This window comes from Herpailurus yagouaroundi, unplaced genomic scaffold (genome assembly GCF_014898765.1).
Source record: "Herpailurus yagouaroundi ecotype Mexico unplaced genomic scaffold, PumYag 28, whole genome shotgun sequence".
NCBI lineage: Eukaryota > Metazoa > Chordata > Mammalia > Carnivora > Felidae > Herpailurus > Herpailurus yagouaroundi.
In genome coordinates, this window is record NW_024412376.1 from 60,035,507 (window position 1) to 60,107,595 (window position 72,089).

A 72,089-nucleotide genomic window follows, 5' to 3' on the forward strand; every position below is an offset into this window, starting at 1 on the left:
AAGGAGAGGCAGAATCCCAAGCAGGCTCCATACCATCAGTGCAGAACCCGCTGTGGGGCTCGAACTCATGAACTGTGACATCATGACCTGAGCCAAGATCAAGAGTCGGATGCTTAACTGAATGAGCCATCCAGGCACCACTGTCATTTCAATTTTAAAGGAAAATATTTCAGGGTTTTTTTTCTTTCTTTTTAGTACCAAAGGTTCAAACAGAAAGATCTTAGAATTTGTTTTTATACATTTGCTGGCTTGGATGTAGACTTTGAGGGAACTTATAGTTTAGTTTTACAATCCTTGTAAGAGTGTATTACTTGGAGAGGGTCTATTGTTTCTTTTCACCACAAGAAAAGTAAATCTATACCTTCAACTACAAATATTATTTCAGTCATTATAAACTAGTTAGTGTTGTAAAGTACCTTAACTATTTACAAGTGTATCTCTAAAGAGCTCTGATAACTATCTCTCAACCTGATTTGTAATTCTTGTAAAAATATAGCTGTGTAATTCCTCCAAAATATAAAACATCAGAAAATATTCCTGCTGGCTTCATAGTCAAGATCTTTGTTTTTAAATTTTTTTTAACATTTATTCATTTTTGAGAGATAGAGAGAGACAGAGCATGAGTTGGGGAGGAGCAGAGAGAGAGGGAGACACAGAATCCAAAGCAGGCTCCAGGCTCTGAGCTGTAGGCACAGAGCCTGATGTGGGGCTCGAACCCACAAACTGTGAGATCATGACCTGAGCTGAAGTCTGATGCTTAACTGACTGAACCACCCAGGCGCCCCCACCCCCCCTTTTTTTTTTAAGTTTATTAGTCGAGAGAGAGAGAGACAGAGAGACAGAGAGACAGAGAGAGAGAGAGAGAGAGGGAGAGAGAATCCCAAACAGGGTTCACACTGTCAGTGTGGACCCTGATTGTGGACTGGATCTTATGAACCATGAGATTATGACCTGAACTGAAATCAAGAGTTGGAGGCTTAACTGACTGAGCCACCTAGATGCCCCCATAGTGAAGATCTTCATTTCCAGAAATAGTGTTTATTCAGAATTAACCTTTTAGGCTGTATCTACCCAAAACCAAAACAACAGTCTGGATAATTAAAGGCTGAGTCAAACTAAAAATAAATGTCATGGTCCCAGCCAACTAAATGACTCAAATTCAATCTGTTTGCTTAAGCTATTTCTAAATGATATGATTCATAATATGTCAAAATGCATGCAAAATAAGTTTTCAGTAAAGGTGTATTTATTTTAAATGTCTTATACAGGATACTATGTAAAGCAGTAAACAATGATATATAAGCTATGTTCCAAATAAACAACACTTATGAGAACCTTGTATGTTCCTGATATTTTCCTAGTGCTCTGCATGATGGAGATCATGGTGGTCCCTGAGGGTAATAGTTCTACTTATAGGCATTTAATACTTTGTTTGGGAAATAAGATGAAAATAAGAGGAAGAATGTATACATATAAAATATTAGTTGTAATTCAACTTCTCATAATATCTTAAAATGTTCGAGTGATCTTAAGATTTTTAAAATTAATAATACATTCATATTGTGACATATTTATGACTCATATATATTATTTTGAACTTCCCATTTGTTTTATATAGAGACAAATTTCTCACCTTTTAGAAGGGCTTTGCTTTTTGCAATAAAGTTCTATTTAGTAACTGAGAAATGGTATTTGAATTTAGAAAAAAAAACTTATAAAATGGACCCATGTGACTGGAAAGATTAATGAATCTTCAAAGAATGACTTCACGGAAATGAGTAAGTTCTATGACATTTTTAATGAATTTTTAATGTGAAGTTTACTCCTTAAAACTCCAAAATATGTAATTTTTTTTTTACCAAAAGTAAAAATCCCTAAAGATTAAGGTCCTCTAGTATAGCACAAATTTGTTTTACAGGTATGAATATTCTTTTGTTTTTTTGTTAGTGTATTTGCATGGGAGATGTTCTCTATGTTCTTGTAGTGTGAAAACACTTTTTCTGAAGTTTCTTACAAAGCTTCACAACTTCTAGTGTGAAGCAGTATTTACCCTATAATTCATCTAGCTATTAGTTAATTTACAAAAGATCACTGAGAAGTATAATTTATAATTGAACAGGCTTTACAATAAATAGACACACATGTAGGATATATTGTTAAGATCTGAGGAGAAAGGAATAACAAAGGGAGATGCTGAAGAGGAGTAGGACGATATATAAAGAGAGACAGATTCAACAGAGAATTGCCCTATTTTATATACATATTTTTCAAAATCAAGTGAGAGAATTCTCTTTTCCTTTCTTTTCTTTTTTTTTTTTTTTTGAAGTTTACTTATTTATTTTGAGAGAGAGAGAGAGCACAAGCAGGGGAGGGGCAGGGAGAGAGAGAATTCTAAGGCATGACAGAGGCTCCAACTCAGGAACCACAAGATCATGACCTGATCCCAAATCTGCATTCAGACACTTAACTGACTGAGCAACCCAGGAATCCTAGGAGCATTTTCTGTAAGATATTTTTCTGTACCTGCTCATGTAATTCAAATTTAACACTATTTTACTTTTTTCCTACCCAAATACATTTGTTATTATATTTCTCTATCAGTTATATCTCCAAAAATAATGTTAATAAATGCAATAATTAGTCCTTCCTTTCACATATGTATGTAGATATGATATTAAAAACAAACAAAGCAGCAGTTTTGCGCCATTAGTCTGCTATTAACTATTAACCATTCAAACTAATGTGACTGACAGGTTTATAAGCTATTAGTTTGAAAACTGAACTCTTAGCGATTAAAGGGATCACTAAAGGAGTACATGAAAATCATAGTTTACCAATTTGAAGAATAGTATTCAATGACCTGATGTTTACTTTCTTTTCATAAAGTATATTTTGAATAACATGATAAGGTGGAGAAGGGGAATTCATATAACTCCTCTCTTTCTAGTACTCTCTAGCCACTGAAAATTGAATATTACATCTAAGTCTCTTATGCTTAACATTATACCAAAGTTTTAAGTGATTACTTGCCATGCAGTCAAACTGAGCCTCATGGACATTAATTTTGTGAATCACATTTTCCCTAGGCCACCTGGTCTTCTATCCCTTGTTCTCTTCTAGCCTTTATGACTTATGTCAGATGATATCTCCTAAAAGACTTTCCTAATTCCTATGGTATATGCATATCTGTATTATAAAACTTAATGTATTTTACTGAATGTGCCTGCTTATGTATCTAAGTCTCTCCCATGTAGTATGGTAAGTTCTTGAAGTGGTTATGGGGTGAGAGAATGAAAAAGAAAGCAGACACCATATAATTAATATCTTAATCACTTTATTTTCTTTAGGACCTAAGAGAGTGTAGGTGTTTTATAAATATGTTTTCAGTAAGGGGAGATGGTTATTTCATGATCACCAACTGGTCTTTCTCCATTTTTTTGTTATATATATATATATATATATATATATATATATTTTTTTTTTAATTTACATTCAAGTTAGTTAGCATATAGTGCAACAATGATTTCTGGAGTGGATTCCTTAATGCCCATTACCCATTTAGCCCATCCCCCCTCCCACAATCCCTCCAGTAACCCTGTTTGTTCTCCATATTTGAGTCTCTTATTTTTTTGTCCCCTCTCTGTTTTTATACTGTTTTTGCTTCCCTTCCCTTATGTTCATATGCTTTGTATCTTAAAGTCCTCATATAAGTGAAGTCATATGATATTTGTCTTTATCTGACTAATTTCGCTTAGTATAATGCCTTCTAGTTCCATCCATGTAGCCACAAATGGCAAGATTTCATTCTTTTTGATTGCCGAGTAATACTCCAGTGTGTGTGTGTGTGTGTGTGTGTGTGTGTGTGTGTATGTATATACCACGTCTTCTTTATGCATTCATCCATCGATGGACATTTAGGCTCTTTCCATACTTTGGCTGTTGTTGATAGTGCTGCTAAAACGTTGGGGTGCATGTGTCCCTTCAAAATAGGCATACCTGTATCCCTTGGATAAATACCTAGTAGTGCAATTGCTGGGTCATAGGGTAGTTCTATTTTTAGTTTTTTGAGGAACCCCCATAATGTTTTCCAGAGTGGCTCCACCAGTTTTCATTCCCACCAGCAGTGCAAAATTGATCCTCTTTCTCTGCATCCTCACCAACATCTGTTGTTACCTGATTTGTTAATTTTAGCCATTCTGACTGGTGTGAGGTGGTATCTCATTGTGATTTTCATTTGTATTTCCTCGACGATGAGTCATGTTAAGCATTTTTCCATGTGTCGGTTGGCCATCTGGATGTCTTCTTTGGAGAAGTGTCTATTCATGTCTTTTGCCCATTTCTTCACTGGATTATTTGTTTTTTGGGTGTTGAGTTTGATAAGTTCTTTATAGATTTTGGTTACTAACCCTTTATCTAAAATGTGATTTGCAAATATCTTCTCCCCTTCTGTTGGTTACCTTTTAGTGTTCCTGATTTTTTCCTTTGCTGTGTAGAAGCTTTATATCATGATAAGGTCCCAATATTCATTTTTGCTTTTGTTTCCCTTGCTTGCAGAGACGTGTTGAGTAACAACTTGCTATGGCCAAGGCTGAAGAGGTTTTTGCCTCCTTTCTCCTCAAGGATTTTGATGGCTTCCTGTCTATGTGTAGGTCTTTGATCCATTTTGAGTTTATTTTTGTGTATGGTGTAAGAAAGTGGTCCAGGTTCATTTTTCTGCATGTTGCTGTCCAGTTTTCCCAGCACCACTTGCTGAAGAGACTGTCTTTATTCCATTGGATATTCTTTCCTGCTTAATCAAAGATTAGTTGGCCGTACATTTGTGGGTCCATTTCTGGGTTCTCTGTTCTGTTCCATTGATCTGAGTGTCTGTTTTTGTGCTACTACCATACTGTCTTGATGATTACAGCTTTGTAATACAGCTTGAAGTCCGGGATTGTGATGCCTCCTGCTTTGGTTTTCTTTTTCAAGATTTCTTTGGCTATTTGGGGTCTTTTCTGGTTCCATACAAATTTGAGGATTGTTGTTCTGGCTCTGTGAAGAATTCTGGTGTTATTTTGATAGGTATTGCATTAAATATGTAGATTGCTTTGGGTAGTACTGACATTTGAACAATATTTGTTCTTCCTATCCAGGAGCATGGAATATTTTTCCAATGTTTTGTGTCTTCTTCTATTTCTTCCATAAGCTTTCTGTAGTTTTCAGTGTATAGATTTTTCACCTCTTTGGTTAGTTTTATTCCTAGATGTTTTATGGCTTTTGATGAAATTGTAAATGGGATCGATTCCTGGATTTCTCTTTCTGTTGCGTCAATATTGGTGTATAGGAATACAACTGATTTCTGTGCATTGATTTTATATCCTGCAACTTTGCTGAATTCATGGATCAGTTCTAGAAGTTTTTTGGTGGAATCTTTTGGGTTTTCCATATAGAGTGTCATGTCATCTGCAATGGGTGAAAGTTTGACCTCCTCCTGGCTTAGTTGGATGCCTTTTATTTCTTTCTGTTGTCTGATTGCTGAAGCTAAGACTTCAAATACTATGTTGAATAACAATGGTGAGAGTGGACATCCCTGTCTTGTTCCTGATTTTAGTGGGAAAGCTCCCAGTTTTTCCTCATTGAGGATATTAGCGTTGGATCTTTCATATATGGCTTTTATGATATTGAGGTATGATCCTTCTCTCCCTAATTTCTTGAGGGCTTTTATCAAGAAAGGATGCCATATTTTGTCAAATGCTTTCTTTGTATCTATTGAGAGGATCATGTGGTTCTTGTCCTTTCTTTTATTGATGTGATGAATCACATTGATTGTTTTCGGAATATTGAACCAGCCCTGCATCCCAGGTATAAATCCCACTTGGTCGTGGTGAATAATTTTTTAAATGTATTGTCGGATCTGGTTGGCTAATATCTTGTTGAGAGTTTTTGCATCCATGTTCATCAGGGAAATTGGTCTATAGTTCTCCTTTTTAGTTGGGTCTTTGTCTGGTTTTGGAATCAAGGTAGTGCTGGCTTCATAGAAAGAGTTTGGTTTATCAATTTTGGTAATTCTTTCAAAGAACCAGCTTCTGGTTTCACTGATCCGTTCTACTGTTGTTTTGGTTTCGATAGCATTGATTTCTGCTCTAATCTTTATTATTTCCTATCTTCTGCTGTTTTTTGGTTTTATTTGCTCTTCTTTTTCCATGTCTTTAAGGTGTAAAGTTAGGTTGTGTATCTGAGACCTTTCTTCCTTCTTTAGGAAGGCCTGGATTGCTATCTACTTCCCTCTTAGGACCATCTTTGCTGTGTCCCAGAGGTCTTGGGCCATGATGTTATCATTTTCATTGGCTTCCATGTACTTTTTAAGATCTCCTTTAACTTCTTGGTTAGCCCACTCATTCTTTAGTAGGATGTTCTTTAGTCTCCAAGTATTTGTTATCTTTCCAAATTGTTTCTTGTGGTTGATTTCGAGTTTCACAGTGTTGTGGTCTGAAAATATGCATGGCATGATCTCAATCTTTTTGTACTTGTTGAGGACTGATTTGTGTCCCAGTATGTGATCTGTTCTGAGAACATTCCATGTGCACTGGAGAAGAATGTATATTCTGCTGCTTTAGGATGAAATGTTCTGAACATATCTGTTAAGTCCATTTGGTCCAGAGTGTCATTCAAAGCCATTGAGATTAGAGAAAAGGGGGGGAAAATGAAAAATTTGAAAAAATGAATACAATGAAGTAAAATGAAATGATTGAAGTGAAGCAGAATTTGAAAAATTTACAAAAAAGTAAAAAATAGAGTAGAAAAAATCAAAATATTTTTAATAAAAATTGAAAATAAAAATAATTTTTTCTCTTCCTATATTCAAGAAAAAGAAAAGAAACGAAAGAGAAAGAGAAAAAAAAGAAAATTGAATAGATGGACCAGTGAACAGATTAAATACGATTAAATACATCTGTTCAAACTATGAAGCAATTTATAGTCTGCAAACTAAGCAGTTGGAGAGACTTGCGGTGTTCCTGAGAAGTGAGGTTGGCCCAGGGTCTTAGTGTAATGGCTCCCTTCTCCACTAGATGGCGTTGCTTAGCCTACTGGAGTGGATTGTTGTGGCGCTTGTAGGTGTGTATGTACATGAGCAGGGGGGGTGAATATGGCGTCACCCAGCTACCCAGTCTCTAGTATCGAAACTTTATTCTCCCCAATCAGCAATTGCACACCTGTCCTTTGTCTCCAGCTTCCGTCCACTCCCCGCTTTTACACTGTCTGTGAACAAGCTGTCATGTTGCCAGGAGGCACCTTCCTCATGAGTTTTATCTCATATGCAGCTGTGTTTCCCAACCCCTCACTTCTGAGGGACTATGGCTTTGGCCCACTCAGACCTTCTTGGGGAGGGGGATCTCACCAAACGGTGGCTTGGTGCTGGCCGCACCCAGGAACGTTTGTGGGACCATGCTGCTGCTGATGCCCAGAGACTGTGGCTGGGTGCCAGCCTACCCCAGAAAATGTTCATCACGATCATGTAGCAACAACATTTCAGGGATTGTGGAGAATCCCAACACACATCTGGCACGAGGCTTCACCCTTAACGACCTTGTTCCAGCACCAGCGAATGTGGTTGTTCTCTGAGGTCTGTTGGCACCTTTTCCTATGGGGGCAGGGTGCACAGCCTCTACCAAATGTCCTCCCAGCAAGGGAACCACCTCTCCACTGTGGCCCTTGGGCTCCTGAACCTCACTCTGCTCCTGGGGATTTGCCCTTCCCACCAGAGCATCACCAGGTATGAAGCTGTGGAGTTTCAGACTGTGCCCTCCCCCTGTTTACAGAGTCTTAATGGAATTTAAGCCCTCTCCTTTCTCCTTTCTCCTTTTTTAATTCAGTCCCTGTGGTTGTTTCCACTTTTCCACTTTCTCTCCAATTGCTTTTGGAGGGGGTGCTTTTCTCATACTCTACCCCCACCATGTCTCTGTCCTCTCTCTGCAAACAAAAACAGCTCCCTGCCCTCTGTGGCTTCTCTCTCCCCAGTTCTGTGCCATGTATCTGCTGCGTTCTGCGGTTCAGGTTGTGCATATTGTGTTAATCCTCAAATCACTTTTCTAGGTGTGCAGGATGGTTTAGTGTTGATCTGGCTGTATTTCATGGATGTGAGACGCAAAAAAAAAACTTCCATGCTGTTCTGCCATCTTGGCTCCTCTCCTGGTATTTCTCCATTTTATGGCCTATCTTTTAATAGTCTGTATTGTGATAACTAATATTTTATCTAATGCATAAATATTCTTACTTTCATCTTTTGTAAAATTTATTCAAATTTTGTTGGTGACATTGTGGTTATACTCTTCACAGGTCATTTATAGACCAGTGTGAGGACCATTGAATTTAAAAATCACTTTCATAGTCCAAAGATCTTTTCTAATATTGTTAATAATTTAACAAATGGGAGACTTTGATGATTAAGGAGATTTGCAAACAAAATATGGATTTCTCTACAACCTCATAATTACTCCCCTTCTCCTTAAAAAAAGTCTCTTCCTTAGAGTCTTGGAACGTGGAAGACAGCCCTTCATATGTTTATCCACTGAAAGGTCTCTGATAATTTTGTCACTCTTTGGAGGCTTATGTTCTTAAATTGGAGTATTATTTGCATACACTTTTTTAAAATTCTCATTCTCAACCTAGTAAGCTTCTAAAAATGATACGGAAAGTTGATATGAATGAAAAAAAAATGAAAATCTGTTTTCTCCCCACAGCATGAGAGTGTGAGGGTGGAGGATAGCATATTAGACTTTATTAGGGAGAGTATATGCCATATAGGCCCTGTGTTTTAGCTAAGGTGCCACTTTGAGAGGGTGTATTTAAACTCAGTCCCCATGTCTGGAAATGTTGAGCATAATTGCAATCTGACACTCGATGAAGTAAATTTTTTTTAGGGTAAATGTTTTCTTGCCTAAAGAAAGCCCCTTTTCTTTAAGGGGACCCAGGCTCCTGCTGATGAAGAGTTCTAGATCCTCCTCTCTGGAAGTGATAGGCATTCTCCTGTTTTTGTGCTTTTATTTGTCCGCAGGATCCTATGATTCTCAAGTTGGGAATGCAATTGGTCCCTGGAATTTTCACCATCCTAACACTCACTTGGTCATAGGTAAATTGATTACTGTAGCTCAGTTGCTCTGTGAACAAAGCTCTCTGTCTGTTTTGATTTTCAGTCCTCACTCTTCATCTGTCATGCATCATATATTGTTTTTTTCTGCACCATTACCCACAGTGACAGACTAGACCAGACTGTGTCATTGACTGCAGACTTCATTCCAGCCCCTCCAGAATTGAAAACATATTGCTGATTATTATGTTTAAAGCTCCTAACCTGTATGCAATCTGTTTAGGGTAAGAAGATTTTGATGTTAGCTTTCTGGTTTTTTGAACCATGACAAAACTTAAATCTCTCAGGCTACTTGCAAGGAAAACCAGATCTTGACCATGTAAAACTAAGGAAAGGCAGGAGAGAAAGAACTATAAAGTAAAAAAGTTGAAGGCAGACTTTTATCCCAAGAATCAACTTGCAGAAATTGCCAAAAGGGATACAATTTAAAAATTAAACTTAGTTATCATCCCATCTCATTTCAAAGGATTTGAGTCAAAGAGTAAATAACTATTTTTTTCTGTTTTAGAAATAAAAGGTAGAAATATGAAATGAGGTATTTTTTAAATCACCATGCCAAAATTAATTTGTTTAAATATATTTTCACCTTCAAAGTAGATGCTGTAGGGTGCTATAAGCTTAATCACACAGTCTGATCCTTTACATTGCTTTTTAGATTCCATTGGATACTTTGTAGGATAGCTCCAGTTGATGGCAATTACTAGTCTTTTGTGGATTGTTATATATTTTTAAATGGCCTAAAGTCCTTTGGTTACATATTTCATCAGTAGGGAGCATATATAAGCTGGATAATATACAGTTTTTATTCTAGACTGTCACTTAAAAACAATACAACTGATTTTTGTGTGTAGGTTACTGATAAAAATTGGTTCTAAGATAATGCCAGAAAAAAGTGCCAATAATTCATTTGTACATATACCTTCTTGTGTTTTATATTTTATTTTCAAATAGTTTAAAGACTCGCCATAGATTCCAAATCTATTGAAAGATAACCCACTAGGTATCACATTACTTCTCCTTTCTTCTCCTTTGTAACTAGCCACTCTTTCAGGGTGTTTATAGCAGTTGAATGTGAAGAGCTTCCAGGTTTTCTTCTAATTCCATGCCTCAGTTTGTATGGAAGACAGTGCCACTTTTTTTCACAGTAGAACTACTAGCTTTACCTTTTCATATTCAAAGGGAAATTAATTATTTCCCCTCCCATTGATTGTAAATTTCAAACTATCATATTGTTCCAGTTCCCTTATTATCAATGTTATCATCATTTCCACTTGTCAATCTTGCATTTTTCTTCTTTGCAATTGCAAATGGGAATCTTCATATTTCTTCTTTGCTGTTCACATTATCAAATTATATCTGCTTCATATTCAGCAAATCAACATTACTGTTGCTCCATACTCATCCTTCTAAGATACATGAGTTCATATGTCACTTTACTTTGATAATTAATTTGCTTTAGCAGGTCCATGTTTAGCTGCAGGCTTCATTGGTTGCGGTCAGGAATTGGATCTCAACTACTCTTTGTAACTACCTTTTGTGATTAATAAAGTACCAAGCACCGTGGCACTATGGGAATGAATATGATTCAATATGTAAAACAATTCTTAGGGACCATGATAATGATATTTGTTTATATGTCAAATAAAGCAATCATAATATGACCCCTGATAGCCCAATGATATTTTAATAGGGCTTTTCAATGAGCAATCTGAAACATTTTAGATGTTTGTCATCTCATCTGTTGACCTTTCCAGACTCTGTTGAACTTTCCAGCCATCTGCCCTCTTCACCCACATCTGTGGTTTGAAGGTATAAGCAGAAGGAAAGATGCTAGGAGGAGTCAGTCCTAAACTGACTTCAGGGTCTTCCAGAAGCATATCACTATTCATGTCAATATTCCTTTGTGAAATACACAGTGAACTTGTTGAATATGTCGTCATGGATTGTGTGAAATGGACAATAGACAGAGATGTCAGACATAGCTTTAAAATTATTGGTAGCAAAATGTGTCATATCATTAGCTCTGTGATTATCTATGCTTATGGATTGTCTGTGTACTCAATTCAAAATGTTCAAATTGTGGAAGAAAATGTGACTCCCTGATGTAGTATGATATAGATCAATACTGAGGAAAAAAAATTACTTTCAAACTGAAAGGATCTTTAGAATAAAAGCATAACATACTTTGTTGCCTTATTGACAAATATTATAATGAATTTAACTTACTTCCCAAAGTCTACAACCCAATTTTTATATTTAATAACTCTCATCTTCCATGATAAATACTGGATGAACCATCCAAAATCAATTCCAGATTGATTATTTTCATGAGACCATAAAGTCTAAGGATGCCATCTAATCATGGCGCCTTCCTCTTCACATTGCCTGGGTTTCATATAATTAATGTCAGTACAGAAAGGATTATAGATTCATTTAGAGCATGTGATGTGAAAATTTTTAGGGTATTTTTAGCTTCAAGGTTATTGTCTTCCTGCATAACCTGTGATGCAATCTATGAAATTAATTTATAAAGTTATACAATAAATTTTGTCGAGTTTAATTATTTTCTTTTTTTTAAATATATGAAATTTATTGTCAAATTGGTTTTCATACAACACCCAGTGCTCATCCCAACAGGTGCCCTCCTCAATACCCATCACCCACCCTCCCCTCCCTCCCACCCCCATCAGCCCTCAGTTTGTTCTCAGTTTTTAAGAGTTTGAGTTTAATTATTTTCAACTTAAAAGTAATATAATACAAATAACAATTCAAATAGTCCTTATTCTTTTCCTTTACCCCTTATCAACATAAATGCATACATTATTTTCAAAGTTTCTATGGGGTATGGGGTAGAAAAGTGTTACCTGGGAGAAATTATTTCCTTCCAATAAGATATAAATATGAAAACCAGGAATTTGGGTTTTTTATTTGTACTATTTATATATATGGTTGCATTTGTGGGATAACATTTCATCAGCTGATGATGTTTAATTGAGTCTTCCCAAAAAGAGTATTGGACCCTAGAGAAATTCTTAGGGGCTCTACTGCTCAACCTCATCATTTCTTTCTCTCTAGGTTCATATTGAAGTTAGCCCTTGGAGGTAAAAGTTGAACCCTCCTTCCCCTGAAAATAAACAAAGCTTGACACTGATGAATGCTTACAGTACTTTGTTCTAAACTAGAACACTAGTTCAGTAACTTAAATAGAAGTTTAGTAGGGGAAGAATTGCATAGCCAAATATTACATTCTTTTTTTTTTTCACAGCTCCATAGATTTTATGACACATGATATATTAAAAAAACAAACCAATAACTTACTTATTTGCTGAGGAGAATGTTAGAAAGAAATGCTATCACATAAAATGTACCAATTTTAAGATATTGCCTAATATCAGATGTATTATGCATAATGCATTTAGGAAATTCTGCATTATATATTTGCTTCATAGAAATTTACATTCGGCTGTTGTAGATTAAAAGTTTTATCTACAGAATAGTGTTTGGGAGTTACAATTCTAGAAAATAATATACAGACTTTTTCAAAGAACATACTTTACGATATTTTCTTTTTACTTCTGTTATAATCTTGTCTTTTACATTTTCACCATACAGTCTGCAATCTTTAGTTACAACCAAATAGACAAGTTCCCTGAACAAGCCACTGTTTTTCTTACCCTGGTGCCTTTTATATATTGCTTCTTCTTCATGGAATGAAATTTTATCCACTTCTTTTTGGTGAATTTTTATTCTTTCCTTAATATTATATTCATTTGGAGATCCATACTTGTCACTATATAAATTCATACTACTTTTCTTTTAATTCTTACTGTGCAGATAATAGCTCAGGTTCTAAATCTTACAATTTTTTCCATATTCTGTATACAGGTCTGATTGACTTTTCCTCTTTAGAATTTTTATAAAAGTAGAAGCAGCCATCTTATTTTCTTAAGTAAGAGCAGAATTATTACTTTTAATAAAAATAAAACTTGGGGCGCCTGGGTGGCTCAGTCGGTTAAGGCGCCGACTTCGGCTCAGGCCATGATCTCACGGTCCGTGAGTTTGAGCCCGGCGTCGGGCTCTGTGCTGACAGCTCAGAGCGTGGAGCCCGTTTCAGATTCTGTGTTTCCCTCTCTCTCTGCTCCTTCCCTGTTCATGCTCTGTCTCTCTCTGTCTCAAAAATAAATAAACGTTAAAAAAATTTTTTTTAGAAAATAAATAAAACTTGTGCAACAGGAATATTCTCGTATTTAACGTAGGCATGGTCCATGATGGTCCTCAGTGATTGTGGGCCAAGCATCAGCCACTAGAATATAGAATATTCTTATATAAAACATAAGAAAAGGAAATTGATTCCACTTGTGAGTTAGTAAATAGATATAGTTCCTGGCCTCAGTTGTGTGTGTGTGTGTGTGTGTGTGTGTGTGTGTGTGTGTGCGCGTGTGTGTATGGTGTATTATGCTTCTGATTGTTGGCTGCCATTCAAAATGAATGTTGTTTAGTTTGAGTATGTTATACAATTCACCCCACCAATTAAATCACTCTTAAGGGAAGAAAGAATGGTGTAGTCAGTTATTTGCTGCAATAAAGACATCTATGAAAATCTGGGATGGCCTGTCACTATCACAGTCTTGGTTGTTATCACAAACAGATAAGGAATGAAGAAGATATCAAAGAAATAAGGAACAAAAGTTGGGACAAACAAAAAATCTCTATTTTTATATTTTACTGAGATTTGTTTTTTATTATCTCTCGAGCTGGAAATAATGACAATTTCCCTCATTGAAGAAGCCTATTTACTAAAGACTAGCAGCATAGGATAGATTTGCTAATCTGGATATTCTACATGGCCAAGGTTAAACTTTTAATTTTTTTTTTTTAACATTTATTTATTTTTGAGACAGAGAGAGACAGAGCATGAACGGGGGAGGGGCAGAGAGAGAGGGAGACACAGAATCGGCAGCAGGCTCCAGGCTCTGAGCCATCAGCCCAGAGCCTGATGCGGGGCTCGAACTCATGGACCGTGAGATCGTGACCTGAGCTGAAGTCGGACGCTCAACCGACTGAGCCACCCAGGCGCCCCAAGGTTAAACTTTTATACTCAGAGGTTACAGTATGACAAATAAATAGGCTTTGATGAGTATTACAAAAACTACTTAAATCTCATCCCTTGAGAAGCATTTATTGCCCTTGTATCTTGAGGTTTCCTGTTGCTTCCTCATCTACCCATTTATTTCTTTCTGCCTGTAACACCATACTTTTATATCTTGGTATGTATTGCTTTTTCTCCTTCTAGACTGAATTCTTTTAGAATGGAAGCTAACTATGCCTTATTCAATTCTGTGTCCCTTTTACATAGTAATCAGGTTAGTAACACTGAGAAATTGCTAAAAAAAAGTTCAGTGAATGAATAGAATACATATGTGGAATAAGAGAAAAAGGATAGTATCAGAAGGTGGAATTAAATAGTGGTTACGAGTCTATAGCTTTTGCAGTTAGATAGATTCTTGAGTTCACTTGCCAAGACTATGACTGAGAACATATATTTAAACCTTTACAGAACTTAGCCTTTTTCACCTTTAAGGCAAGAAAATTATCTCCTTCATAGTTTTTATGAAGGTATAGATAAATGTCAGGTACATAAATACCTTTTCAGTACCTGGGACATGGGAAAATTTCCACTGTGCTATTGTTATCATATTAACAAGAACTGGTACTTTGGTGAGAACTGATTGTGTGCAGAAGAGCAGAAAATACTTTTTTTTGAAGTTTCATTTGGTCATGAGACTTCCTCTACTCTCTGCTACTGTACTCCAAATCCCCTAGCCTAGAGATGACAAGCTCTTGTTCCAAGCTTATATTTCTCCCTTTATTTATTTGTCTTTATTTTTCATTTCTAGTCTTGGTGGAAGAGTCTCACTGAAGGCATGGAAATTGTGATGGGCCTAATTCGATGTAATTCGGAGGTGGTCCTTCGTAGTAGTACTCCAATCTGATCCTGTTTACATATTATATGCTTAATGGCATATGATCATACTGAAATGAATGAATAATTCACGCCCCTCTAACTTTATTATTGACAAGTAATCTTGTTACTGGCTTCACATTTATTATTTTCAAACTCAATTCCCATCTCTTTGTAAATCATTGTTGGCTTTAATAAAATTAATTTTCAAAAAAAGATTTTCTGAGCACAGTGGCCAAGTTGCACAACACTCAGGGATACCATTCATATTGTACTCTGTGTCATAGAGTCTATGAGAATTACAGCCTTTGTTGCACAATTCCATTCACATAGAATACAACTTGAATGGTATCCCATGGACTTGGGCCTCTGGGCACTGATATCAAGTATCACTGCAAGCTACAAAAACAAAGTAGCCTGACTATTATTGTTATTAGTTTTCCTAATAGTGCTGCACTCTCTCCATTTGACAGTGGAATTTAGGGAAAATTTCTCTCATTTGTAACTTTATTTAATAACTAATATGTATTTTCCATAATTAGAACATCATTTAGCAATTTCATGAGTTGGAATACTTTGATAGATAATATAACTGTAAAGAATAAACACGAAATGATGATATGAAGGCTTCATTTTATTTCCTAGAAATCATGGCCACATATCATAGTTATGCATATAAGTCACTGAATCTATTTTTATTTTTAATAAAAGCTAGATATATTCAAAGATTATACATATTTTAGTGACTGTAATAAGTTAAAACCATTGTGGATAAACTAAGTTTTTTAAAGTGAATTTTATTTTAGAAAGGGGCCATAGAACTTCATTTCAAATTTTTGTTCATATTTTAGTTTTTAAAATAATGCATAATTTTAATTTAAAAATAAAAATTATATAAAATTTACTTGGAAGGATAAAATATTGATTAGATTAAATATGTTAAGGTTTATAGAAAAAATAACTTATAATTCGGAATTTCCAGTTCTAAATAACAAATATCAGAGAAATATTTTGAAATTCACACTGCAGAATTATTAAGGTTGCTATCACTTTTTTCCACATACCTATAAAATAGTTGTAGCATCATGTCAGGAGATAGTGTTTTATGTACATGACTTGCAACTCTAAGGATAAAAGATTGTAAATGTAACCTATTCTTTTTATTTTTAATGTTTCTTATTTATTTTTGAGAGAGAGGGAACAAGGGGGGAGGGGCAGAGGGAGACAAGGACAGAGGATCTGAAGTGGGCTCCACACTGACAGTAGAAAGCCAGACATGGAGCTCACAAACTGTGAGATCATGAGCTGAGCTCAAGTCAGACACTCACCCGATAGAGCCACTGAGGAACCCAAATGTAACTTATTCTTAAGAAATGCAGTAGTAGATGAGGCCAGCTGTTTCCCTAGAAAATGCCAGTATAGGCTTAGTTCTACCACCACTTCCCCACCAATGTCACCATCAATATATCACTGTCAGTATAACTAGAGGACTGTAAGTTCAAGTGTTTAGTTTTTTACAGAAGAATGCTTATAGTAAAAGCTGTTTCCCTTATTTTCCTATGGGGAGGAAGGAAGGGAGTGATCTGCTCTTTAACTGGCCTGTGATGAGGCCTCTTAGAAGATCACTGAAAGATTAAAGAGATTCTCAAGAAAAGATTAGCATTTTATTCCCCAAACGTCCAGTGGCACTGTTGCTGAGCTACAGAACCCACAGGGCCAAAATGGTGCTGTGTGTTACTGAAAGGGAGTTGGAAAGAATGCTTTTGGGAGAGTATTCTGGGTGTCTAGAGATGTGGCATCCCTGCTATGGGGAAGATGAGAAGGGAGCATAATATGTGTCCCTGGAAATTTTGGGGTGTCTTCAAAATGAGATACTTGTTCTTGAATCAGGCCTAGAGATTTCTACAATTCTAGAGAATCTGTAGATCAGGATAGCAGTTGCCCACATTACCCATTAGCAGGGGTGAAAGAACAGTGTCATGGGGATGCCTGAGAAGAAACCATCTCTACTATAAGCAAGTTGTCTATAGTCTCAGAGGGTTCAGAAGAGAACTCTAGCATTTTTCAAGGTGCCACATGAAAGAGCACAAAGGTTAGTGATGTTACTATGTATTCAGGGAGTTGGTAGTGGGTGACAGCAGAACTAAAGAGACCTGGTGGTCAGTGACAGAAGGCATGCAAGAAGAAAACTAGTTGTGTGTGTGTGTGTGTGTGTGTGTGTGTGTGTGTGTGTGTTCTCTTTGGGACTGTCTATATGTAAGATCATGCCATTTGTGAATAGAGAGATTTATTTCTTCCTTTTTAATCTGGATACTTTTTATTTATTTATTTTGTCTTGCCTGGTTGCCCAGGTTAAAATTTTTAGCATAGTGTTAAATAGCAATAGTAACAGTCGGCATCCTTGTCTTCTTCCTGTTCTTAGGGGAAAGCTTTCAGTTTTTCACCATTGACTATGATATTAACTATGACCTCTTCACAGATGCCTTTTGTCACATTGACAAAGTTCCCTTTTATTCTAATTTTGAGAGTTTTTTTTTTTTATCGTGAGAAGGTGTTAGATTTTGTCAAATGATTTTTTTTTATTCTCCATTGAAATAGTCATTTGGTTTTCTCCCCCACTTTCTTCTGTTAATGTGGTATATTACGTTCTTATATTGAGCCACTCTTGTGTTCCTGGGATAAATCTCACTTGGTCACAGTGTGTAATACTTTTAATATTCGGTTGGACTCAGTTTGCCACTATTTTGTTGATAACTTTTACAACAATGTTTAGAAGGAATATTTGTAGTTTTCTTGTGGTGTCTTTTTTTCTGATTTTGATATCAGGACAATACTGGCCTCACAGGATGAATTAGGAACGTTCCTTATATTTTTTTGAATAATTTGAGAAGGATTGATATTAATTATTTAAATGTTTGGTAAAATTCGCCAATGGAGCCTCTGATCATTGGCTTTGTGTGGGGGGTGGGGTGGAAAGGGAATGATTTTGGTTACTGATTTGATTCTTGTTTTGAGTCTCTAAGTTTGGTAGTAATATCTCCAATTTCATTTCTGATTTTAGTTATTTGTATCTTCCCTTTTAACCTTTGTGAGTCTAGCTAATGGTTTGCCAATTTTGTGGGCTTTTGCATAAACTAACTCAGCTTTGTCAATCTTTGTTTTTCTTCTCTGTATTTCTTTATTTAAGCTGTAATCTTTATTATTTTCTTCCTTATGCTATCTTTGAGGGTTTTTTTTTGTTATTTTTCTAGTCCCTTAAGATATATTGTTAGTGATTTCAGATTTTTCCTCTTATTTGATGTGTTTACTACTATAAATTTATTATGAGTATTGCATTTGCTGCATTACATAAGTTTTTCTATTTTTTAAAAAATTTTTCTCTAAGAACTTTTAAATTTTTCATGAGATTTCTTCGATACAGTGGTTGTTTAAGAGTGTATTGTTTACATTTTCAGATACTTGGGGATTTTCTAGTTTTCTTTCTATCATTGATTTCTTCATTCCATTGTATCTGGAGAAGATATTTGCATTATTTTAATATTTTAAAGTTTATTGATTTGTTTGTAGTCCAACATATGATTTATCATGGAGAATAGTCCATATGTACTTGAAAAGACTGTTCATTCTGCTGTTGTTGGCTGGAATGTTCAATATACATCTGTTGAGTCCATTTGGTTTACGGTGTTTTTCAAGTCTTATACTTATTGATTTTCTTTATTTTTATTTTATTTTTTGTTTTTATTTATTTTTGCGACAGAGAGAGACAGAGCATTAGCAGGGGAGGGGCAGAGAGAGAGGGAGACACAGAATCGGAAGCAGGCTGCAGGCTCTGAGCTGTCAGCACAGAGCCCAATGCGGGGCTCGAACCCACAGACTGTGAGATCATGACCTGAGCCGAAGTCGGACACTTAACCGACTGAGCCACCCAGGCGCCCCTACTTACTGATTTTCTATATAAATATTTTATCCATTATGAAAGCAGGGTTTGGCATTTCTAGCTATTGTAGAACTATCTACTTCTCTCTTAATTTCTGCCAGTTTCCTTCATTTATTTTGTGTCTCTGCTGTTTGCTGCATATAGCTTTATAATTGTTTTATCTTGATGGTGAATTGTCTCTTTTATCAATATACAATGCCCTTCTTCATCTCCTGCAACAGGTTTTGAATTAAAATAGAATTTTTCTGATATTGATGTAGCTACCTCAGTTCTCTTGGTTATTATTTACATGGAATATATTTATCTGTTCTTTCACTTTCAATCTATTTGTGTGAACTTTGTCCATTCTTTGCAGACTGTGTGTGTGTGTGTGTGTGTGTATGTGTGTGAGAGAGAGAGAGAGAGAGAGACAGAGAGACAGAGAGACAGACAGACAGACATTCCTTTAATGCCTTTCCAGCACTTCTTGCTTGCACTGAGCCTAAAGAACTGTCAGAGCTGAAAGCTTAGGGTCTTGTCAGGTCATTTCTGAGTTTGTGTCTTAGTTCACCTGGGCTACCATAACCTAAATATCATAGACTGGATGACTTAAACAAGAAACATTTATTTCTCATAGTTCTTTAGGCTGGGAAGTCCAAGACCAAACCACTATAGATTCAGTGTGTACTTCATAGAAGTCTGTGTTTTTACTGTGTCCTTACATGGTGGAAAGAGGACTTGCAAGCTCTCTGGGGTCTCTTTTATAAAATATTAACCCCATGCCTAAGGGCCCAATTGTCATGACCTAATGATTTCCCAGTGCTCCCACCTCTTAATACCATGACATTGGGAGTTAAGATTTCAAAATAATAATTTGGGGAGGACACAACATTCAATCCATAACAGCATGAATTCTGCTTTGGGCATGTGTGTGACTTTCTAAATTCCCCCATTATACGTGGGGGATTTTGAATGCCCTAATTTCTAAAAAAAAAAAAAAAAAAATCACTCTCCAGGTTTTCTTTTGAAGGCATTCCATCCTCTGTTATTTCCTTCAACTACACACACACATACACACACACACACACACATATATACACACACACAGATATACACACACACACACACATATATATATAATTTATTATATTTATTTATTTATTTATTTTTTTTTTACTGTGTATTGTTCATATGCCTTACAGTGTTTTTGAGGACTTCTTACTACTTTTCCAAACTGAATGATTTTGAGTTAGGTAAGACAAAGTACCTTAGGTCATTCCTTCAGTTATTCCTTAATTGCGTTGTGAATGACAAATACAATTCTTCAAGAATAAGGTCTTCTCTACTCTCTCTGGAACCAGGAACCAGGAATGAGAATGTTGTCTGCCATCTTCAAGACTGCTGCCAAGCCAGAAAAAGGAGTAGTTCAGGCCAAATAAAAATGCCACGGGCGCCTGGGTGGCTCAGTCAGTTAGGCATTGAACTCTTGATTTCGGCTCAGGTCATGATCTCAAGGTTTGTGAGTTCAAGCCCCACATCAGGTTCTACACCGTCAGCATGGAACCTGCTTGGGATTCTCTCTCTCCCTCTCTCTCCTTCCCCCCACTCACTCTCTCTCCCTTTTTCTCTCTCTCTCAAAATAAATAAACCTTTAAAAAATGCCACAAAGAATTCCTAGTGTTTTTTTTCTTACAGTAACCTTTAGTATGTGATGATTCTATACTTGAAACACTATTTTTACAAATATCATTTTTGTAAAAATATACTTATGAAACTTATAATATTGGGGCGCCTGGGTGGCTCAGTCTGTTAAGTGTCTGACTCTTGACTTCAGTTCAGGTCATGATCTCATGGTTTTTGAGATCAAGCCCTGTGTTGTTTTCTGCATTGACATGAGAGCCTGCATGGAATTCTCTCTCTCCCTCTCCCTGCCCCTCTCCCACTCATGCTCGTTCTCTCTCAAAATAAATATAAAACATTTTTTTAAAAATTAAAAAAGAAACTTATAATATTTTAGTATTTCTTTAATTTCTTATACAAATTCTACAATCCTTTCATACAGCCCACATATACTATAATTAAATACTCCTTGTTGAAATAATTTTTAATGTTTTTTCTTACTATCCTTAGCAACTTGATTCTATGACTGATAAATTTGATTATTCTTTTATCATTTTGAGGCATACCTTGCTTTTTGCTTGAGTCTATTTTTTAACATGGCTCTCAAAATATTGTCTTTTTATTTTTAAAATTATGATATTTATCATTTTCATAATTTTTAAGTGTACATTTCAGTGTGCATTTTAAGTGAGCATGTCCACATTGTTGTGCAACCATCACTACTATCCATCACCAAAACATTTTTTATCTTGCAAAACTAAACTTCTTTACCCATTAAACAATAACTCCCCATTTTCCCCTTCTTCCAGCCTCTGGCAACCATCATTCTATTTTCTGTCTCTATGAACTTATTTCTCTAAATTTATGACTGGATTATTTCACTTAGCGTAACGTCTTTAAGGTTTGTTAAGATTGTATCATGTGTCAGATGTCTTTCCTTTTTAAGCCTGAATAATATTCTTTTGCATATATGCACCACATTTTACTTATCTGTTTTTCCATAGATGGACACTTGAGTTGCTTTTACATTTTAACTATTGTGAATAATGCTGCTACATATATGGGTGTATATTCCCACCATTTTTACATTGCTTTTTCTTAGCATTTTCTTGGTTGCTATAAACCTTTGACCATTCTCTAGAATTCTAAAAGAGTTGGTTCTGACAGTTTTGTTTCTGATGTGTTTGTGAAAAGACAGACCTTGGAGCTACCTATTCCATCATTTTCACTGATGTCACTTGTCATTCTCATTTGCTCAAAATTATACAGTGGAGTTTTCCAGAGGCTATATGACATGTGGTAATTTTGTCACTCTAATGCCATCACTTTGAGGCAAGTCATTCAGAGTGAAAGAAAAGGAATGGAGTATTTGAAATGTAGACACGGTGAACTCTTGAAAAATTACTTCATTTTTTATAGCATTTTCAACTATTGTTGTAAAACCCATTTACGCATCTTATAGGTTAAGATATTATACTATATTCGTTGGGAAGTCAGGCGTAAATGCTGAGAAAATAATAAACCTTGAACATTTGACTTTGCTAAATGTTTTCTGAATAAATGACAAAGGTAAAAGAAATGATGACACAGCCACAGTCTAATAATATAATAACTCATTATATCAATGATTTATACAAATATAAAAACTGAATTAATATCCTGTCTTCAGGATTATACTTTTGTTTCTATAATGGAAATATCTATAGACATCACTGGACTTGCTATTTTGCTTTTATCTGTTGATTTTAATCCCAATGAGTCATGAAGGAGATATTTTATGGGAATGCTTAGCAACAAACACTAGTGGTACTTAAATATTCTGTTTTTTTATATTTAGTAATTGTTTATTCCAACTTTCCCTCTAATCCCAAAGGATTTTGATTATTTCACTGTGGACATGGAGAAAGAAGTGAAAGAATTTCATTCAACATTCATGGGGAAAGAGAATACAAAATGAATGTGTATGTGTTGAGATTGGCAGATGGGCTAGTAATAAGGAATGGAAAGATGAGGGTAAGAACAGTCCTTTTTTATCAAATTGATTAACACTGAAAGAAACATCCACTGTGTATTACAGGAGTGCTGAAACATGCTAGTAAGCAAACAGACTTGGTATATGTTTTGACTTCTTCCCATTTCATGATTCAGTTTTTTAAAGATTTAGCAAAATGTAATTTAAGAATTACAATATCTCTCATTTTCCTGTGTATAGCCTTCTAATTGGGAAATCTTAACTAATGTTATATATATGTCTCTAAGTAATATATATATATATATATATATATATATATATATACACATTTTTCTCTAAAGAGCAAACTAAAGAAAATGGACAAAGTGATCTAAAAAATTGCTTGAAATAGAAACGTGGCTCCATAATATTTTCTGTGGATTGGTGGTTAAATTTTCATCTGAGATTGAATCTTTTGAAATTTACTTTTTGTTTTATGCTACCTCCCATGTTTATTAATCAAATGGTTCTTCGTTTCTTTGGAAATATTTCTTTTGTATTAACTGGTCTTGTGGCTTTGGTATTGGGCAGACAGTAGTGGTAGGAGAAAGGGAATCTGGGCTTCTTGGATACATGTTTTTCTTAAAAATGGTAGTAGTGAGAAACTTTCCCATTACAGTGTTAAGTTGAGGGTGGATTTTTTTAAAATGTAATTGTTATTATGAGGCACATCATTTAAATTGTTGAATAACTTTTTCAACTCATGATTTTCCTGAGACAACTTACACTGATGGTAATAAGTTATTGGTGAGGGAGACTGATGATATCTTGGTATGAACAAAGACAGTGACACCAAATTATACTAGTCATTTTATTCTTTACTGCCATGCACTCACATTAAAATTAAATGCCAGAGAAGGGGCCAAGATGGTGGAGCTGCTTGCCTCTCTCACCCTGAAATGCAGCTAGATCAATACCAAACCATCTTGCACACCTAGAAAACTGATCTTGGGATTAACACAACAGTATTCACAACTTGAACCACAGAACTCAGCAGGTACATGGCATGGAGAGGAGAACTGGGGGAGAGAGAAGCCACGGAAGGTAGGGAGCTGTGTTTGCTTATGGAGACAGTGGGGAGAGTACAGGAAAACCACTCCCCCTGAAAGCAGCTGGAGATAAAGAGAAAAATGGAAACACCCATAAGATGGGGAGAAAGGAGAAAGGAGAAGGGTTTAAATACCTTTAAGACTCTATAAACAGGGAGGTGCAGAGTCTGAAACTCTTCAGCTTGATACTTGGCAGAGCTCTGGTGGGAAAGTCGAATCCCCAGGAGCAGAAACAAAGTCTGAGGGGTCCTTGGACCACACAGGAATTTCCCTGCTGAGAGGACATTTGGTAGAGAATGTGTGGCCTTCCCATAGGTAAAGGTCCCAAGGCACCCCAGAGAATAGCCATGTTTGCTGGAGTTGGAACAAGGACGTTAAAGGTGAAACCTGATACCAGATGTATGTTGCGATTTACCATAATCCCTAAAACACTGCAGCTACATGATAGTGCGAACTTTTATGGGGCAGGCCAGCACCTGGCCACAGACTCTGGGCATCTGCAGGAGTGTGCTCATGCAAACATTCCCGGGGGTGGGCCGGCATTCGTCCATTGCTTGGCTAGACCCACCCCAGAGGGTCAGAGTGGGTTAAAGCTGCAGGGCCCTCAGAAGTGAGGGGTTTGGAAACACAGCCCCATCTGAGATAAAGCTCAGGAGGGAGGTGCCACCTGGTAGGCTCATGGATTGGTTGCAGACAGTGTAGAAGTGGGGAGTGGATGGAAGCAGGAGACAAAGGAGGGGTGCTTGATTGCTGCTCTGGAAGACCACAGAGTTCTGATACTAGAAACTGGGTAGCTGGATGATGCCATTTTCACCCCTCCTGCGCATAGGCATACATGCATGCACACGCCACAATGATCCACCCCAGTAAACTAAGCAGTGCTATCTGGTGGAGAATGGAGCCATTACACCAAGCCCTGTCCAACTGCCCCAGCTAGGCTCGAGAGGAACACCACAAGTTTCTTTGCCTACTTAGTTTATGGACTTTAAAGTGCTTCATAGTTTGATTTATAGGTGAAACTGGATGTAATTTCAATCATATTTCATTCTTTTTGCTGGTGTATCTATTCAATTTTTTTTCTTTTTTCTTATTCTTGAATACAGAAAGAGAAAAAAATTGTTTTTATTTTCAATTTCTATAAAAAATTTTAGTTTAATTTTTCTCTGCTGTATTTTTTACTTCTTTGTAAGTATTTAAATTTTATTTTACTTTCATCATTTCATTTTATTCTATTTTATTATATTCACTTTAAAAAAATTCAAATGTCCTTTTCTTTTCCTTTTTTTTCTTTTCATTTCTTTTCCTTTTTATTCTATCAAGCTACATATACAAGCACGATATCTGAACCAGAATTTAAAATCATGATAATAAGAATAATAGCTGGAGTCAAAAAAAGCATAGAATCCCTTTCTGCAGAGATAAAAGAAGTAAAATCTAGTCAGGATGAAATAAAGAATGCTATAACTTAGATGCAATCTTGAATGTATGCCATGGTAGCAAGGATGGATAAAGCAAAGCAGTGAATCAGTGATATAGAGGGCAAACTTATGGAGAATAAAGAATCAGAAAAAAAATGGGGGGAAATAAGGCAAAAGAACATTATATAAGAATTAGAGAACTCAGTGACTCATTAAAAAGGAATAACATCCGAATCATAGGGGTCCCAGAAGATGAATAGAGAGAAAAAGGGATAGAGGTTTATGTGAGCAAATCATAGCAAAAACTTTCCGAACCTGGGGAAAGACACAGATATCAAAATCCAGGAAGCACAGAGAACTTCCATTAGATTCAACAAAAACTGACCACCAACAAGGCATGTCATAGTCAGATTCACAAAATACACAGACAAAGAAAGAATCATGAAGGCAGCAAGGGACAAAAAAGTCCTTAACCTACAAAGATAGATCAGTTCATAGCAGACCTATTCACAGAAACTTGGCACATTAAAAAGGAGTGGCAGGATATAGTCAATGTGCTGAACTGGAAAAATATGCAGCCAAGAATTCTTTATCCAGCAAGGTTGTCATTCAAAATAGAAGAAGAGGTAAAAAAATTTCCTAGGGGCGCCTGAGTGGCTCAGGTGATTAAATGTCCAACTACAGCTCAGGTCATGATCTCACGGTTCATGAGTTTGAGCCCCACATTGGGCTCTGGGCTGACAGCTTGGAGCCTGGAGCCCGCTTCAGATTCTGTGTCTCCCTGTGTCTGCCCCTCCACTGCTTGCACTCTGTCTCTTGCATTGTCTCAAAAATAAATAAACATTAAATAAAAAAAAATTTTTTTAAATAAATAAACTCAAAATGGATCAAAGACCTAAACATAAGACAGGAAGTCATCAAGATCCTCAAGGAGAAAGCAGGCAAAAAACTCTTCGACCTTGGCCACAGCAAGTTCTTACTCAACATGTCTCCACAAGCAAGGGAAACAAAAGCAAAAATGAATATTGGGACCTCATCAAGATAAAAAGCTTCTGCACAGTGAAGGAAACAATCAGGAAAACTAAAAGGCAACTGATGGAAGGGGAGAAGATATTTGCAAATGATGTATTAGATTGGCAAGTATCCAAAATCTATTAAGAACTTATCAAACTCAACACCAAAAAAACAAATAATCTAGTGAAGAAATGAGCAAAAGACATGAATAGACACTTTTCCAAAGAAGACATCAAGATGAAAAAGTGCTCAACATCACTCATCATCAGGGAAATACAAATTAAAACCACAATGAGATACCACCTCATACCAGTCAGAATGGCTAAAATGAACAAATCAGGCAACCACAGATGTTGACAAGGATATAGAGAAAGAGGATTTCTTTTGCACTGCTGGTGGGAATGCAAAGTGGTGCAGCCTCTCTGGAAAGCAGCATGGAGGTTCCTCAAAAAATTAAAAATGGAACTACCCTATGATCCAGCAATTGCACTACTAGGTATTTATCCACAGGGTACAGGTGTGCTGTTTTGAAGAGGCACATGCACCCCAGTGTTTATAGCAGCACTATCACAATAGCCAAAGTATGGAAAGAGCCCAAATGTCCATCGACAGATGAATGCATAAAGAAGATGTGGTGTGTATATATACATATATACAATGGAGTATTACTCGGCAATCAAAAAGAATGAAATCTTGCCATTTGCAGCTACATGGATGGAACTAGAGGGTATTATGCTAAGCGAAATTAGTCAGTCAGAGATAGACAGATATCATATGACTTCACTCATATTTGGAATTTAAGATACAAAACCAATGAACATAAGGGAAGGGAAGAATAAAATTACATAAAAACAAGGAGTGGGACAAAAACATAAGAGACTCTTAAATACAGAGAACAAACTGAGGGTTCCTGGAGGGGTTGTGGGTGGGAGGATGAACTAAATGGGTAAGGGGTATTAAGGAGAACATTTGTTGGGATGAACACTGGGTGTTATACATAGGGGATGAATCACTGGAATCTACTCCTGAAATCATTATTGCAATATATGCTAAAAACTTGGATGTAAATTAAAAAATAATTTAAAAAAATTAAATACCAGTTTCATCTAGGAATGTCCTTGATAAAGAAGTAGAAATTATTGGGGCACCTGGGTAGCTCAGTTGGTTAAGCATCCGACTTTGGCTTAGGTCAAGACCTCATGGTCTGTGAGTTCAAGCCCCATGTCAGGCTCTATGCTGACACCTTGGAGTATGGAGCTCACTTCTGATTCTGTTTTTCCCTCTCTCTGCCCCTCCCCTGTTTGTGCTCTCTCTCTCTCTCTCTCTCTTGCTCTCTCTCTCTCAAAAATAAATAAACATTAAGAAAAACTTAAAAGAGGTAGAAATTATTAATTTTATTAGTGTTTGACCCATTGGCTCACTTTTTATAATATTCTATGGGATGAAATTGAAAGTATGTGCAAAGAACCTTTGCTATATACCAAAGTGTAGTGATTACTTTGGGGACAAGAATTTGTGAGATTTATTTGAGGTGTGTTGAACCAGCCCATATTTCAAGGTACAAACATTTTACTGAAAGAATAACTAATAGAAAATTATAGTTTTTAGAATAGAGTATTTGACAGATATTTTCTTAAAAATGAGCAAAATCAGCCTGCCACTACAAAAGAAAAAAAACCTGATGGCATTTGTTATCAATGATAAAACCTGAGCTTTAATTTAAAAATAAGAATTTTGGAAGATTTGTGCTTAACAGTGAGTTTGACAGCTTCCCAATAAAAAAAAATTCTGATAAGACTGATGGTGATATTAATATGATTTCTTGATAAACCAACATTTGATTATTTGCATATCTCAGTGAACTAGTATATTTTATTTTATTTTAATTTCAATTTAATTTAATTTAAATTATTTTAATTTAATTTAATTTATTATTTATTTTAAGGGAGAGAGAACTTGCACACAAGCAGGGGAGGAACAGAGAGAGGGGTAGAGAGAGAGAATCCCAAGAAGGCTCCTCACTGTCAGTGCAGAGCCCAACATGGGGCTCAAAGTCAAGAACTGTGAGATCATGAGTTGAGCCAAAATCAAGAGTCAGATGCTTAACCTACTGAGCCACCCAGGTGCTCCTGACCTATCTCATCAGTACATGCTGCTACTAAATCATGCGTAGAAAAAAGATCCATTGAAAGGCATGATAAAAACAAAAGAAGTTACAGAGAGGGAAGGAGGCAAACCATAAAAGGCTCTTAAAAACTGAGAATAAACTGAGAGTTGATGGGGGGGTGGGAGGGAGGGGAAAGTGGGTGATGGGCATTGAGGAGGGCAGCTGTTGGGATGAGCACTGGGTGTTGTATGGAAACCAATTTGACAGTAAATTTCATATTAAAAAAAAAAAGAAAAAGAAAGGCATGATAGACCACAGAGTGTGAAAAGCTTATAGATCTTGTTTCAGAGTCCACTAATTTTTAAACAACTTTTTTTTTTTGTGGTAAAAACACATAACATAAAAATTACCACCTCAACTGTTAATTGTACAATTCAGGGGTCTTAAGTATATTTACATTGTTGTGGTATAGATCTCTGAAGCTTTTTCATCTTGCAAAGCTGAAACCCTGTAATTCATTAAATAATAACTTTCCTCTTCTCTTTCCTCCCATGTCCTGATAACCACCATTCTATTTTATGTTTCTATGAATTTTAGATACCTCATAAAAGCAGAATCACCGAATATTTGTCTTTTTGTGACTGGCTTATTTCACTTAGCATAATGTAGTTAGGTTTTATGCATGTTGTAGCATGTGACAGGATTTCCTTCCTTTTTAAGGCTAAATAATACTCCGTTTTGTAAATGTGCCACATTTTATATACCCATTGATCTGTTGACAAACATTTGGGTTGCTTGCATCTCTTGGGTGTTGTGAATGGTATTATTATGAACATGAGTGTGCAAATATCTCTATAGACCCTGCCTTCAATTATTGCTCTGACCAAGAATAGTGTAGGATTCTGATGGTAATAGAGCCCAGGTAAAATGGTAAGATCATTTCTAGGATCAAATACAAGGATATCTCAGTGTATCAGAGTAAATTCTTGAAAGTACAAGTCTTTGACGGCTTTTAGGAATAAAACAAAGACTTAGTTAAGTTACTTGAGCAAGGGTAGATTCATCTTTGATTCAGAATTACCGAGGAGAGATGTACTCTTGAAGGTCTGGAGTATGCCTCCATTAATCTCAAATGTGGTCCTCTGAAACCTTTATCTGATTGGCAACTCCATAATTACAGAAGAAAAAAGAACTTCCTAATCTGCATCTTCACTACTTTTGTACTAAACCCTTGGTGAACCTAGGGAATTAAAGAATGGTGGTAAGAAAATCCTACCATTTTAGCCATCATCCCTAAAATTTATCTTTTTCTTCTCCCTGAACCTAGTTATACTTCATTTGCAGTAAAGGTAAACCTCATTTATAAATTTCAGTTCCATAATCATAAGGGAGGCATTATTTGAACAAATACTGCAGTTATGAGTAAGAATTTACTTGAGCATAAGGACGATTAACCAAAAACACTATTGTAAGCTTTGCATCATTTAAAGAGGCGGAAAAAAAAAGAAATCTTAATAAAGAAAGTTGTATGTAATGCATAAATCTGTTATCCATGCAGATGACTCATAATCCCCACTCTGAAAAGAATGGGAACAACAGGAGTGTATCCAAAGATTGTTTCATATATCAGTGACAAGAATGCTTATGGAGTAGAAGGGAGTGAAATTATGGTATTCTATAGCCAAGATTCCTCTCAGTAAAAAAATTAAATAAATAAATAAATAAATAAATAAATATCCCTAGAATCAATTCCAGAAAGTTTTAAAAGCTGTTTGAAAATAGTTTGTGACACAATTTGACTGTTTGCTTATGTTAGAAATCCTTCTTCCAGTATAGTAGTAAATCTTATTAAGTAGTGTTCTTAGTTGCTATTATAACAAAGCCAGTATTTTTCTTCATCAAGCTACACCTCCAAGGACAGCTGGAGAAACCATAACAAGTTAAGAAAAATTTGCATTTAATGACTAGAAATTTTATCATAGATATTATAAAACTCCTTATTAATAAATTGTAGAATAATATACAGAGTAAAAGAGATGACTAGTATATATTAAGTTAAAAATAAAACATGATTTTTATATATGGTTTGGCACCCTAATAATTATTTCTGGCACATGTATCAACACAATTATTCAAAGTAATGAATTATTCAAACCTGAAAAATACATTTTCTATTAATGTCATTTATGTAGAATGGATAGGGTTATTTATTTTATTTTATTTTTATTTTTTAAAAAATTTTTAATGTTTATTTATTTTTGAGAGAGAAACAGTACAAGGGGGGGGGAGGAACTGAGAGAGAGGGAGACACAGAATCTGAAGCAGACTCCAAGCTCTGCTGAGCTGTCAGCACGGAGCCTGATGTGGGGCTCAAACCATGAACCGTGAGACCACGATCTAAGCCGAAGTCAAATGCTCAACAACTGACTGAGCCACCCAGGCACCCCTGGATAGGGTTATTTATTAATAGCTATTAATAGCTGTTCACTTTAATTAAAGTACTTGGAAAAGTCTGTCATATTTTTGAGGAAGGGTAACTAGGTTATATGATTTCTCTTGAAATGAGATTTGAATATTTCAAATACTCAAAGGTTATATAAATACCTTTTGTAACTGTTTTTATTTTGTCCTTACATTAGTCTATGGACCATTTTAAAGGTTTTGAAGGATAATACAGTCACTGACCCAAAATGGAATTCTTATAAAAAATATTCAGTTCAATTTTGGGTTTCTATTTTAATTCAGGTGCAAATTCTGGTGTTATTTTTATTATCTACTGAATATATATCTGTTTATTTCTTTTTTTTTTTCAACGTTTATTTATTTTTGGGACAGAGAGAGACAGAGCATGAACGGGGGAGGGGCAGAGAGAGAGGGAGACACAGAATCGGAAACAGGCTCCAGGCTCCGAGCCATCAGCCCAGAGCCTGACGCGGGGCTCGAACTCACGGACTGCAAGATCGTGACCTGGCTGAAGTCAGACGCTTAACCGACTGCGCCACCCAGGCGCCCCTATATCTGTTTATTTCAAATAGCTATTGGAAGGTAATGACTCCTAATGAATAGTCTTCAGCTATAGCCTAAACAATGGCCTATGACAAATATCCCCAAGTATTCAATTGAGGGATGCTGTTTTTAATTTTGGGATCTTTATGGTTGATTATGTCACAATAGTAAAGAGATGGACTTTAAAAATAAAACAGGGAAGAATGAATGTTCTTTATATAAATTCTCCCCTTTTTACTAAGCTGAGGAAGAACAAAGGTAAAGGGAGGAATTGGAAATGCCAGAGGAATAATTTTCATATACCCAGAAGTGAAAATATGGAATGAATATCGCCAAAACAACTTTTGAAGTGACATTCTCCTTTGTTTTCTCGCAAACCTAAGCGCTCTTTAGATACTATAGATTTTGTGGGCAGGGTTAATAAAGACTTTTCTAAATATTATTATATATGCTTCAAGGAATATATTTGTGCAGTTTGAGAAATGATTAAATTAAATCAACCATTCAGTCTCATTTGAGGTTAAAGATATTTGTGTTTATATGTGTTGTATAACATTTTACTTTCTGATACATGTATATATTCACTTTGTTCAAATTAAAACATTACAGGTATTCTTAACTTAGAGCACGATATAAACAAGTTAAGACTCTTGAGAATTAATGACTGTATTTTGCTATAATTAAGGGATATAATGGAAAAAACATAAGTGGATGGTCAGTGCTCTGGTTGATCTGTGGCCAGCCAGGTTCTGACTTCATTGACACGTTTCATGAAAGGGCGTTTTAATGAAGGACGGAATTGTAGATAATTTATTCCATGCTGTGAGGTTAACCACAAGCCTCCAAGAAATCACAAAACTTATTTTTCCTGCAGATGTGCTGGAAGTAAAAGCCGGATTGAAATTCTGAAAGCTATAGTTTTTTTCCTGACTTGATTTTATTGTGAAAGATACCCTCATTAAGTGGCCAGATTAAATATAAATGTATACATTAAATATATACATATATATTTCTAGTATTTTGAGGACACTTCTTTTTATTGGTATTCTGTCAATACAATTGAAACACTTTCAAAGCAGTACAGTGCTGCAAATGTAAATATGCCCTGCATTTGTGCTGCTTCCTTACGTAATGTTTTCACAGGGAAGTCATCTCCAGTGTTATTATTTCTGTTTGTACTCCAGCATTCTGACTCTCACCTCTTAGCTCAGCAGTGTAGCGCCATCATTATCACATTAATAAGGCAGGAAAATAGTTTTGAAACTTTAAATGTTCTCCCTATCTCCTCCTATTTTCTGTAACACCTGGGCAGTCTGCTATTTAAAATTGGGTCACAATAATGGTGGTGTGGTTAGCAGCTTGACAATTCTGGGCCTGGGCCTGAATAAAGAGATACTTTGGAATTAGTCACATAAAAACAAACAAACAAACAAACAAACAAACAAAAAACGATTAAAAAATCTTCTGGGTTTGAGTATCAAAATTTTAGCCCCTGAGGGAAACTGAGGAATACAAAATGGATTCAGAAAAAATGGATGTTGAGGCAGAAAATTCTTTTGATTATTGAGTTTGGATGAATTCTTTAGGATTGGGGAGGGAGATGGGGAATGAGAAGAAAAGCAAAATGCAGACCATTTATTTCCACCTGCCCTCTCCCTTTCTATCTCCTCCTCCCTCTTCTCCCAACCCCTCCTGCTCCAGGATGACTCAAGGTTCCAGTCCTCAAGGACTGTGTGGTTAAAAGGGTGACTAAACATCATCCTCAAGGATGGTTGGGCAAGAAATTCACAGCATGACGGTATACCTCATGCCAGTGTGGTTAGTTGGTAAATGACATCTTGACACTGGGTCATCTCTGGAGAACGTAGATACAAACCAGGGGAACTGGGAGAGGGTTGTTTAAGCTAATGATATTAATTTCTGGCAGTCTGAGAGAATGTAAGCTCAAGAAATTGGGTTGAATTATGGTACTATTTTAAGTAAGATTTTTTTCTTTTGTAAACAAGTTTGTGGCCTGAAATTGTGGTAACTGAATAACTATGGGATTAGAAAAAATCATTTAAATGAGAGATTCATCTGAAAAGTTTAATATAGAGGTTGGATGGCAAAGGAAAGGTAAAAGAGACATGGATATATTTATAGGTAAATTTGTAATAGGTGCTGGGATATATAATGACATGTCCACATCAGAGAATAAATCTGTTCTGTGAATCCTCACTTTTGTGAGAAGTTTAAGAAAATGTATTTTAATATGATATTACTATTCCTTCAGAACAAGAAAATACATTAATAACCATATACCCACTGTAGGTTATATGGAAACATTGTTTGCCTCCTTTGCTGTGTTTCAGGTATCTTGTATTCAACTGTCATGAATGCTAAAAACAAGTCCTTACTGCTCCACAGCAATCATATATTACCCTAGACCTTTTCTTTCTTGAGTGATTTTTTCATAACTTCTCCCCTTGAACAAACTTTCAATACCTCCTGATTTATTTTCAGTTTCACAGAAATAAAAGAGGAAATCAAAGAGCTCTTATAATTTCCTACCACATTAGTGTCCCATCCTCTGTAACCATGTTCTCTGCCCCTTTGCCTGTTACTGTGGATGTATTTTCCATAGCCAAGCCAATATTTGTACTTTTGCATCACATGATTTTCCTGTTGTTTACTGAAAAACCACATTTGACCAATTCTGCCCTCTTTTGCTTCATCACTTCCTTCTCATTATTGGATTATTGGTGTCAGCCTACAAAAAATAACACCCCCTAATGTCCCCCAAAACCATAATGTCTTCCAATTAAAAAATTACAAAACAACCAAAACATTCTTTGATCCAGTCTCCCCATTTCCCTTTAGCTACTGTCCCATTTCCATGTTCTATTTTATTTTATTTTTAACATTTTAATTTCAGTACAGTTAATACAGAGAGCTATATATAAATTTCAGGTGTACATGCTGTGACTCATCAATTCTACACATTACTCAGTTCATCTTGACAAGTCTATTCTTATTCCCCTTCACCTATTTTATCCATCTGCCCCACCCACCTATTTTTTTTTCTGGTAACCATCACTTCTCTATAGTTAAGAATCTGTTTTTTGTTGTTGTTTTTTCTTTGTTCTATTGCTTTGTTTCTTAAATTCTACATATGAGTGAAATCATATGGCACTTGTCTTTCTCTGACTGACTTAACTTACTTAGCATTATATTCTCTAGGTCCATCCATGGTATTGCAAATGGCAAGATTTCATTTTTTTTTTTATGGCTGAATAATATTTCTGTGTGTGGTGTGTGTGTGTGTGTGTGTGTGTGTGTGTGTACATACATACCATGTCTTCTTTATCCATTTGTCAGTCGATGGACACTTTGACTGCTTCCCTATCTTGGCTACTATAAATAATGCTGCTATAAACAAGGGTGAATATATCCCTTTGGATTACTGTTTTTGTATTCTTTGGATAAATACCCAGTACTGTGATTAGTGGATCATAGCGTACTTCTGTTTTTAACTTTTTGAGGAACCTCCGTACTATTTTCCAGAGTGGCTGCACCAGTTTGCATTCCCACCAGTAGTGTAACAGGATTCCTTTTTTTCGACATCCTTGCCAACACTTTTTATTTCTTGTGTTATTGATTTTAGACATTCTGACAGGTGTGAAGTGGTATCACACTGTAATTTTGATTCACATTTCTCTGATGATAAGTGATATGGAACATCTTTTCATGCATTTGTTGGCCATCTGTGTGTCTTATTTGGAGAAATGTTTGTTCATTCATTCCTTCTGTACATTTTTAAATTGGATTATTTGTTTTTGGGGTATTGACTTTTTTAAGTTCTTTATATATTTTGTGTACTAACCCTTTATTGGATATATCATTTGCAAATATCTTCAACCATTCCATAGGTTGCCTTTTGGTTTTGTTGGTTGTTTCCTTTGCTGTGCAGAAGCTTTTTATTTTGATGATGTCCCAATAGTTTCTTTTTACTTTTGTTTTTCTTGCCTCAGGAGTCATCTAGAAAAAAATTGCTATGGCCAATATCAGGGAAGTTACTGCCTATGCTCTCTTCTAGGATTTTTATGGTTTCAGGTTTCACATTAGGTCTTTAACCCATTTTAACTTTATTTTTATGTGTGGTGTAAGAAAGTGGTCCAGTTTCTTTCTTTTGCATATTGCTGTCCAGCTTTCCCAACACCATTTCTTGAAGACATTGTCTTTTTCCCATTGGATAGTTTTTCCTGCTTTGTTGAATATTAATTGACCATATAATTGTAGATTTATTTTTGAATTTTCTATTCTGTTCCATTGATTGATGCATCTGTTTTTGTGCCTGTACTATCTTGTTTTGATTACTGCAGCTTTTTAATGTAACTTGAAGTGCAAAATTATGATGCCTCCAGCTTTGCTTTTCTTTTTCAAGAATGCTTTAGCTATTCAAGGTCTTCTGTAGTTGCATTCAGATTTTAGGATTACTTTTTTTTTTTAGTTTTGTGAAAAATGCTATTGGTATTTTGATAGCGATTGCTTGAATGTGTAGACTGCTTTGGGTAGTATAGACATTTTAACAATATTTGTTCTTCTAATCCATGAGCATGGAATGTCTTTCCATTTCTTTGTGTCTTCAGTTTCTTTCATCAGTGTTTTATAGTTTTCAGAGTATAGATCTTTCATCTCTTTGATTAGGTTTATACCTAAGTGTCTTATTATTTTTGATGCAATTGTAAATGGGAAAGTTTTCTTAATTTCACTTTCTGTTGTTTCATTAGTAGTGTATAGGAATGCCACAGATTTCTTTACATCCTTTTTGTATCCTGAGACTTTATTGAATTTGTTTGTAAGTTCTAGAAGTTTTTTGGTGGAGTATTTCACATTTTATAAAAATTTCTTAACGTTTATTTACCCTTCAGAGAGAGAGAGGGACAGACAGACAGACAGACAAAGAGACAAAGACAGAGCATGAGCAGGGCAGGGGCAAGAGAGGGACACAGAATCTGAAGCAAGCTCTAGGCTCTGAGCTGTCAGCGCAAAGCCTGACATGGGGCTCAAACTCATGAACCATGAGATCATGACCTGAGTGGAAGTTGGACATTTAACTGACTGGGCCAGTCAGGTGCCCCCACATTTTCTAAATATAGTATCATGTCATCTGCAAAAAGGGAGAGTTTGACTTCTTCCTTACAATTTGTATTCCTTTTATTTCTTTTTGTTGTCTGACTGCTGTGGCTAGGACTTTCAGGACTATGTTGAATAAAAGTGGTGAGAGTGGAAATCTTTGTCTTGTTCTTGATGTTAGGGGAAAGGCTCTCATTGTTCCCCCATTGAGGATGATGTTAACTGTGGGTTTCATATATGGCCTTTATTATGTTGATGTATCTTCCATCTAAACCTACTTTGTTGAGGGTTTTTTATCATGAATGGATGTTGGACTTTGTCGTATGCTTTTTCTGCATCTATTGAAATGATTACATGCTTCTTGTCCTTTCTTTTGTCAATGCAGTGCATCGCATTGATTGATTTTGTGAATATTGAACCACTGTTGCAACCCAGGGTTAAATCCTACTTGATCATGTTGAATGATATTCTTAATGTATTTTTGGATTTAGTTTGCTAATATTTTGTTGAAGATTTTTGATTTATGTTCATCAGACATATTGACCTGTAGTTCTCTTTTTTGTGGTTTCCTACCTCTGTGCTGTCATTTTTGGTCTCTCTTCCCCTTTCTTAATATTTCTTACACACCTGGTTTAGTGGTCATGAACTTCTTTAGTATTATTTATCTGGGAAATCCTTTATCTCTCCTTATATTCTGAATGATAGCTTTTCAGGATAGAGTACTTTTGGCTGTAGGTTCTTCCCATTCAGCAATTTGAATATACCATGACATTCCTTTCTGGCTTGGAATTTCCTGGTGAAAAATACGCTGATAGCCTTATGGGATTTCCTTTGTATGTAACTGTCTTCTTTCATCTTGCCACTTTTAATATTTTCTTTATCATTATATTTTACCATTTTAATTAAAACATATTTTAGTGTAGGGGCACCTGGGTGGCTCAGTCGGTTGAGCATCCGACTTTGGCTCAGGTCATGATCTCACAGCATGTGAATTCGAGCTCCACATCAGGCTCTGTGCTGACAGCTCAGAGCCTGGAGCCTGCTTTGGATTCTGTGTCTCCCTCTCTCTCTGCCCCAACCCACTCACATTCTATCTCTGTCTCTCTCAACAATAAATAAACATTAAAAAAACATATTTTGGTGTGTATATATTTTTGTTGATTTTGTAGGGAGTTCTCTGTGCCTCCTGCATCTGGATATATTTTTTCTTCGCCAGATTAGGGAAATTTTCAGCTATTATTTCTTCAAATAAATTATCTTTCCCCTTTTCTCTCTTCTTCTCTGATTCCTATAATATGAATGTTATTATGTTTGATGAAGTCACTGAGTTCCCTAAGTCTATTCTCATTTTACAAAGTTATTTTTTTTCTCTCCTTTGTTCAGCTTGATTACCTTCCCTTAGTTTGTCTTCTAGGTCATTAATTCCTTCCTCTGCTTCTTCTAGCTTGCTGTTCATTGCATTAAGCATGTTTCTCATTTTATTTATTGAGCCCCTTATCTCTGCTATGTCATTCCTTATCTATGTGTTAATGGTCTCACTGATGTCCTCAACTCTTTTCTGAAGTCCAGTGAGTTTCCTTATGATCATTGCTTTTGATTCTCCATTGGGTACGTTACTTGTATCTGTTTAACTTAGATCTCAAGGCCATCACCTTGTTTCTTTCATTTTGGGCAAATTCTTCTGTCTTCTCATTTTGGGCAAATTCTATTTCTTTCATTTCTTTCATTTTGGGCAAATTCTTCTGTCTTCTCATTTTGTCTAAGTCTCGGTGCCTATTTCTCTGCATTAGGAGAGTCCGCTACATCTCTGAATCTTGAGGGTAATGGCTTTATGAAGAAGAGGTCCTGTAGTGCTCTGTAGTAGTCTTCCCTTTTCCCCAAGGCCTTGTGCTTCCAGGAACATTTCCAATGTGTACTGCATGCACTCTGATGTTGTGTCCTGGATGCTTTATCCTTTAGGTCAGTTGTGTCCAGAGGCTCTCTTTGGCTGTTGTGAGCAGTGTTTTGTCTGTGACGAGTTTTAACTAGTTATTCTCTGGTCTGCCTCTAAAACAAGACTGGCACTGCTACCACTGGAACCAAGGCCTTGCAAAACTCTCAAGTTAGGAGACATGGTTTTGGCAGTGGTTTGGGCCAGTCTTCTGGAGAAGGAGGCCCACTGCTTATACTGAGGGAAGTGACTGGAAGGGGCAGTTTTTCTAGAGTGGAATGTGGGGTGAGGATTGGGGTAAGCAAGTTAGGTAACAAGTGTCAGTGCTGTAATGGTTCCCACAAGTGGCCCTGTGCTTATGGTGAGGGGTGTGGGAGGAAATGTGTCTGACAGTTCCTTTGTTCCTGGAGGGGTCTCTCTGTGAACACTGCCTCTACTGGACATAGTCCAAGATGAGCAACTAATCTCTCTATTGTGTGCCCCTGGTGACCTTCAGAGCACTGTTTCCAGGGGATTTGTTTTCCCCATGTGTTCCCCTGTGTACTAGTTTGTCTTTCATCCTTCTTCCTGACCATGGCTCCCTCCACACTGCAGCAGCCATGATTTGTTTCTCTTTGCACCTGCACACTTTCTACCTTCTTCCGTGTGGCCACTTCTCTACCATTAGTTGTGGAGTTTGTTTTGCCAGTCTTCAGATCAATTTCTAAGGTATTTAGGATGATTTGATAGCTATCTAGTTATATTTGTGGGACAAGGTGAGCCTAGGATACTCCTACTCCACTGCCATCTTCCTCAACTCTCCCCAATGGTCCTCTTTCCTTTGACTTTGGACACAGCATTGGACACAGGTGAGCTCCTTTTTCTTTTGAAAGTCTATTTTCCTTTGCCTTCCATTTTCCCTCCTAGCTCACTGGTCAACACTTTAAAAAAAATTGTTTTTAAATCTTTATTTATTTTTGAGAGAGAGAGCATATGTGTGAGCAAGGGAGGGGCAGAGAGAGGGGGCGAGAGAATCTCAAACAGTGCTGGGTGTGCAGAGCCCGACATAGAACTCAGTCTCAGGAACCATGAGATCATGACCTGAGTCAAAATCAAGAGTGGGACACTTAACATATTGAGCCACCCAGGCACCTCACTGATCAACCCTTCTTAATCAAACTTTCAAAAAATGGAAAGAAAATAATTTTAGAATTTTGCATATAGTACATCTTTAATCTTTTGAATAAATGAAGGACTGCTATTTTTAGTGGACTTCAATTGCAAACATTTGCAATAAAATTAAGTTATCATGACTAACTCAAGTTTGATGAAAATCCAGATATTAAATTTTAGTTTCTATTTGATGAACTTTAAAAGAAAGAGTGGTCTTATTTTACTTCCTGCTTATTTTTTGGTGTCTTTTTAAATACACTAAGTTGTAAAAATTTGCAGAATATTCATTTTGATAGAGATTAATGGAATCAGTCCAGGTAGTTTAAGTGAAGCTTGAAATAGTTCTCTATTTGCTTTATATTCCTTTTTAAAATCAACATTTATCTAGGCCTTAGTTTGGTTTGATTTTTGTAATGTTTCTCCAAAGAAGCTTCAATAGATGATCTTCTACTCTTACATTGGTAAAAGAAGCCTGAAAAAATAAAACCCAATTATAATGTGAATTAAATTTATTAGCAATATCAGTTTCAAATAATACTAAACACTAGCTCAACTTATCCCAAACATTAAGGGATTTATTACTTGACATAATAAAAAGTCTGGAGGTAAGGCAGACTCAAGGTTGGTTAAAATTCCAAGTTAATATTCTTATCACCCAATCAACAGTCCAGGTTCTTTTCATCCAATATTAAGACTGGTAGTTACAGTATTATCTCACATGGTCTAAATGTGTCATCTTCACACTCTAAAATGCAAAGGCAAAAAAAAAATTGCATTTTTGTTGTATGAATATTTATATTAAAAAAAATTTTTTTTTCACCAGGGGCATCTGGCTGGTTCAGTCAGTAAAGCGTTGGACTTGATTTCAGCTCATGTCATGATCTCATGGTTCAGAAGTTTGAGCCCCATGTTGGGCTCTACGCTGACAATGTGGAGTCTGCTTGGGATTCTCTCTCTTTTCCTCTCTCTCTCTGTCCCTACTCCACTCACACTCTCTCTCTCTCAAAATAAATAAATAAACTAAAAAAATTTTAAATAAATAAATAAACAAATAAATAAATAAAATTTTCAGTGGATCTCTCTGGAAGAATTCTTTTCAAGTTTCAGTAGGCCATCAAAAGGAGTGGGATAATCCTGTTTAGCTTAAGGCCATCATTTTTCCCACAGTTCAAATGGGGGAAAGGTGAAGACCAGAACAAAAATCAGTACATAGCAGACATGGAAAAGGAAAAATATTATTGAATAGGAAGCTTACCACCTTTATCACTGGTGGGAACCAACTTCTGTGCCAATTAGCCTATAGAAGAAGAAGAAGAAGAACAAGAACAAGAACAGGAACAAGAAGAAATAATAATCCCTCACATATATTAAACCAAAATCGTTAAGAAAATCCATTGAAATGTATTTCATTCTAATTTGTAAACAGTTAAGTATGGCTATAAAATACTAGTAACTTCTAATTCATAAATATGTTTTATACTTTCTCGAAGATTCCTCTATGAATGCAAGTCATCATAGGCTGGCAAAAGATTATATTACACAGGTAAATAGTTGAAGAAAATAGAGGCAGCCAAGTTATGCATCTCTCAAAATTTCTTCCAAAAATAATATAGAATAGCATTAGGAAAAAGTAAAATTACACAAAAACAGTACTTTGAGCATAAGTGGAAGACAGAGTGCCCAAACTTTAATATAACTGTAAAGAAAAGAAAACCAAATCCCAGTGAACAATTTCATGTGGAAGTGGTGGTGGGGAGTCAAGCAATGAGAATGAATGAGATTAACTGTAAGGGATGGGAAGCAGGGGACCAGAGACAGCCTGTAATTGATCTCAAACAATCACTAGGAAGAAATAAAACTACCCTGTGATCCAGCAATTGCACTACTAGGTATTTACACAAAGGATGAAAAAATACAGATTTGAAGTGGTACATGCACCTTGATGTTTATAGCGAACTTATCAACAATAGCCAAACTATGGAAAGAGCCCAAATGTCCACTGACTGATGAATGGAAAAAGAAGAAATGGTATATATTTAAAAAAATTTTTTTTAATGTTTACTGATTTTTTGAGAGACAGAGACAGAGCATGAGCAGGCAAGAGAGAGAGGGAGACACAGAATCTGAAGCAGGATCCAGGCTCTGAGCTGTCAACACAAAGCCTGACGCAGGGCTCAAACTCACAAACCAGGAGATCATGACCTGAGCTGAAGTCAGCCGCTTAACCTACTGAGCCACCCAGGCACCCCAAAATGGTATATATTTTTAAGGGAATATTACACAGAATATTGGAATGGAATATTGGACAGAATGAACTCTTGCCATTAGCAATGATGTGGATGGAGTTAGGGTGTATTATGCTAAGCAAAACAAGTCAGCCAGAGAAAGACAAATATCATATAATTTCACCCATATGTGAAATTTAAGGAACAAAACAGATGAACATATGGGAAGAAAAAAAAAAGAGAGAGAGAGGGAAACAAACCATAAGATGCTCTTATCGATAGAGAACAAGCTGATGGAGGGATGTGGGTGGAGGATGGAGTGGTTGGGTGATTGTTATTAAGGAGGGCACATGTGATGAGCACTGGGTATTGATGAATCACTGGTAAGTGATGAATCACTGAATTCTACTCCTGAACCCAGTACAATACTGTATGTTAACTGACTAGAATTTAAATAAAAAATTGAAAATAATAAAGAAAACCAAAAAATAGCTATGTAATTCCACCAATAAAATTTGTATTCTAAAAAAAAAAAATTAGTCCGTGTTCGGTATGAAAATATTTTTAAGATGTCTTGGTAAGTGAGGGAAAAACTACAGAGAGAAGGGACTTTAAGATATTCATGATATGAAGTAGTAGACTGAGATGCATAGCTTTTGATGAAGAGAAAAGGCAAATAGGAGGGAGGAAGCACCCTTTAGAAACTGGGTGTCAAAGAGAACGAGCAGCACAAGGGGATACTTAGGTCTTGCAAAATAAAAGGCAAGCAAGTAATTGAAATACACACAACTTTACTCTTCACCAGACAAAATCCACTTAAATATTTGGACTGATAGAAGAGGACTTATTGAACTAGGAATGTTTCCCCAGTGCCATAAGATATTGATAACTAGATCCTTACAGAGCTATTACCAAAAAATCATAAAATGTGATCCCACACATTTGATTGAATAAAATTTTATCCCCACCCTAAAATTATGAAACAGAAAAAACCTGTAAGACAGCATTCCAAACTGAAGTAAATATATTGGAATAAACATTTAGGTATATAAAGAAATATTTTGAATCAGAACTTCAAAAACTATAGGCCAAATAAAAACAAAAGTGGAAAAAGTGAAAAGAACAGTTAATTTAGGAAAATTCTCCTGGGTATGAAGATTAAGGTACAAAGTGTGCATGAGATAATAGACTCAAATAAAAATTTCATGAGGAACTTTGAAGTTAGTTAAGAAAACAATCAAAGGAATATAAATGTAATAAAGGAAATACTTTTAAAAAAGAGAAAAAGTGTTGGAAATGGAAGATACAGAAAGGAAGGATAAAATTTATAAAATTGATATCTCTGATGAAAAGAAGAATAAAGTAATTTAGCAGGCCTCATAATTAAAGGTATAATCTAAGAAAAATTTCAGGAAATAAATATAAGCCCAAATCTACAAATTATAAGTTTCTATGAAGTATATGAGAAAAGTAAATTGGAATGTTCAATGCCAACACATCCTTATAAAACTATTAGATTTCAAAGACAAAGTAAAAATAAAATATAAAAAAAAAGCAAAAATAATTAGACTGGCATCATGGTTTCCAAAAGCTTCATACAAAGCAAGACAGCAGTAAAGAAGCAGTTTTTAAAATAAAACTCAAAAAAATGTTAACCAAGGATTTTCTATCAAGCTTAACTATCCTTCAAGCATCAAGGCTTTAAAATAAGCTGTTAACATACAAAACTTAGAAAATTCTACATACATGAACTTTTCTTTTAAAATTTACTAGCAGATGAGTTTCATTCTTTAAGAGATGACTTGGAATACTACAGTAAAAGGTCTAATGGTGAGGCATACACATACACACACACACACACGTACGTACATACACATCGAAGTTTAAAACAAAGAGATGAGTATTAAATAATAATGACCAAATACTATTTGTAATAAAGCAGAAAAGTATAGCTTAAAAATAGGGAGTTAGGGAAAGGTAAAATAAAAATAGAATAAGCTCATTTATTGCTGTATAAGCAATCGTTGGTAATTAAGGATCCCATTAAAAGCTAGACAAACTAGATAGTAAAAGATGAAATGAGGAAACATTGGATTACAGACATGAAAAATGTATGTGTACAAATATGTCCACCAGAGTCTAATTCTGGGGTTTCTATTCTATTACATTGGTCTATGTGTCTGTTTTTGTGCCAATACCATGCTGTCTTGATGATTACAGCTTTGTAGTAGAGGCTAAAGTCTGGGATTGTGATGCCTCCCACTTTGGTCTTCTTCTTCAAAATTACTTTGGCCATTCGAGATCTTTTGTGGTTCCATACAAATTTTAGGATTGCTTGTCCTAGCTTCGAGAATGCTGGTTCTGTTTTGATTGGGATTGCATTGGATGTGTAGATTGCTTTGGGTATTATTGACATTTTAACAATATTTATTCTTCCAATCCATTAGCACAGAGTGTTTTTCCATTTCTTTATATCTTCTTCAATTTCCTTCATAAGCTTTCTATAGTTTTTAGCATACAGATCTTTTACATCTTTGGTTAGGTTTATTCCTAGGTATTTTATGCTTCTTGGTGCAATTGTGAATGGGATCAGGTTCTTTATTTGTCTTTCTGTTGCTTCATTGTTAGTGTATAAGAATGCAACTGATTTCTGTACATTGATTTTGTATCCTGCGACTTTGCTGAATTCATGTATCAGTTCTAGCAAACTTTTTTGGTGGAGTCTATCGGGTTTTCCATGTATAATATCATGTCATCTGAAAAAACTGAAAGCTTGACTTCATCTTTGCCAATTTTGATGCCTTTGATTTCCTTTTGTTGTCTGATTGAATAGAAACCCCAGAATTAGACCCACAAAAGTATGGCAAACTAATCTTTGACAAAGCAGGAAAGAATATCCAATGGAAAAAAGACAGTCTCTTTAACAAATGGTGCTGGGAGAACTGGACAGCAACATGCAGAAAGATGAAACTAGACCACTTTCTCACACCATTCACAAAAATAAACTCAAAATGGATAAAGGACCTGAATGTGAGACAGGAAACCATCAAAACCCTAGAGGTGAAAGCAGGAAAAAACCTCTCTTACCTCAGCCGCAGCAATTTCTTACTTGACACATCCCCAAAGGCAAGGGAATTAGAAGCAAAAATGAAACACTGGGACCTCATGAAGATAAAAAACTTCTGCACAGCAAAGGAAACAACAAAACTAAAAGGCAGCCAACAGAATGGGAAAAGGTATTTGCAAACGACATATCAGACAAAGGACTAGTATCCAAAATCTATAAAGAGCTCACCAAACTCCACGCCTGAAAAACAAATAATCCAGTGAAGAAATGGGCAGAAAACATGAATAGACACTTCTCTAAAGAAGACATCCAGATGGCCAACAGGCACATGAGAAGATGCTCAACGTCGCTCCTCATCAGGGAAATACAAATCAAAACCACACTCAGATACCACCTCACGCCAGTCAGGGTGGCTAAATTGAACAAATCAGGAGACTATAGATGCTGGAGAGGATGTGGAGAAACGGGAACCCTCTTGCACTGTTATTGGGAATGCAAACGAGTACAGCTGCTCTGAAAAACAGTGTGAAGGTTCCTCGAAAAATTAAAAATAGATCTACCCTATGACCCAGCAATAGCACTGCTAGGAATTTACCCAACGGATACAGGAGTGATGATGCATAGGGGCACTTGTACCCCAATGTTTACAGCAACACCTTCAACAATAGCCAAATTATGGAAAGAGCCTAAATGTGCATCAACTGATGAATGGATAAAGAAATTGTGGTTTATATACGCAATGGAATACTACGTGGCAATGAGAAAGAATGAAATATGGCCTTTTGTAGCAATGTGGATGGAACTGGAAAGTGTTGTGCTAAGTGAAATAAGTCATACAGAGAAAGACAGATACCATATGTTTTCACTCTTATGTGGATCCTGAGAAACTTAACAGAAGACCATGGAAGAGGGGAAGGAAAAAAAAAGGTTAGAGAGGGAGGGAGCAAAAACATAAGAGACTCTTAAAAACTGAGAACAAACTGAGGGTTGATGGGCGGTGGGAGTGAGCGGAGGGTGGGTGATGGGTATTGAGGAGGGAACCTGTTGCGATGAGCACTGGGTGTTGTATGGAAACCAATTTGACAATAAACTTCATATTAAAAAATAAATAAGTAAAATAAATAAAATATACAAAAATAGAAAAAAATAAAAACAAATATGTCCACCAGAGAAAAAAGTCAAACCTTTCTAAATACTGTGTGTATATAGTCTTATTGTGTGTGTGTATGAATATATATATACTTGACACGTTAAAAGAAAAAAAAGGATTTCAATCTGGCTCATGAAGCAAGACTCAACTATATGCTGTATATAGAGATTCACCTCTCATAAAATGGTTTAGGAATGCTTAAAATAAAGAAAAAGTCTACCAGGGCAATGAAACCGTAAGATAGAAGGATAGCAATCCTCTTATTAGCCAATATAGAATACAAGCCAAAAATCATTTAAGGTTATCAAGGGCACTTGTACTAAAAATCACAAATCATAATGGTGTATTAATACTTATAAATAATTATTCACCTAATAACATAGCAACCATTTCTATGAAACAAAATACATAGATAGAAACAGACAGTATGAGACTTTAACATACCACTCTCAGTATAACACATATGAAGTCCTCCAATCAAAGACCACCATAACACCTGTAGCTGAACAAGTCACATTAGTGCTCATTGCATGGAGGAAAACTGCACACCAGGAGAAACATAGAGTGAGCCAATAAGAGGGTCTTAGAAAAGACTTATTTTAAATGTTGGGCATATTTAGGAGATATGGGAAGAGTTTTATAGAAGAGTACTATTGGAAAGTGGGGGTAATTATATTTGTAGTTTATTGTATTTTGTTGTAGTAATAAGTCTTATCCAGAAGGAGGGCAATAGGAGTGAGGCTACAGCAGTAACTGGTAAATGGTCAAAGGGCAGATGCCACTCATATTAACTTGATAGGGAAATATTAACCATTTTATGGTTTAAATAGTAAGCTTGTTTTTAAGTTTGTGCTTAGAAAAAAATGTGTAATTGTCTTGTTTTTGTCTTTATCATAGTCACAAAGTGACCTTGTCAGTATCAGGTTGTTTTGTCCAAGAAGAGAACAGCAGGCCTAGATGAGAATGCTAGATGAGCTACAACACTGAGCTCATCAGGGTCTGCTTTCATCTTTTTTAGACTAAATGCACACAAAGTAAGTAAGAAGGTAGAGTTACTAAGAAACATAATTACTAAGGTAAATTTTATAAATATACATCAAACTTTATACCCTTATAAGAGAATACATTGATGTTTGTCTATGTATGTCTATGTAACATTGCCTAAATATATATTTATTAGGTCACACTCATATGTATACACACAGAAACTTCAGTAAGTCCCATAAAATAGAACTATTATAAGCAATGCTCCTTAATCACTATACAACAAAACTAGAAATTTTTAATAAAATCATAAACCAACAAAGCTTTAACCTTGAAATTTAAAAACACTTAGTAAACTTTTAGGTTAAAGGAAAGTTACAAATGATATTATTGTTTTTAAAGTACAGAATATGTAGGGTGCATTAAAAAATTCCTAGGGGCGCCTGGGTGGCGCAGTCGGTTAAGCGTCTGACTTCAGCCAGGTCGCGATCTCGCGGTCCGTGAGTTCGAGCCCCTTGTCGGGCTCTGGGCTGATGGCTCAGAGCCTGGAGCCTGTTTCCGATTCTGTGTCTCCCTCTCTCTCTGCTCCTCCCCCGTTCATGCTCTGTCTCTCTCTGTCCCAAAAATAAATAAAACGTTGAAAAAAAAATTTAAAAAAAATTCCTATCACTAAACACTTTAATAATAAAATTAAGTATTTAAAATGAATTAACTACTCAATTAAAAACTAGAATAATAATAGCATAAATCTGGGGTGCCTGGGTGGCTCAGTCGGTTGGAGCACCCATTTCTTAATTTTGGTTCAGGTCATGATCTCACTGTTCTTAGGACTGAGCCCCACATCAGAATCTGTGCTCTAGTGCAGAGCCTGCTTGGGATTCTCTCTCTCCCTCTCTTTTTGCCCGTAGCTTGCCTGTGCATGTGCATTCTCTCTCCTCTCTCTCTCTCTCTAAATAAGCACTTAAAAGAAAATGTAAATCAAAATAAAACATACAAAAATAATATAAATAAAATTAGAAGTTAATGAGCTAGAGATTAAAAAAACAGTAGATCTAATCATTAAATAAAAATCCTAGGTTTTGAAAAAATATAGATATATGCTTATTTGAAAAAAAATAAATACAATAAGTTTAAACCAAAAATGATGAGATTGGCTGGCTACAAGAGATGACTGAAATAGTCGGAAACAATGGGAAGAAGGGAATGGTATAGAAGGAATGATGAAGTAGCGATACTCCGAGCATACATTTTTGCTTAGTTTGACTTTTAGTACATTGGTTATATTTTTCATATTTAAAATATAAATAAATAACTAAAATCAAGCAGGAAATGGGGGCAAATCCAAACTAGAATAAAAATAGTAAGTAATAAGCGTAACTGTATTACAGACAATTACACTATGGGATTAGGAAAGAAAAATAATTAACCTAATTAACTTTGGAAAATAGAATTTTGACTTGATATTTTAAAGCCAAAGACACAGTTGAATGTATACAAATATTGTGCTATAGTTGGTAAATTTTTCTTCATAAGGTTATGGGTTTGCAATTCTGAGGCCACTTTATGTGTAAAGATATTGTGGATAATGAAAACTAGGTTTCATGCTATCAGAGAAAAGTGTTACAAATGGAAAGGGGAAATACTAGAATCAACTTTGTGGTGTTGGATTAGAGTCAGATATGTGTATGTAGAAATACTGACAGACATATGTATACAGATATTCCTCAACTGATGATGATGTTACATCCTGATAAAACCATCATAAGTTGAAATTATCCTAAGTCAAAATTCATTTAATACACTTAACCTACCAAACATCATAGCTAGCCTACCTTAAATGTGCTCACCATGTTTATGTTAACCTACAGTTGAGCAAAATCATCTAACACAAAGCCTATTTTATATTAAGGCATTGAATATTTAATTCATTGAATATTGAAAATGAAAGAGACTGGGTTTTATGAATGTATAATAGTTGTAAGTGTATTGGTTGTTTACCCTTGTGATCACATGGCTGGCTGGGAGCTGCAACTGGCTGCCACTGCCCAGCATCATAAGAGAGAGTATCATACCACCACATGTCACTAGCCTGGGAAAAGATCAAAATTCAAAATCTGAAGTGTGGTTGCTACTGAATACATATCACTTTCACACTATCATAAAATTAAGAAAAATCATAAGTCAAATCATTGTAATTGGGGAGTGTCTGTATATGGACATACATAATGTTTCCTATCTTTGCTCACTGAAAAGCAATAAAACCCCAGTAGCAGTGAGATCATCTAGCTTTCACATTTTGGTTTCTAAATCTCATTCTCCAGTTAAAGGAATAGAACCAATATGGTGAAGTGTTTGATCCAGGTCTTGGTTACAGATAATCCTTCATGTTGAAATGACACAGGAGCCAGCTTGAAGGAGCTCCTAATGGCCAAATCTGGGACAGTTAGAAGAACAAAATAAATATTTATAGTGATAAATGTAATTTATAGAACCAAATAAAAATCTGTGAATTCACAGTGATGTAGATGCATTAATAAATAAGTAAAATAGGGGCTCTTTCTTGGAGTAAAATTCTAAATAATAAATGGAGAAGGGAGGATGGAAATTGAAATCACTACACTATAGTTATAATTGCTGCATCAATTGATGCTATAATTAGGAGAAGTGTGGCACACAGGATTATTGTGTAGTCTCCAAATATATACCTGAAAGATACTTATTAATTATACAGGAAAATTAATAATTTTACAATGGAGTCACCTGCTGGATACCATCTCGATCAAGTGATTTAAGTTATTACCAGTAACAGATGTATTGCCATGCCCTGTCTCCTGATTTGATGCACTGAAACGGACATAGCATTACTTATGTGGAATTCTTACCCAAAAAAATGCAAAATTTGAGTTTAATCAGCTTTTGGGGAAACAGCGAAACTTAACAATTAGGGCTCTTCTATAACTGGCTGTTCTTTTCAAAAGTGACAGAGTCTTGATGAAACCTCAACAAAGAAAGAAATACTGTAGTAGATTATAGAAAACTAAGGAGACATAGCATTTAAATGTAATATAAGATCCTCATTTGTATCCCAGATCATAAAAAAGTAGTTTCTCTAGATTATTTAATCTATAGAATCTATTTATTATTTAATCTGTTACTTTTCTGATTCTGATACTGTCCTATTGTGTAGTATCTTACCTTTTAGAGAAGTTTAGTGAAGAGTAATTGGAAATTATTTGCTTTATTTTTGCAACCATTCATAAGTCTGACATGATTTCAAAATTAATATCCAAAAAAACAAAGCTTACATTGTAGTATATATAATGATATATATAATGATATATATAATGATATATATATATATTCACAATTAACACAACTGCATGTGGGAATAATTTGTTCAAATTATTGTCAGAGAAAGATTCATTAAGGAAGGTATAAGTTAATTGGTTTTGGAAAAAATTAAAATTATCTAGCTGAGCAAAGGTTTTAATATGCTAATTTGAACAGTCCAGTAGGGAAATATAGAATATAGCTTTTCTCAATTTTATCTGACTTTTTTTCATGGAACTTTTGGTTGACATAAGTTCCAAGAAATATAATTTATTAAACACTAATGGAAGCAGTTGGTTGCCGAGAGGGTATTTTTAGTATGGATGGACATGAAAAGATTAACCTTGGTAAGAGTTGAGTCCAATCATCTGCTTCAAGACATAAATATGCATAATAAGGATCTCAGCCTATGTCCAAGCCTTTAGCCTATCCTGAGGCACAGGCACATCTAGGCATATTTGGTGAACTTGTGGGAGCTAGATCATTTCACTGGGTTAAGGAATCTCTTAGAAAAGACTTCATGCTTTGGCCATATCTGGCAAACTGACAAAGTGGCAGGAAGGTAGTTTTGAGGAATCTATCAGCAAAACAACACAATAAAAGTGACAATGATGAAGATGATGACAAACTGTTTCTGCAGAGAGCTTTATATGCTGAGTGGGAAGAATGGCAGTGAATAGACTTTCTTCTTGGCTGGGGTCTATGCTTAGATACTGGTAAGAGAGAGAGTTGAAGTAATACTTAAAAGATGCATTTCCCTACTCTGAATAAAACGTAAGGGTACACTAACCCTGATTTCACACCAGCCATTCTTGCAGAAATTTGTGGCTTTGGCTCCATCCGAATCCTTCAGCACTCCCAGATGATGCCAGCAGCAGCCAGAACTTTTCCTTTGTTCTTCCTGATGGAACATTAGCAAAGATGGCCAGCAAAAGCAGTGGTGGGAAGAACTTGGTAATAAGCACATTTGTCACATAAACCAGAGTAACCTTTGGAGTACACACAGGTTGTTGACATTGAGACAATGTGAGTTGTAGCCATTTTTTTGAAACCATTTTGATGATGTTCATTTGGTGCTGGAGAGACCAGGAAACAAGGGTCTCTTCTTCCCATTCCTCCTATACATCCGCAAAAGTCAGATGTGGCTGTTTTTCTGTGGTCTCAAGGCTGAGTTGTCCTACTGAGTAGAGTTTTAATAAACAGTGACTGGTAATACACTTTTAAGTAAAATCTGAGCAAATCAGTAAAGTCACCAGAATGTATTGTGATTGCAAACAAGTATTACAACACAACCTCTATAGCTAAACAAAACAAAATACAGCTTGGTTTTGAATGTGTTCTGCAACATGTCACCACCACATTGTTATTTTACTCATTCAGAATAAGAACGATGACCCCTGTACCTCTAGCTGCATGTATAGGCACATGTGTATTATATGGGAAGGGTGCTGGGAACATTGGATAGAAAGGTGTGAGGTGACTGCATTTAAGTGTTTGACTTGCCTTTTTAATTTGTTTAATTAGATTTTGTTAGTGTCCCATCATCATTTGAGTTTTCTATTCCACTTAGTGATAGATTTTTTCCTATATTTTCTTCATCAAAACCTGTGTGTCTTTTACCCCAATGTCACAATGTTAGAGAGATGGGTGGGTTATAAAATTCGTTTTTTAGACCTTTTGGAGAGTTGCCTTTTATAACATCCTCATTCTTATAAATATATTTCAGAGGAGCCTGGATTGTGTGTGTGTGTGTGTGTGTGTGTGTGTGTGTGTGTGTGTGTGTTTGCTAGTGGTTCTATGTACAACTATTTAGGATACACATATATTTTGAATCACATGTCCTGTCTCAATTTACCGTTTCCTGGATATATAAAACTTTTAGCTGCTCAGCTATAGTATTGTATATATATTCTCAGACCTAGAGTTTTAATGAATTTTCCTGATATTCATGTTTCATGTATCTCCAATCCAAACAAAACACACTATTCATTTTGCCACTGAATAGGAAATGATCCCGGCTATAGAATACCCAACCTCCTCTCCGGTTTGCTAATAGACTTTTATTAACATATTTTTGGACAATTAAGCTCCCTAGCTATGAAGGGAGATTTTTCTTCCAAATGTCTTGTTTTCCTTGCCTCTTAAGAAGAGTAAGACAGCTGCCATTGGAGCACAGCTCTGGGATTGTCAGTCATCCATGCAGTCTTCTCACTACTAAGGACATTCTCATCCAACTGGAGAGTTTTCTGCTATTATGTGAAAATCTACCCCGGCTTTCAGGGAAGATGGATGTAAATAAAACTCCTGAGATGTTTGACACCATTTCACTACTCCTAAGACTAATGGGGATTTGGGGAAAATAGAGGAAAGATGAACTAAACACTAGGATATAATTTCGCTCAAGCCTGGGTTATACAAAAAGACCAGTATACATAGGGATAACTTTAGCTTTAAAAAAAGTGCTCTTATTCCTACACACAACTCCCAAAACTTTGTCTTCTATTTTGCTAGTTATTCTATAACTCTTTTTACATTTATTTATTTATTGAGAGACACAGAGAGACAGAGCACAAGTTGGGGAGGGGCAGAGAGAGAAGGAGACACAGAATCCAAAGCAGGCTCCAGGCTCTGAGCCGTCAACACAGAGCTCAATGTGGGGCTCAAACTCTCAAACTGTAAGATCATGACCTGAGCCGAAGTCAGATGCTTAACCGGCTGAGCCACCCAGGCGCCCCAATTATTCTAAGCTTTGATACACATTTCTACTTCCAATATTGTATATATAAGCAATTCTTTAAATTCCACTTATTATAATAACAGTGTAAGAAAAAATAATATGTTCAAAAATGCTTCATAATTCAGAAATATTCTATCAAATGGATTATCTTGTTTGATTTTGAAACATGTGAATTAAGGAATAATTTTAATTATTGTTATTATTCATTTTTTGGTTGGGATACCATAGGATTTAAATATTTTTCATTGTCATATAGAAACACGGTAACAGGTTGTAGGAAAAATGGTATTGAAGTCCAGGTCTTGTAACTGCAAAAATCAGAACTACTTCAACCATGCTGTGCTCACATTCTTCCCTCAATGATTCTTTTTCTTAACTTTGTTTTTTAATATTGTTCATATTTTCCATAGTTTTCAGTCACCTTGATACTTTATCTTTGTATAATAGCTTCTTAGTCAGTATTTTAAATTCTCCATTTATAACTTCTATTATCATCCCTTCATAGACTTATAAAATCATAGGTCATTAATCTTGGAAGGCACAGACTTTAGTCCAAAGAATGTTTTAATTATTTTCACAAAATCCTGGATTTATTCTACTTTTTCTTGAATATTAAGCTATCATATGTTTGTTCTTTTAGTACTCAAAGATAAATTTAACTTTCTAAAACCTCACTTTTGTAGGCTAGATAATCTTAAATTTATTAATTATTCTTCTCAGTGTTTCACATCAGTTAGGGATTTTTAAGATCCAACTGACAAAAAACATGACCCAAACTAAACAAAACCAAAAAGGAATTTATTTTCTTACACAACCGAAATATCTAAAATTAGGGCCAGCTACACAACTGGATTGGTATTGAGTTTCAAAAACATTCCCAGGTTGATAATAAAAGGATGTCATAAAGGAATTTTGGAGTAATGGAAATGTTCGGCATTGTGACTGTGGTAGTGGTTAGTCAAATCCATATATTTGTCAAAGGCCATGGAACTATATAAAATGATCCATAAAGAGTTCATTTTATTCATTTAGGTTTTAAAAATCAGTCAGGATGTGCACACCAAATTGGAAACCATAAACAATCTATGTGAAAAATACTGCTACATTGTACTCAGGTCAAAATGAAAACTTTTAGTATGCATTATATTAACTCTTTTCTTTCTTTTTTTTTTTTTAAAGTCACTTTATATCTAGGTGTTTGTAGCAGAATGCTGTCATCAAAATCATAGCTCACTTAAATACTTAAAGGATTAAAAAAAAAACAGAATTTGCTCACTAAAAGACTTACCAGCTTTTAAAAAGATTTAAGGATCAAAGCTGTGTTTATTTTTAATTCATCTAGTAAGCTATGCAAATCTTTAAGACACTATGTTTGCAGTCATACTTCAGAATGACATAAGTTAGTGCACTGGATTTTATGATGGATAGAGTGTTTTTAAAATTATTGAAAATAGTTTATTTTTTCTAAGTCAAAAAATTCTTCTTTTACATAAATGTAAGAGTTAGACAAGAATTCAAGAGGCTTATTTGACTTGATTTTGTTTTTCTCATCTTCATTTTTTTTTTTGTTTCATTTACATTCTCCTTTCTCATGTCTTTGACTGCAAAACTAAGTTGCTTGTGGAACATTCTGGTATAGTTCAGCATTTATGTTTTAAGTAACTTTTTCCATATGCTTGTTTTTGCCTCCATGAGGTCTTTTGTCTCAACTTCCTTAATCCCCTACTCTTAAATTAAAGAAAAAAGATTTTAGCTTTCCTTGTTGTGTTTGGCTATGATGTGTAGAATCAGTCATACCCACCACTCTACTGTAAGTTTATAATTTTAATTAGCTTCCTATAGAATTTCCCTCTTGACTCCATTGCCCAGTTAAAATAAGTTTCAACTTCCTCAACTCCCAAGAAGTAAGATGTGTGGGAAGACAGTGATCAAAGGATTAAATAGAAACCTCTAGAAATCTTATTTCTTCTTTGAAGAAAATCAGGTCAGTTTTTACCATGTTTTCTGCTTGGATTCATAGTTCATGGCTGGTCATCAGTATTTGATGATTTAAAATGCTTTTGGCTCTCTCTATTTAAAAACAAGATTAGTTACGTATGTCACATGAACTCCTGCATTTGTGGTATCACACACTAGAATTAAGGATATTACTGTTTTTTCCATTACTGTATGCTGTCTTTACTCAGAACTTTCTTTCTTGGATTGCAATTTTGAATGCTTGGTCTCAGATATTATCCAATTACTGTTCATCTCAGCATATTCAAATCCTCAAAGGCATAATCAAAACAAATATTGGAGTGTGGTAGAGACAAAGATTTAATGCCCTTTAAATAAAAATAAATTAGGCAGCATCTATATATTCAAAGCACAATGGGATGTAATTGAAATATGTAGTCATTCTAATTTTCCAAAGCCTTTCACCAATTTCCTATTAGAAGCAGATACTAGGAAAAAGATGTGACCAGAGTAGCAGATTATATTTTGAGAATGAAATTTACCTATTCTGTTTTCCATTTTTTCTAGAAATGAATTTAAAGTCAATATAAATTATGTTATTTAGATATGCATCTTATTTGAATGTAGAACTATTAAGCCTTCTCTCACTTATTTTTTGACATCGTTCTGTTCTTCATGTTTTCTAGATGTTCACAGGTTTGGGGCCAGAGGCCATGTGCCATAAAGTGGGTTACATTACAGAGAGAGATCCTTTTCTTAAGGAAATTATTCTTTAATAATGGGGAGTAAGCATGCTTGTTGTTTACTCTTGACAGAAGCATTATCTTTATATGTCAAGACTGTTCACTATACTAGCATCCTTGATGATAGTCTGGGAAAAAAGGCAGTTATGCTTTTCCACATAACATGCATCTATCAGAAACCTTTAGAGAATTGTCTCCCAATACCTACTCAAGTCATTCATACATGTAGAAGATAATCACCAGGTCAGTTAAAGATAAAAGTGTTTAAATAAATAAGGCAATGAGTAAGTGATATTGTAAATGTTTTTGAATAAAATAAAGCAGAAATGTTTTTGACTTTATAGTAAGGCAGTTCTAAACAGGTGACAAGTTCTTTTCTTAGAAAAGAAAGAAAACATTTATAAATGTAATTACATAATAATTTTTGAATTTTAGTATAAAGTAAATTATAAACAACAGAATTGGAGAAATTATATATATTATTAATACTGGAAAATTATGGTATTATTGAAAATATGGTATGGCAATACCCTAATAACTGGCAAAGGTTACTATTACTATCCAGGATATATACAAGTTTCCTCCAAGCAATATTTAAAAAAAAAAAAAAAGCAAAACAAGGTAATATAGTATGAGCAAAAGGTATGGTCAGGATATTTACATAAGAAGTACAAAATATAGGGGTTCCTGTGTGGCTCAGTTGGTTGAATGTCTGACTCTTGGTTTCAGCTCAGGTCATGATCCCAGGGTCATGGGATTGAGCTCTGCCTTGGGCTCCATGCTGAGCATGAAGTCTGCTTAGAATTCTCTCTCTCATTCCTTCTTAACCCAATTGTGCTCCCTCTCTCTCTCTCTCTTTCTCTAAAATAATAATAAAAAAAGAAGTATAAAATACCAGTAATAAATTTTAAAAGTTCTTAATTTTACTGGAAATAAAATTCATGTTTTATGTTTTTAATCTTTCAGTTTGATAACCAAATAAATGTTTCTGAGAGCATAGGAAAGCATGTAATTCCATACACTATTAGTGGAGGTATAACTCATTATAGTTACTTTAGAGGGTAGTTTGGCAGTTTCTATTCAAATTTAATATTTACATACCTCAAGAATCAATAATATTTTTTTTATATTTACTCTAGAGAAACATTTTGTATTTTCCCAAGGAGCCATGTACAAAAAAACTATTGAAATATTATTTGCCCTGATATAACATAAGAATAAACAAAATAGTCAATAAAGGAATGGGTAGATAAAATGTGGAATACTACTGACAGTTAAATATCCTCAATTTATAGTGGAAATTGTAAACTGTAGGCTAATATCTACAACAGCATGCCACTTAGGTAATTAGAGAGAGAGAGAGGAAGGGAGGGAGAGGGGGGACAGGAAGAGAGACTGAGAGAAAGGGAGAGGAAGGAAACAATATCCATGTGTGTATAAAATGATCTAGAAATATACATGGTAAATTGATAACCAGAGTTACTTCTGGGAGAGAAATTTGGGTTGACAGTTGGTAATCAGGGAGAACTTTTTTTGTTTCATGAATTCAACTTGTCCAGCCTGGTGATTTTTGACCTATGTATTTAATCCATGAACCCACCACCCACAAAGATACAGAGCATGAAATAGCTAATTTATAATACAGGTATATGTGATTCTACTCTCTTTTATTTAGCATAAAAAGGGAGATAGAGTAATAATGGAGTTGAAAGAATGCATGAATAATGCACCTATCTTAGTGACTGGCCACAGATTGGAGCATTAGCATTAATTCTAGATAGTAAAATATCAAAATTAGGATAATATATGTATTGTATTGAAAAAGACTGATTTAATAATATTATAGTCAAAGTCTTCCTTAGTTTGCCAGCACATTTGATTTTTGTCTAATTCAGTTATTTAGAAAGGATGATGGTGATTTTGGGATTTCCTCTCTCTTGTGATGTGATTATTTCATTATCATGAGGATAATAATTAGCAGTATGAACTGACCAACAAACTATTTTGCTTTGGAAACAATTGGACAGAATTGTTTAACTTATTTGCTGGAGAAGTCATGCTTGTACTTTCCTGTAGGAGGTGATTACTTTAAAGATCATAACTGCATTAGACATAGTAATGGTTTTGATGCTTGGAGGAAGTAGAACCACAAACAGATGTTTTGCATTTTTAGATGATGAAAACTTTTATCTGGAACATTGATGGGCCTTGGGAGGGTAGTTTTTATATATTATTCTCAATCTTAATGATGTTTTGTTTGATTATGAGGCTGGTAAAACAGAAATGCAAAATGTTCTGGAAACTAGAAAATAGATTAATGTAGCTTACGCTATTCCTGGTGAAGACCTGACAGAGCTGAAAGGTGGGCTAATTTTTACTCTTTGTAATGTAATATAAATATACACACATACTTCAAAGTGAAAAGTATAAAGAATAATACATTGAGTACTAATGCATACTTTTCTAGGCTGGCGACATCTGAATGGTATATAGTATTTGCATTTTTTAGGATTATTTTTAAGGAATAAACAATTGTTTTTATGATTGAAATTACCTTTGTACCTTTTCCTATTCTAAAATTTATCCTGTCCAGAGGGAATCTCTTTTGAATTTTGTATTTATCATCTGACAAATATTTCAAACTTTTTAAAAAGTTTATTTATTTACTTTTAGAAAGAGAGGGAGGGAGAGAGAGAGCACAAGTTGGGGGGGGGTGCATAGAGAGAGGTAGAAAGAGAATCCCAAGCACAGAGCTCTGACAGCACAGAGCCTGATATAGAGCTCAATCTCATGAACTGTGAGATCAATTTCATGAACAAAGTAGGCTCCAGGCCCTGAGCTGTCAGCACAGAGCCTGATGTGGGGCTCAAACTCGCTGAGCTGAAGTCAGACGCCCAACCTACTGAGCCATCCAGGCACCCCAAAACTTGCTTATTTTTTTAGTCCAATATTGCTTTTGAAGTTTAGCCAAGATGAAAAAGGAGTTCTGTTAGCCTCAGATCTTCTTTGATCAATTATTACAAATAAAGTGGAAGCCTTTTATTTTTTTAATCCTCCACATGTCATCCTTTCTGTTCTTCTTGGTGATGTTATGACCAGTGACACTATTTGCACTTTACTTCATATATATGTATCTAGAAATAATGTTACATTGTTTTGTGTGTTTGCATGTTTAATTGTGTGTACTTTGCCTTTTTGTCATTATGAGATATCCTTTTACAATTTTGGCAGTACTTCTTATGATAGTTTGTTTTTACCTGAATTTATATTGCCACTCCAGACTTCTTAGCTTTACTTTTTGCATACTTTATCTTTTTTCTATCTTTTTATTTTTAACATTTTTGTGCATCTATATCAACTGCTTCTTTTTTGTTGTTGTTTATTTATTTTGAGAGACCACAATTGGGGTAACAGAGAGAAAGAGAGAGAAAACCCCAAGCAGGCTCTGTACTGTCAGAGCAGAGCCTGATGTAAGTCTTGAATTCACCAACCATGAGATCATGACCTGAGCTGAAGCTGGAAGCTTAAACAACTGAACCACCCAGGACTCCCTTTGTGTCTTTATATCAAAAGACACATAGCATATGGGTCTTGCTTTTTTATTTTTTTTTTAATTTTTTTTTTTCAACGTTTATTTATTTTTGGGACAGAGAGAGACAGAGCATGAATGGAGGAGGGGCAGAGAGAGAGGGAGACACAGAATCGGAAACAGGCTCCAGGCTCTGAGCCATCAGCCCAGAGCCTGACGCGGGGCTCGAACTCACAGACCGCGAGATCGTGACCTGGCTGAAGTCGGAGCTTAACCGACTGCGCCACCCAGGCGCCCCAGGGTCTTGCTTTTTTAATTCAGCATGATAATTTGCATGTTAATTGGGAAATGTAGTCCATTTATATTTAATGTAATTGCTGATATGATTAAATATAGGTCTAATCTTATAATTTGTTCTTCATGCTGTCTTCTCTGTTTTTGGTACCTCTGATCATTTTTTATTTTCATTTATGTTAATTAAATATTTTTAATATTCCTCTTCTCTTTATTTTAGCTACAACTCTGCATTATTTTTTAATTATTATTTTTTTAATGTTTATTTATTTTTGAGGAAGAGAGAGAGAGACAGAGTGCAAGTGGGGGAGGGGCAGAGGGGGCTCAAATTCATGAGCCATGAGATCATGACCTGAGCCGAGGTAGGACGCCCAACTGACTGAGCCACCCAGGTGCCCCTACAACTCTACATTATTTTAAAGTATTTTCTCTGGAAATTATACAATGCATCTATAAGTTACCACAGTCCAATTAGTGTTCATAATGGACTTATGTAAAGTGTGAGAAGCTTATAACAGTTTAATTCCATCTAACAGTGCCTTCCCTCCTTTGTGACATGTTCTCATATATATTTGAGAATATGTATATATTTTTATCTGTGTTAAAAATTAAATAGGAAAGCTTTATAATTTTGCTTCAGTCATTTGTCTTTTAAAAAATTTAAAAAGAGAGAAGGGGAAAACATATAACTCATATTTGTCTACATAATTGCCATTTTTTTATTGCTTTATTTTTTGTTAGAGATTTGAATTTCCATCTGGTGTGAAGTTTTATTCCGTTGCCCCTTCAATGTATTACAGTGTTGACTAGAAATGGTGAGTGTGTTCACTTTTCTTATTCCTAATTTTAAAAGGTAGTTTCTAATGTTTCTTACTTTAAATAATATGATTATAGGTTTATCAAGTTTATTATTTTATTTATATATATTTGAAAAAATTTTAATGTTTATTTATTTTTGAGAGAAAAACAGCGTGCAAGCTGGGGAGGGGCAGAGAAAGAGAGAGAGACACAGAAACTGAAGGCAGCTCCAGGCTCTGAGCTATCAGCACAGAGCTATCAGCATAGGCTCTGAGCTATCAGCACAGAACCTGTTGCAGGGCTTGAACCATGAGATCATGACCTGAGTCCAAGTCAGACACTTAACTGACTGAGCCACCCAGGCATCCCTTATTTTCATTTTTTAACTTTATTTTTATTTATTTATTTTTGAGGTGAGGGGCAAAGAGAGAAGGAGAGATAGGTTCCCAAGCTGGCTGCACACTGTGAGCACAGAGCCTGATGTGGGGCTTGAACTCTTGAACTGTGAGATCATGACTTGGGCCAAAATCAAGAGTCAGATGCTTAACTGACTGAGCCATCCAGGTACCCTAGGTTTATCAAATTTATTAAGTTAAAGTATTTTTTATATCATTAGTTTACTAAGAGTTATTGTCATGAATGAGTGTTTAATTTTATCAGAGTCTTAAGTATATTTAATGGGATAAACATATTTCCCTTTTTTAATATCCCATTGTTATAAAGGGTATTTGTAGAATTTCTAACTAAAATCAATCTTTAAATTCCTAGAATAAAGAAAAGGTAGTCATTTTTTAATTATTGTTTTTAGATATAGTGTGGAATTTAAATTGCCGTTTTGAATTTTTAGATTTATATTAATGAGCAATATGGATTTTAATTTTCCTTCCTTTTTAGATGTTTATTTATTTATTCATTGAGAGAGAGAGAGAGAGAGAGAGAGAGAGAGAGAGAGAGAGAGAGAGAATGAACAGGATAGGGGCAGAGAGAGAGAGAGAGGAAGACAGAAAGTCCAAAGCAGACTCCACACTGTCAGCAGGGAGCTCGACATGGGGCTTGAGCTTATGAATTGTGAGTTCATGACCTGACCCGAAATCAAGAGTCTGATGCTTAACCAACTGAGCCACCCAGGCACCCCTTAATTTTCCTTTCTTTTTTTTTTTTAATTTTTTTTTCAACGTTTATTTATTTTTGGGACAGAGAGAGACAGAGCATGAACGGGGGAGGGGCAGAGAGAGAGGGAGACACAGAATCCAGGCTCCAGGCTCTGAGCCTGATGCGGGGCTCGAACTCCCGGACCGCGAGATCGTGACCTGGCTGAAGTCGGACACTTAACCGACTGCGCCACCCAGGCGCCCCTAATTTTCCTTTCTTAATATTGTTTTTTTTTCTGTTTTTTTATTCCTATGTATATTTTTAGTGGTTTTTTTGAGTAACAATACATTAATGGCAAATTGTCTCAATTTTTGTTTACTTGAAAGTACCTTAATTTCATTATCATCTTGATTGATTATGTTTCTGGGTATGTATTAATTGTCAAAATATATTTTTTAGCACTTCAAATGTATTATTCCTTTTTTTTCTGGCTTCTCTGTCCTTTTGAGAAGCCTACTATCAGAGTCATTTTATTTGTTATAATTCTTTCCTAATAATTTGTGTTTTTTCTTTAGTTGCTTTGAAGTCCTTTTGTATCTTGGGTTCTGTAGTTTTTGCTGCTCTAAATTTAGCTTTGGATTTTTTTCATCTATTTCATTCAGTTTGTGTTGTTTTATGAAGCAATCTCTTAAATGTGTTATCTTTTCAAATTTTGCCTCTGTATTCTGTCTAGTCTCTTTTTTTTTTTTAAGTTTATTTATTTATTTTGAGAGAAATGGAAAGAGAGAGAATGTGTGAGTGGGTGAGGGGCAGAGAGAGAAGGAGAGAGAATCCAATCAGGCTGTGTGCCAACCTTATGTCCATCTCAGGAGCTGCGAGATCACAACCTGAGCCAAGATCAAGAGTTGAACACTAACCAACTGAGCCACCCAGCCCCTAGTCTTTCATTTTTGAAATCTTATTTGGGTTTCCTCATTCTGTCCTTGATGCTTTTTTTTTTTCCTACTTTCTACTTTTTGTCTTCCTGTATTCTAAACTATGCTTATATTTTACTCCCAAATCACCAATCTTTTTATGTTTTGTTTCTTTTCCTTATGTTGTTAATTATTTTAAATATACTTATTGTATAGTTTTATCTGAGAGGATGACTATTTGAAGCTCTGGTGGTCTGTTGGTGTTATGTCTGCTGACTTTTGCTTATGGTGTTTTATAATTTTGGAATTGTAATTGGAATGCTTCTTTTTAGCATACCTTTTACTATGGCAATCCTGGGAAGCCTGAGGGAGGATTTCTTTGATTTACTTCTACCAGGGACTCATTTTATTGTTAATTTTTCTGTTTGCATTGATCCCTATCCAAACAACAAATATTTTTAAATGTATCATATTTCATGGTAGATCTGTGACTAAACTTCTCTTTATCCTCTGCTCTATGACATATAGTAAATTGGCCCAGGAGAAGAACACTGCACTGATAAACTGTAAAATTTGCATATTATTTCTTTTAAAAAAGTGTATGGGTTATCTGAGAATTCTGAGTGATAACATGGGAAGAGTTATACGTGATGTAAGTATTATAAATACTCCTTTACAGTGCTGAATTAGGATATTTAACTAAAAGTCGTGTGCTGTATAATTTTGAGAGGGGTTGTCCTAATATGTTTTAGTAATTAAGAAAATTATTTCTATGATCTGTGCTTCTAGGAACTGAAAACATACAGAAATAAACTAGCATTTGATGTGTATAAATGCCAGAGTTTATATTAATATACGCATTTATCATATTATTGGTGAATGTGGTAATCAAATAATTTATATTTATTATTTGGCAGTTCACATAGTGCTTCTGTAGAAGCAGTTCATTTGATCTTTAGAAAAGTTTTGAAGTTCTAAAAGAGGTATGACAGATACCATTATACTTACTTTACAAGTAGGTAAATTTAGCTTTAGCCTAATTAAGTAAATTTCTCTGTAAGAGTTGGAAGTGGGATTTGACTCCAGGTTTTCTAACACTAAATCCATTACTTTTGTAATTATACCTCTGTGCTTGATATATAAGGAATAATCATTTTTAAAAAAGGTTTTTTTCACACTGAGTTTTACTAATTATTTTCATTAAGTTTAAGAGTTTGTGGAAATTAAAAAAAAAAAAAATCTCAAGGTGGAGCACCTGGGTGGCTCAGTCGGTTAAGCGTCTGACTTTGGCTAGGTCATGATCTCCCAGTAGGAGGGTTCGAGCCCCACATCCAGCTCTGTGGTGACAGCATGGAACCTGGAGCCTGCTTGGGATTCTGTGTCTCCTCATCTCTGCTCCTCCCCTGCTGGCGTTCTGTCTCTCTCTCAAAAATGAATAAACATTAAAAAAAAATTCTCAAGGAACAGAAATGTTGTAACCCAGAATTTCATTGAAGTTTGTTTTCTTCTGTGTATGAGTTATACAATTGTAGTTGTAGGTTTTTAAGGATCCCAGCGTTTTAATTGTTGATCTCTGAACACCAGACTAATCATATAATAAACAATAAAATGTTCCTTTAATTAATTAATTCAACAAAGAAAAATTACGTAAAAAGATTTTAAACAAACTTTGTCACAATGCAGATTTTCTGGTTGTTGTTAAATATAATAACCAACTGTTGGATGAAGCTAGAAGATTTCTACTTTGGTATATTCGTATCTAGTTGAATATAGCACAGTATTAGCAACTGAGATTTTATTTTTTTTCCATCCTTTATTAAATTGAAGGAATGTATTGGAGACCATAAATACCCAGTATTATATATCTGTGTAACCATATTTTTGAAAATATGTTTACGTTGAAAACAACAAAAAGCTAAAACAGATTTATTAGTATATACCTTAGATATATAATCATCATTCCATGGATTTACCTCACTTTATAAGAAATTCTATTTCTTTTGTCAATCTGAGAACAGACCGTCTTCATTTTTTAATTTTAATTAATTAATAAATTAATTAATTTTGGAACACAAGATATATTTAAATATGCATTTTTAAAAATTATGCAACTTGATCCATTTATTCCTGACTCTAAGGTCTTCCAAATAGGGACCTTTTTTAAAATTGTATAGTTGATATCCAATGTGACATTAATTTTAGATGTACAATACTGTTTCTACTCCTCTATAGGTGTAGGCACCATTTGTCACAATACATAGTGTAGCTGCCATGTTTTATCAGACAATACTATTACAATACCATTGACTATATTCTGTATGATGTACTTTTTATCTCTTTGACTTATTCATTCCATTACTGGAAACCTGTATCTCCCACTCCCCTTCAAGCCATCCCTCCATTCCCTCCCTTCTGGCAACCATCAATTTGTTTTCTGTATTTATGGGTCTGTTTCTGCTTTTTGTTTGTTTATTCATTTGTTTTGTTTTTAGAGTCCACATGTAAGTGAAAACATATGGTATTTGTCTTTCTCCGTTTGACTTACTGTTGTCACAAATAGCAAAATCTCACCTTTTGTTTGGCTGAGTAATAATCCATTTGTGTATATATGCCACACTTTTATTCATTCATCTATCAATGGACACTTAGGTTGTTTCCATACCTTGCTATTGCAAATAATGCTGCAATAAATACAGAGTGCATGTATTTTTTTTATTATAATGTTTTTATTTTCTTTGGGTAAATACCCAGTAGTGGAATTACTGGATCATACGGCATTCCTATTTTTACTCTTTTGAGGAACTTCTATACTGTTTTGCACAGTGACTGCACCAATTTAAATTCTTAACAGTAGTGCACAAGGGTTCCTTTTTCTCCGTATCCTTGCCAACACTTGTTACTTCTTGTCGTTTTGATTCTAGCCATTGTGACAGGTGTAAGGCAATATGTCATTAAGTTTTGATTCACATTTCTTTGATGATTAGTGATGTTAATCATCTTTTCATGTGTCTGTTGGCCATCTGTATGTCTTCTTTGGAGAAATGTCTGTTTGTGTCTTCTGTGCATTTTTAATTGGATTATTTGGTTTTTGGGTGTTGAGTTGTATAAGTTCTTGATATATTTTGGATATTAACAACTTATCAGATATATCATTTGGAAATATCTTTTCCCATCCACAGGTTGTTTTTTTTGTTTGTTTGTTTAGTTGATTGATTACTTTGCTGTGAAGAAGCCTTTTATTTTGTTATAAACATATAGTTTATATAAACTATATATTTACATATAAACACATAGTTTATATATAAAATATATAGTTTATATATAAACATATAATTTATATATAAACATATAGTTTATATATAAACATATAGTTTAATATAAACATATAGTTTATATTTTGTTATAAACATATAGTTTATATTTCCTTTTATTTCCCTTGCCTTAGGAGACATATTTAAATAAATATTGCTAAGTCCAAAGTCAAAGGAATTGCTGCCTATGTTGTTTTATAGGAATTTTATGGTTTCAGGTCTTACATTTAGGTCATTAATCTATTTTGAATTTATTTTTTGTGTATAGTGTAAGAAGGTGGTCCAGTTTGATCTTTTTGCATGTAGCTGTTAGTTTCTCAACACTGCTTATTGATTACTACAGCATTGTAGTGTATCTTAGAATCTGGGATTGTGATACTTTCAGTTTTGCTTTTCTTTTTCAAGACTGCTTTTGCTCTGGAGTCTTGTATTGTTCTATGCACAGTTTATTATTATTTGTTCTAATTCTTGACAAATGTTATTGGTGTTTTGAGTGTCTGAGATTTTATTAAGAAAAGACATATGAATTAAGCCTTAGTTAAATGTCATAACTAATAGTACTTTTTTTCTTGCAACCCTTTTCATGTACATTAAAACCTTGGTTTGTGAGCATAATTTATCCTGGAAGCATACTTGTAATCCAAAGCACTTGTATATCAAAGCGAATTTCCCCATAAAAAAATAATCGAAACTCAGATGATTTGTTCCACAAACCAAAATTGTTCATATAAAAATGATTACAATACTGTAATATAATACAAAATAATAAATAAAATACAAAATATAAAGAAAAATAAACAAGTTAACCTGCACTTACCTTAGAAAACCTTCTGGCTGGTGTGTGAGAGACAAGAGAGAGGAGGGTTATTGTGTAGGACGACTTTCACTATCACTAACTGAATCACTGCTATCTGTTGGCTCAACGGAATCTTTTCTTTTTGTGCAATTTTAACAAGGGGCCTATTCAGTGACACTTACTTTTGCCTTCTTTTGAGGATTTCACAGAAATGTGATATCGTATTGTCAATCACCCATAATCCCACAGTGAGAGAGAGAGAAAACCATTGACTCAGTTGTGATCATGTGACATTCAGTGTCGTGTAATACTCGTATTGCAAGGCGTTGTTCATTTATCAAGTTAAAATCTATTAGAAATGTTTGCTTACCTTGCAGAACACTTTGCAAAACAAGTTACTCACAATCCAAGATTTTACTGTATATACATATATACATATGTCTAAAAATGTATGTATGTATAAAATGATATAATACATTTATCTTTTGGGTTTTCCTAACTTCTAAAATAATATATGGTCTAAGAAAGATATTATAGATGTTGGTATAATTTTGTCAAAAATTAATTTGAATGGAGAATTTGTATATTAATCTATGAGTTTTTTTCCACACTGGGGCTCTGAGCTCACATTATGGTACTTTGGATATAAATGACAAATTTTGGTTTAATTATAAATGTTTATCAGAAAACATAAATTATTGAATAAATTTATTTAGCATATTGTTTAAATATACATTTTTCTTAATGTTATCTACATGTTTTCTAACTGCCATTATCTTTGAAAAGAATGTGTCTGTATTAGGCTAAAAAGTATGTGCTTGCCTGTTCATTTATATGAAATTTTTCATTACAGTTATTGATCTTCATGAATTCTAGCATTTATATTATTATGTGATGCATACTGAAAGTATTAAACTGATTTCATGAGTCAAGTATCATCTCGCATGGTGAAATAAAAAGTTAATTAGAAAAACAGGGTATTTAAAAATGTTTCAATATAACGTTTTAAGAATAGTGTATATTTATGTTATTAACTGTAACCTTTATGAGATATCTAGAGTCTACATAGAAACTTTGCAGCATCTTGGATCTGGAATTTTTTGCTTATTTTTGTTTGACTTTTACTTCTAAATTTTCCTCCCGTGTTCTGACATGTTTTTTCTTAATTTATGAGACCCCATCTTCTTTCACTAAAGTTATTTATTAGGTCTTTGAAACTATTTTGATTCCATAGAGTTTATTAAATTATGTAAGATATATTGGAAAAAATGGTAACTAGAAACTTCATAAAATATCTTATTTAATTTAGGAGAATATTGAATTTGAGTCTGATTCAGTTTCACCAACTTCTTGACTACAAAAATAAGAATTAATTATAAATTAAGCAGTTTTTTTATTAGTAGAAACTTGTATGTATAACAATTGCTTCATATTTATTATTTTTTATTTAATCCAGTAACGGAATATTGCAGTAAGAAGCACATCATGTATTAAATATAGACCAACTATAAGAGATCCAACTTATTACTATAAACATACACTTACTAAGGTATTCTTCCTATTTATATTGTAGTGATAAGGAATTATAAATCCCGGTAAGATATAAATCAAGTATATAAACAGTTCCACCTTGCCCCAAAATAATTGTAATTCAAAATTTTCTCCAAAGATAATTATGAATCTAACCTGCAGGTAATGCCACCATGAAAAATCTATCACTGTCACAATAGTGCAAGAAATAGTGAAGAAACACATCTTTCCCTAATAGTTTATTTTCTTTCCATGACATAATTTACAAAATGTTTCTTCAGGTCAGTTTTCCCTTAAGGACAATTTCATTTGAAATCACAGCATTTTCTCACAACAAAAATATCTGGCAGTGTTTGAAAACCCCTTGCTAGTTGAAAAAATCTGAGATATAGATATCAAATTTATCAAGCCAAAGCATAAAACAGTGTTAGGAGTTCAGCACAACACTGATAAACAGTCATCTCCTTATGCTGCATGTCACAGCTGATGGAGTCCTGCTGATCCTTTTCTTTTACCATCCACTTGTCACTCACTTTTATATAGTGGTGCTTTAGGGCACAGTGGAGGGCTTGGATGTTGAACAGTTTTTCCCACTGAGCATCTGTCCTTGAGACTGTCATGCGTGTGTTATTTACTTTGTTGTGTAGCATATCTTCAGGCATGCAAAGAGATATAGTGCTTGGAATCAAAGTCAATAAACTGCTGACTTCATGAGTAGTATCCACTGTACTATCTAGCATATGTGAAACTAAGTAGCTCAAATTTCCAAACGAAATACAAAGTTTTAACAAAAAGGTACTACACAGCACTACATTACCTTTTGATAAGAAAACTAAAGAGGAAGAAGTCAAAATAATATTCAATAAATTCAGTAGGTACTTAAAAATACTAAGATCCTACATCTAAATATACTCAACTATGTTATTCCTTTCATCTTCCTGTCGGAGTTTGTCTCATTCCAGTTCCTTTCATGTTGCCTTTCTATTTCACTGTCTTCCTTGCTTCTCCCTTGCAATTTAGAGGAATACTAGATTCTGTATGTTTTTATTAAAGAAATTGAAAGCGTATGAAAGTGTTCAGAGAGGCAGACAGTGCATTAAATGACTTCTAGAGCACTTTAACTTGCTGAAACAAAGAGAATCATTCCTATGTAATCATTTGAGAAATTGAGTATTAAAAGTATTAGGAAACAGCACTATTATTAATTGACATTCAATAATTTAATTTTCCCATCTCTTTACTAGATTTTACATTTAATGATTCAAAAGTACTGAAGATGTTTTTATTTTTTAAAAATATTTTTGCAAGTGTCAAGGCTCTGCATTATGTAGTAGTAAATCTTATAGTGGAAGTAAAAAATGCACCTGGAAGTAACAGAAAATGATCTTTAAGGCTAAAGAATTCCAAGGAAATAAATGCCTAGTCATTTTGTTATATGAACAAAACACGTTATTTAAAAAGTCAAACATCTGAAGAATACAAAGTATAGAGATATTTAGATATACTAGGAAGATTACTGATTTTTTAATTTATTTTTTAATCTAGATTTATTCCATGTTGCCTTAGGCACAGAATATAAAAACTTGTTTTCTTCATTAAATAGTTATTAAGGTTCTTTTTGTTTATATCATTAAAATTTGATAGAAAATGTGTCTTTCTTGCTGAAATACACAGAAGCCAACTCCATAATTTTTTAATATAGACATTGTAATTTGTTCTATTAATATAATAGAATATATATAGAATATAGTAGGAATGCCACATGGATTTGAACTTTATTCTGTCAAACAAAACAGATTTCAATGTGATTGAAGTTGGTGAAAAATAATTTCTTGTTAGAAGGGTACCAGCAGAATGGGAAATAGCCACTAAACTTTACTTTCACTGGAATTAATCTTTTTTTAAATGTTTATTTATTTTTGACAGAGAGAGAGAGAGAGAGAGAGTGAGTGGGGAAGAGGCCAAGAGAGAGGGAGACACAGAACTCCAAGTGGGTTCCAGGCTCTGCACTGTCAGCACAGAGCCCGATGCGGGGCTCAAACTCATGAACTATGAGATCAGGACCTGAGTCGAAGTCAGACACCTAACCTACTGAGCCACCCAGATGCCTTGCTTTAAAAAAAAAAAAAAAAAAAACAAAAAACCAAAACAAAACACATATTTCAGAGAGAAAAATGGGTATCAGCAAGATGGAAGAGTACATATCCCAGCCTTCATCTCCTCACAGAAAGCAGTTAGATAGCTTATTCATGAATGAAAATAGCTCTGGGAAAGCTCAGGAGTCCAGTTAATGAGCTGCAGCAACACAGTGGAGGAAACAAAACAAAAAAAAAAACCCCAAACTCTAAGAATACACAGAAAGTGTAGGTGGCACAATTCCATCTTGCCTGCATCATCCCATCCCCTATGCTGGTACAGTTCCAACACCATGAGTTCCTCTGATAGGGAAAAAGGAGAGCAGGATGAATGATCACCTTCCCTAGTCTTATGGGATATTGCCTGAAGAATCTTTGATTTTATCCCGCCCAGGCTGCTGGGGAAATTGGCATAGCTGAGATGTCTGCAGACTGCTAAGAAGGGTGGGGACCATCACTTTAGCCATGTGTTGGGTAATGGCCAACACAGCAACCATGGCCTGCTCTGCAGAGAATCTTACTGGCCTTTGCCACTGAGGACCTCACAGCCCTTGTGGCTTCCATGGACATCCAGTAGCTTTCACCACTGAGGACCCTGCAGTGTTGAGTACTGTGGACCACACCAACCTGCTCTATAGAGAATGCCAGTAGCTTTTGCTAGTGAGCCTTTGCCAATGCCAGTGAACAATGATTGCAGCCACCATGGACCTTCTGCAGTTTCGCCAGTGAAAATCCTACGTTTTTTGCCTTTACAGACTACAGCTGCCTGAGATGCCACCTCCCTGGAGCCAGTCCACCTAATGCTACTGCAGGAGCCCTGGCCCCAGGAAACAGTGTGGCCAGCATGTGTGCACTCAGTTTGCCCGAGCCCCTGCCACCAGCTCTGGCTCCTACTGCTATGTGTAAGCCCATGTCTAACCAGTGTGGTCATGTATGCACACACATGTAGCCCCAATCCTTACTGTTGGTCCCCACTACCGCACACATGCTCACAGCTATCCTTAGTAGCCACACACATTTATGCCACTAGTCTTGAAATCTTGTTGCCTACTTAGGTGTGCTCACCAATGGGCCTGGAGGGATTTCTGAGGACCCACACAGTCATTGTATACCACAAAGGATCCACAGAGTTGTGTACAGTGCAGACCATAATAATCTGAGCCACCAAGTCACTGTGACCCCAAGACCCAGAGCTACCACTCCTCACATTTAGAAACCTGCATGCCACCAGACATGGTGCCACAGCATGCTTCTGTATAGTCTCCTAGTCAGTGCCTCTGTAGTCCCTCCCCTCAGGTGAAGGTCTTTCCTTAATGAAGATAGTATAGAGAGTCTGGAAGTGGTGATTCCTTCTCCAAATGTGCAAGTACCAATGTAAGTATGTAAGGAACACAGTAAATCAAGGAGATGTGATACCACCAAAAGAATACAATAAACTTTCAGTAACTGACACCAAAGAAATGGAGATCTGTGAGGGGCCTGACAAATATTTCAAAATGATTGTTCTAGAGAAGCTCAGCAAGCTACAAGGGAACACAGATAATTTAATAAAATCAGGAAACAACCTAAAAACAAAATGAGAAATTCAACAGAGAGAAAACATTAAAAAAAATCAAACAGAAAGCCTGGAGCTGAAGGATACAAACCCTGAACTAAATAATGCACTAGAGAGCTTCAACAGCAGACTTAAGAAGAAGAATCTGTAAACTCAAATGTAGGTCATTTGAAATTATCTAGTCACAGGAGGAAAAGAAAAAAAGAATTAAGAAATAGTGAAGAATGACTACACGATTAATGGGACACCATCAAAGGAACCAATATACACATTATGGGGGTCCTAGAAAGAGAAGAGAGAGAGGAAGGGACAATAACCAGGGTACCTGTATGGCTCAGTCAGTGAAACTTCCGACTTTTGACTTCGGCTCAGGTCATTATGTCATGGTCATGGGATTGAGCCCCATTGAGCTTGGGATTCTCTTTATCCTTCTCTCTCTGCCCCCCTCCCCTCAAAAGATAAACGAACATTAAAAAAATAGTAACAAAAAACTTTCCTAATGTGGGGAAAAAATAG